This window comes from Zonotrichia leucophrys, chromosome 2 (assembly GCF_028769735.1).
Source record: "Zonotrichia leucophrys gambelii isolate GWCS_2022_RI chromosome 2, RI_Zleu_2.0, whole genome shotgun sequence".
Taxonomy (NCBI): domain Eukaryota; kingdom Metazoa; phylum Chordata; class Aves; order Passeriformes; family Passerellidae; genus Zonotrichia; species Zonotrichia leucophrys.
This window is the reverse complement of record NC_088171.1, coordinates 46,511,797-46,583,477: the sequence shown is the minus strand read 5'-3', so window position 1 is coordinate 46,583,477 and position 71,681 is coordinate 46,511,797. Positions and strand designations below refer to the sequence as shown.

The 71,681-nt window shown below is 43.8% G+C and overlaps 2 protein-coding genes across 2 annotated transcripts; both read left to right on the top strand.

The window, feature by feature from the left end:
• Nucleotides 1-4,514: 4,514 nt before the first annotated feature.
• On the top strand, nt 4,515-10,496 carry TMEM158 (transmembrane protein 158). Its single transcript, XM_064704852.1, has one exon. It carries the CDS (start codon nt 4,683-4,685, stop codon nt 5,670-5,672), a length of 990 nt encoding a protein of 329 aa, XP_064560922.1. The 5' UTR covers nt 4,515-4,682; the 3' UTR covers nt 5,673-10,496.
• Nucleotides 10,497-45,277: 34,781 nt separating this feature from the next.
• Nucleotides 45,278-70,848, top strand: CDCP1 (CUB domain containing protein 1). Its single transcript, XM_064704851.1, has 9 exons — nt 45,278-45,508; nt 57,940-58,137; nt 59,444-59,800; nt 61,070-61,438; nt 63,613-63,840; nt 64,538-64,918; nt 65,236-65,601; nt 66,845-66,926; nt 68,115-70,848. The coding sequence occupies exons 1-9, from the start codon at nt 45,433-45,435 to the stop codon at nt 68,563-68,565; spliced, it is 2,508 nt and encodes an 835-aa protein (XP_064560921.1). The 5' UTR covers nt 45,278-45,432; the 3' UTR covers nt 68,566-70,848.
• Nucleotides 70,849-71,681: the final 833 nt, after the last annotated feature.

Genomic DNA, 71,681 nt, shown 5'->3' with positions numbered 1-71,681 from the left:
TTTTCAGTCTGTGCTCGTACAACGCACAGTCTGGTGGGATACCAAAGATGAGTTTGTAAGCAGTCCGGTGCTCCCAGAGCACTCATCCAGCAGGCCCTCTACCTTACTGATACCCCCTGATGCTCTGAAAAATATTTTCCTGATTTCTAGCAATCATATTTACAGATGGATTCCACTTTGTAGCAATTGCCACGGGTAACTCCTCCTCAGTACTCCTTCTAGGAGCCCTGGCTGCTGGTGGCTTTCCCTTGGTCCGCTCTTCCATCATCTGTGTGGCTTGCAGACCATGGGAGCCCCACCAGAGCCCATCTGACATCCAGTAAGCAGCCCTGGCCATCACTGCCAAACCCCTTCCCTTGCCTCACTCCCTCAGCTGTGCAGGTACAGCTTTTGGCAGGAGTGCGTGGTGATCTGCATAAGGGGTTAAAATAAAGATTGTGGTTAAGGCTGGGCTGAAAATGTTTACAGTTTTTTAATTAAATAGGGCATGATTATCAAAGTTATTTTAAAATTGCAGTCATGTGCCCCAGCCCTTGCACGTGGGTCATTTCATGGCTTCAGGGACATCTGTTTGTTGAACTGAGAGGGTGGTGCAGAGGCAAAATCTGCTGCTGACAGAAACGCCTGTGAAACGATGAGCTTAGAGTGTTTACTGAGAGAGATGTGTTGACTTCTCTGGAGAGATTATGCCCTTGTTGTTGGCCTGCTTGCCAATTGGCTGCTCCCTCTGTGGGCTTCTGCTATCCAGGTAAAGAGTGGTACAAACCCCTTTGTTTGTTGCGTGCAGCACATGATCTCTGTTCTCTACAGACAAATCATTCTGACATGATGTAGCAGTAGCAAACTGCTTAGCCCAAACAGCTTCTGTTATCTATTTCAGAAGCTTCAGTGGCCTTTAAGTATTTCATCACAAATAATTTCTGGCAAATCCACAAGAATACCAAGCGAAAAGGAGGAGAGTGAAAGTCCTGATTACTGTACTTACAATCAAAGAAAGACCTTGATGGGCAGTATGAAACATCCCTTGGCTCCTTCCTCAACCAGCAAACCACTGATTATCGATGGCTCTTCAAAGGATACATTCCACAGACATTACATGATCACTTCCTTGCATTATTCTGAGACTCCCTCCACATCAGCTGTGAAACCATTAGCCAACCAAGCCTTCTAAATTGAATCACAGAAACATTTTTCCTCAGCTAGGAACAAGCAGATCTCTCAGAAGAATTCCCCGGATGATTTGATCCTACTCCTTTCACAGAATTGAAACTCCTTTTTTTCTGAGAGCACTCAAGTACCAACTTCTTTCTCCTGGCCCAGCCTCCCTCTCCAGCTGTTGACTGTGAAATTCTCCTTATTTACCTGGCACTTTTACAGGGATTGGTAGTGCATCACTATAGTTACTTGCTCCCAACATCTTTTCCCCTGGAAATTGACAGCAGCAGTCTTTCCACAGAAAAATATCTCTGTGATGTTACAGCTGCATATCCAACCCTGTACTCCACTACCTTTACTGTCTTCTCTCCCACACGCAACTCCTTTCAGAAATGACAACCCCAAAAGCATATCCTCTGTCAAGAAAAGTTACACAGTTACTCTCTTTCCTCAGTGCAGAACAACACGAGTTGGCTCAATTGAGAAACGCTGCCTGAGCATCACAAGCTTTTGACTTGAATGCAACTACGGATTTCTTTCTGAAATCAGCACCTGCTTAGGATCAATCTTCACAAGCTGCAATGAGATTTGAGGCTCTGAAACAGCACCCTCATGAGAAGTAAATTTAAGGGTTCTTGGGCAGAAATACTTGTTCTTGATTTCATCTTACTTGGAATATTTCCCAAACAACACTTTGTTAAAAATGCTTAGTTAAAATGTCACTAAAACAATTTCAAAGATTCTGATCATCCTTTACTATTAGCCTTCACCCTGCCAACAGCTCTGCAGTCTGTCTCATGAAACTCCTACTGTCTTGTTGCCTCATTATTCTCTTCTAAAATTTTATCATTATAACCCACTTCACACCTCCTCTACCATGCTGTCAAATGCTACTGTGACCTATGGTACACATTATAGTCCTAGTTATATCTATAAATCAAACCTGCAAAACCTACACTCTGATCTGCCTGTGACATCTAGGTCACCTTTGTCAGGCCCCCAATATCTTTATGCTTCAGCCTCCCTAGCCATAAAACTACTTTGTTCTTTGAGATTTATGGCTGAAAACAACAGAATGGAGCTATATAATGATTCTGCTTACAAAGTTTTCAAGTGTGCTGTTATCTCTTTGAATGACTGGATCCATGCAGAGATTAATTATACATGGTAGACCTAGAAATAAAGTATCTGTAAAGGGCCCTGCTGGACAGTGCCTTTCAATCAATGATCTAACACACTTTCTGCTTCCTCCACCCACTTGGTCAATTATTTCTTGATGAACAGGAATAGGTGTGAGGCACCCATGCATCTCCAACCTGTAATGTACTGCTGTCTTTTAGCTCTTTGCTATGGAGGTCTAAATGATGCTGAATGCATTTAAATTTCCTGTGGCAGGTTATCCTTCCTTGCAGAAAAAGAAACTTAGCTCAAGTCTTCCCCCCTCGAATTTCTTCACAAATACCCCTGACTGCATTCAATTGGATGCTGGGAGTGGAAACCAAAAGAACTGAAGCTCTGCCTGAGAACATTTGCCACCCACATACTGCAACAGTGTTCAGGAGCTAAATCTTATTTATGAGGCTTAGTTTCATTTCCAGTCCTTTGTGCCAAAAATCCCAATGCAATGTAATTTGTGCACACAGTGGCCACACAGTTTTAGGATTACACTGGCCCTCTCTTAATCTGGTCTGGACCCACCATAGTCCCACAAATACTACTACTATAGCCCCACAAATGTGTGGGAGTGTGGACATGACAAACAACATCAAGAAAAGCATGTAGAGACACATTCAACAGGCAACAAAAAATATCAGAGAACTCTAAAATGAGAGACACCGAGAAAGGTATTAACTGTACTGCAACATTTGAGCATGAGCCCAGAACTGGAAGCAGACAGCTTGCTTTAAATGCTTCATCAGGCATCTTTCTCTGTTGTAAACCAAACTATAGGTAGCCAGTACCCTTTTGACAAATTTGGGACTAAACAAAAACACATTTTGCTGCTCAGATATCTTTTGAATATGAGGCAAATAATTATGGATTTTGTCATGATATATTTAGGCACAGGTTTTAAAAGAAAACTGACTCACTACCTTCATTCATGTTGAATAATATAAAATTTCAAATTCACTCTCTACCCTCATTCACCTGAAGGACTTAAGGCTGATATTACAGGAACTCATTTTCCAAGTGAGAATGGGTCCACGTGTTACTTGGATGTGGGAACACATCTGACATGGGACCGATGCCAATCTCAAAGAGGAGCCTTATGGACTTTGATTCTATCCTTTGGGAAAGACTAGTGTACTCCTTTTGCATCTCTATTTGTCAAAAAAGGGCTGCAAACACAAAGAAAACAGTCTCAGTTCTGGATGCCTGCCTGCATAATGTAACTCATTCCCATCCTCTGCTCCAAGTAAAGATTAAGAAACGTTCAGCATTTGTGTCATTAGCTCTGGCCCTCCCCGAGGCTCCGAGTGTCAAACCGAAACTCAGCAAGCCTCAAACCGTGTCAAGAGTAATACTGTAACTAGCGCAGGGTCACGAAACAAGCCTGACTATCTGGTCTGTTTATAAATACCATGCCCGTAAAGCAGCGATTCAAAAACGCTGCCAGACCTCACGGCTACCGCGCTTAGGAGCTTTGTGCTGCTTGTAGGCAGATTCCTCGCTTAAATCTTTGCTACAAGAACCGACAGCGCCCGTCGGATGGGCGGGATGCCTGCGGTCCAAGGCCAGGCACATCCTGGAGCCGAGGCCGGACTTGGAGGGTACCGCTGTGGAGGACGCAGGCACCAAGTTTAAAATTCCTTTCTCCGCGTCTCCCCAGTCCTGTCCTGTCCAGTTCCCTTCCCAGAAAATCACAGTGAAAGCGTGTGCAGCCGGTTCCTGGATGCTGTTCCCGGACCCGCGCCCCGGCCCGAGGCGGCGGCGGGAGGGCGCTGCCCGCTGCCAGCCGCTTTCCCTCCCAGGAAAAGCCCACCGAGGAGGGGGAGCGCCGGTCCCCACGGCAGCGCCGGTCCCCACGGCGGTCCCCGCGGGTCAGACGGGGCGCTGAAGGTGGGAGGCTCCGGCTGTCCCCATGGACACGGCCGCGGGGGGCCCGGGGCGGCTGAGCGGGACGCTGTGTGGGGACGGCCCCGTGTGGGGACGGTGCCGGCTGAGGGGAGAGCGGCGGCCGCCCAGGCCCGCGCCCCGGGGCAGGGAGCGCGGTGCCCCGGGCCAGCTCGGCCGGGCTCCGCTCGGCTCCTCCCGCCGGGGCGCTGCCGGGCCGGGCCGGGCCGGGGGCGGAGGAGGCGGGGAAGGGGGGAGCCGCTGCCGTCACCGAGGCTCCCGGCTCGATCGGCTCGTCGCCGCGGCAGCCCCAGCCCCGCTCCCACCCCCTCGCCTGCCTCCACCCTCCTTCCCTTTCTCTCGCTCGCTCGGCGAGAGCGCTGTGCCTCCTTTCCCGGATGGCAGCCGGCAGCGCCATGCAGCCTCCCGTTCCTCCTCCTCCTCTGCCTCCTCTCCGGCTGTAAGTTAATGCCATGCTGCCGCTGCTCTTCCCGGCACTGCTGGCCGCCTGCCTGCCGCCCTGCCAGGGCTGGAGCCCCTCGCCGGCTGCCAGCGGGCAGGAGGAGCAGGAGCAGGAGCTCTTCTTGCCCCCTGCCAACTCCTCCTCCCGCTCCTTGGCCAGCCTCGAGATGGACCTCGACGGGGCAGCGAGCAAGGAGGAAGGCAGCACCGACAGCCCGGGCACGCCGGCTGCCCCTAGCCAAGAGCCTTTCTCTTCCGCTCCCACCACGTCCGGGCAGGAGCAGGAGCAGCCGGGGCAGGAGCAGCCGGGGCAGGAGCATCAGCAGCGTCCCCAGCCGCAGGGGCAGCCGCAGCCCTCCGAGGACCCGCACTGCAACATCAGCGTGCAGCGGCAGATGCTGAGCTCGCTGCTGGTGCGCTGGAGCCGCCCGCTGGGCATCCAGTGCGACCTCCTGCTCTTCTCCACCAACAGCCACGGGCGAGCCTTCTTCTCCGCCGCCTTCCACCGCGTGGGGCCGCCGCTGCTCATCGAGCACCTGGGGCTGGCGGCCGGCGGCGCCCAGCAGGACTTGCGCCTCTGCGTGGGCTGCAGCTGGGTGCGGAGCAGGCGGGTCGGGCGGCTGCGGGGCACCGCGCCCCAGCCACAGCCCCAGCCTCAGCCACAGCCCCAGCCCCCCGCTGCCGCCGCCGCCGCCGCCTCCTCCTCGCTTTCCTACCCGCCGGCGGCCGAGCCCGGCCAGTACTGGCTGCAAGGGGAGCCGCTGAATTTCTGCTGCCTGGATTTCAGCCTGGAGGAGCTGAAGGGAGAGCCGGGCTGGCGGATGAACCGCAAGCCCATCGAGTCCACCTTGGTGGCGTGTTTCATGACTCTGGTCATCATCGTGTGGAGCGTGGCCGCCCTCATCTGGCCCGTGCCCATCATCGCGGGGTTCCTGCCCAACGGCATGGAGCAGCGCCGCGGCACCGCCGCCAGCACCGCCACCGCCGCCGCCGCCAAGTAGCCTCTGCCGGTGACCCCCTGCTCTTCGTCCTGTGGTGGAGGGACGCGGGACGGACTCTGTCGCGTTTTTCTTGTTTGCAGCGTGCCACAGGTGCGCGGCGGGACGTGGGGCCGCCTCCGCGCCCGGCCCCGAGGGCAGCGGCCCCGAGGGGACCCAATCATATGTGCGCGTTTTATATCTTTAATACCCGTTTTAAACGAACCTTTTAGTAAAAAAACCCCCAAAAATCTAAAAAAAAAAAAACCAACCCACCAAACAACCCCTCTCCCCTAGGAAAAAGAAAAAAAAAGGCAAGAAAAAGCCCCCCTAAATTCAGTGGAGGAAATCAAAGACCCTCCTATTTGGCTGCATTTGTTGTCAGAGTAGCGTTTTTGTATAGGGTATGGTTTGAACGGGTTTTTCCTTTATGGACAGAAAGGGGTATCTCTCTCTTTGACAGAATGGAGAAGCGATGTGGTATATATATATTGTTACTGCTGAAGCTGAACTTTAATGAACCTTTCACACTTAATTTCCTGGTTGAGATAGCGTGTATTTATTATTGTAGCTCCGCGTTATTTGGCTTTTAATACAGAGGTTTTCTTTCTGGAGCCACTGTAGCCTTTTGTTGGTCTGTTTCCTCCAGGGTGGAACAGAGGGTTTGGCTGGCCTTCCTGTCTGCAAACCTGCCACGAAACTCCTTTCCCCGTGAAATGGTGTTGCCAGGGCTGCTGGTGGCAAAAGGAGAATCCCAGAGCTGGGATTTCTGACTGGGGTTTGCCCTATCTGTGCAGCAGATGTGGGTCTGAATGCCCACACCAGGGTTGGGTGGAGAGGGGTGGGGAGCACAGCTGTGCCAGAGATCCTCCAAAGCAATTTCATCTGCACATCTCCACAGACTACAGCTTTCTCCTCGGTTTGAGGTTGGCTGGCTTCTCTCCTGGGAAGGTGAGGCCCACTCTGAGTTGTGCTAAACAACGTGGGGCAAGTCTCTTGACTTGCTCAATGTTCATTCCTCAAAACCAGCTTGGATGCAGTGTATTTGTTGGAGACACAGTAATACTGTACCTCTTTTTCATCTACCAGTCTGCAGGGTTGCTCACAGCAAGTCTGTGGGGTGAGAAGGCAGGAGCTGCCAGTCCAGAACTAGATTCCAGCTGCTGCTGTGCAAGGATGCAAAGAAGAAAGATTTCTTCTCTCTTGTTTGAGCAGACAGTTGTGTAGCCTGAAATATCATTTGTTGTATACTTCCAGCTGTTTAGCCTTATAAAAAGTTGTTTCATTTGCCTTAGACATGATTAGTCCAGCTGAAGTCTCTAAAACCAAAATAAGAGCTAAGTGACAAATATTCGCAATAGGAATTCTCATTTTTTTTGTCAACATCGATGTATTTAATTTGCTAGGAAGGCATGAATTTGCTTGGGGCTAATTTGGTGTGTTTGTTATGTATGGTGGAAATGACTGGATAGAAAGGCTGGAGGGATTAAATTCTTAGGATTCCCATATTTTTTAACTGACAACAAAATAAAATTAATGCATGCTCTATGTGTATGCTGTCTGGACAAAAAAAAAAAAAAGAGAGAAAAAGATTGACAAACAGCAGAAATAAATCAAGATTTAAAAATGCTCCATGTTAGTAGGCTGCCTCTACACCCCCTGTTCCTCCTGCTAATCCTCTTGTCGGGGTTGTCACTTGAGTAGGCATTGCAGTGGCATTGTTTTCAGAAAGCAGAGTTTCTGGCCACTGTGGGAAGTGCTCTCTTGACCTGTTGATCCAAAGGGCACCTGCTCCTGTACACCGAGTTTAGAGACCCCCTATTTTTTTAGCTTGATGTATAAAACAGTGTCATTTCCACCTCGTGCAAACTCTTGGCAGACATTTGACATGCTAGAGAGCAATTCTTTGCCTATTATCTCCTCTGTGACAGAGACACCTCTTCATACTGAAAGGCAGGGCTAGCAGGAAAACATGAAGATACTGCTAACACCCTCTCAAAAGAGAAATCTTCTACATATGGAATAGACCACTTCCGAAAAGTTGCTATGCTAGGGAATAATTTCATCTTTTGAATGAGATGCATTTAGGCAGAGAGTTAACAATTTTTACTGGAAATTTTTCCGGCTTTAATAATTCATGATTTATAGTCCTCACTGTGGTGCAGGCAGCTTGTGCTTAAGCTCAAGGATGGAAGCTCTTTTCTGCTTATCCTTGTTTTACTAGTGATGTGATACTGGGGTTTTTTCCTGAATTGCATCAACATAAACAAGGGAATGGTGTCTGAAACAGGCAACTTCTGTTATTAAAGGCTTATTATTTTGCAGTTCTTGCAGACATGTAGCAGGTGGAACACCCAAACTAGTACAAAATGGCATGTTTTTCTAACTTCTATCAATATCAGCTTAAGTACAAACTTTGTGAATAGACAGTGCCACACTCACAATATTTTGCTACTTCACTTAAAAAACATGATACAAGAGAGGGCTTTTTGTATAGTTACACCTGTAACTGGAGCTATTATTAAAAATCTGCTAAGACGTGAACGTGTAGAACACAGGGATGGCATCAAACAAACTCCAAAGGCAAATCTTGTCCAGAATACAAAAAAATTGCAATGTTTTCAGGGAGTGCTGATCTCAGACACAGTGTGCAAAGAGCCCTTGTGGGTTAGGGAAGATGTTTCCTTAGATCACAGTGACCATGCACATGAGTTCCCTTTGCAGAGAGAGACCAGTCCGTGTTTCTGTCCCTTACAGAGGAGTTTAGGGCACAGCAGGGGGCACAGGGATGACCTGCTGTACGGGCTTTGGGCTGAATCTAACTCCCTGAATCCCCAGGTTTCAGTGGGGTGGCAGCAGGGCTTCTCCTATAGGGAACAGACAGTGGAAATGCACTATGCAAACTGGGAGCTTTCTTCAGTCACTGTTACACCTAACATCTCTGCTCCTGGAGCTGTGGCTGCTACTATGAGTCTGAGTAAACTATAATTTTGAGTAATTTTTGCCTTCATCCATGGGAATTTCACATGAATGCAACCTAGAAGAGGCAAGCCCAGGGCAACGTGCAATGATACATCTGCACGCCAACTAGTTTAAGATTACGAGTTTAGGCACTGAAATGTCTATTTCTCTTCTTCTGCACTGGGAGTGGGGCTTTGTTGTCTCTAAGCCATTTTTATTCATTTGGACTTCTTTTTAAGACCAGCTGGGAGCAGGGTAAGCACGAGAGCAGATTAGTCACCGTGTATAATCCTTTATGTACTCAGGGAGGGCATATATTTGTATACATGTATCTACATAGGAGGACTAACTCTGTAGAATAGAAAGTTAAAGGAGAAGTGAGAAAAGGGATGATGAGAAACAAGTAGTACTGGTTTTCCTTCACTATTTGTTGGATCGTGTTTCCTGGTAAGTTATCCTGACTTTATTTATATATGAGTGTTTGTTGGAAAGCAAGGGATATCTAGGAACAGAGGGAGTTTCTTGATTTACTTTTAACAATTCAGTTCAACTCTATTACAGATTTTTGTTTGTGCCAGAAACCAGGAACTATCTTGACATTCAGCATTAAAAGGTACTACACTTGTGTGCTAGTGTGAGACTGGTACAATTTTTTTCTGTATATTCAGACCTCAGAATTTAATCTCTCACCTGCTTTCTTAGTTGTGTTTCACAGATGTGTTAGAAGTTGAAGTACGCAGAGGAATATGTAGTTTTAGCATGGACGCAGTTTTGCTGTTTCTTAGTGCCACGTTGATTCCGACAATAAAAATACAAAAAATGTAGTACAGTGTAATAATAGCTATATATTATATAAGCACACTGTTGCTCAATAGGTTGTCAGTGATCAAACATTTCTGTATGTCAGGAGGCATTTGGATATTTGGGGCAAAATTGCCATTCTAGGATAAATGTAAGAGTTGTTACTTACCCAGGGCTTAGTTCACCAGTGCTTTCAATGTTAATGAACAGCAGGAATATTTGTGCAGTGAATGTTACTCAATATGAGTAAGGGCTACTGAACCAGACCCTAAAAAAAACCTAATTAAAAGCTGTAGTTGGCTGAAGAAGTATTATTCATCATGACATCTGCTTGCTGAATAAAAGTGTCTCCTGGGCTGACATTATGTGATCCCAGGGGCCAAACAAAAGCCTAGTGAAATCAAATACTTAATTGAAGTTTTGTAGGACTGGAGATCAAAGGATTTATTTTGAAGATATATATATATATATATATATATTGAGGAAGGGTAGGTATGATGTTCTTGTTTCTCTTTGGTTTTTATACATGTAGTTTATAAATCCAAAGCCAGGATTTCTCAGTCCAATGTAGGGCCTTGCCAGCTTGAAAGTTAGCTTCTTTCTGAAGCTAGTATGAAAATGTCAGTAATTTTTCAAGGAATTTTACAGAATAAATGTAATTTTTTTCCCCAATCTATTTCAGGGAGAGGCCTTGACTTTGCAAAAAGCATTTGTAATGATTCTAGGGAAACATGTAAATATCAAATCCCAAATGCATTCAGATTTCGAAGAATAAAAAATCTTTTTAATCAGTAACTGATTTTTAAAAGCATATTTTTAAACAAAAAAATCATTTTCCATTTTCCCCCTCAGAAGCTGAACATTTCAGTGAAGATCAGAAGTGCATTTGAGTGTTTCACATTGTGATTTTGTATGTGATTTATTTTGTGGGAAAAAAAATTCTCTTCCATGATTTGGAACTGATAGCAGCTCTTAACAAATAAGTTACTGTATTTCTTGTCCCATCTTCTTAATAGTTCTGGTTAAATAAGTTGTCCAAAATAATTGTAAATCATCATCATAATAATAAAAAAGTAGCTTAGCCCATTTGTTGTGTCTGTTCTACTGTGCTGAGGAAGAAAGCAGTCTGGTGTAAAATTTGGGATATTAAAGATATTTATTGGAAATATCTGGATGGTGTTTAATTAGATCTGTGGACATCTCCAACTTTCTATAAACTTTGGGTTCATTCCTGAGTGTAGCAGTTTGAGCATTTGTATGTCAATCAGAGTCCCTGGATCTTCACATTGGGAAAACCAGGATCCACACCATTATCTCCTATTTTCACTTTTGTATTACCTCAGCAGGTTAACAATGTCAGAACAAAACAGAACAGAGCTGAAAGAGGCCAATATCCTATGAAATGCTGTTTGTTTCTGCCTGTTTGACTTGTTCTTAGCTGTCGTAGAAAGCATCAGATTAATGAGACAAAAATAAGAGATCAGTGCCATTCTCAGGAAGTGAATTCACTGGGGCTGTGAAGGAAAATCATGTTTGTGTTCCTTGTAAGGTGAGACTTGTTAGAAACAGTGGGATTGTACCTTGTTGGTGTCATTCTGGGTGTTGCTAAGCAACATGAAGTGGTTTAAATGGAGATACAGAAGATGATCGTGGAGGAATTTAAAAAATGCGACATAGAAAAAGCATAAAAGGGAGAAAATGTGCCAGCACATCATGCAAAGAAGTTGCAAAGTTTTAGATGGGAAAAAGACAGCATTTAAGATCATAGAGAAAAAAGAAAATGGACACAAGGTGAATTAAGAACTTAATTACGTACTTCATATTCAGTCTTTCCATGTCCAAACTTTTCAGTTCTTTGCTTGAACAACTGATAACAGTTTTGGCCCCAAATGGCACAGCTGGTGGCAAAAGAGAATAAAAGCCAGGAAAGAAATCTGGGGCTTAAGAAAAATCAGGAATTGATACCACCATACCATTAATAAAAAGAGAGTTGACTCTCTGTTGCTGGCAGCTAAGCAGTAAAATGGCAGAGCACTCTCATGCTTGTGGTTTCTATCCTGCCCCAGGGAAGTGGTCATGGCCCCAAGCCTGCCAGAGGTCAAGAAGGGTTTGGGCAATGCTCTCAGAGACATGGTGTGTTTTTTGGGGTGTCCTGTGCAGGAGCTGGACTCTGAGCTCTTCCTGGGTCCCTTCTCCTCAGGATGTTCTGTGATTCTATCGTTCTGATTCTAATTATGCTTCATATGTTCTCTGAGGTTGTAAGGGAACAAGCTAAAATACCATTTTTGTGGTGATGGGTGTGGTTCTTCCATCACATCTTGCACTGATCCATGTCAAAAATATGCTTCTCATTGTCCAACACAAGAATGTTCATCATGACTTTATTAAAGCTTTCCACCTGAGCTGAAGCAGTGCTGGTCCCAGGCTGGTCAGGTCACTGCTGCAGACAAGACTACGTGCTGGAATGCTGTGGATGGCATTCTGATTTATATTGCCAATACTTTCTCACTCAAACACTTTAATGACTACCTACAGGATCTTCCATTTTTTGTGCCTGTCTTCATTGTTTCCAAAGTTTCACTCCATTTGTCTTCTGTCATTGAAAATTAATCATTCTTAAGATTTGTTCTTTCTCACTTGGTATGTCCCTCTTCCCTTCTCTCTTTCCTTAGCATGTATTTATCTTGACATTTTCTGCCTTCAGATTTCTCACAAGTATGTCTTTTGTTATCAAGCCCTAAAAAAGTACTTCAGGAAACTGAAGCTGTCATTTTATTCTGCTTTTCCACTCTGCTTCCCACCCATTCAGACTGCACCTCTCATGCCTTTGGTCTGTGACACTTCTAGGGCAAAGATGAACAGGAAACCTTGTGTCGAGGGTAAAACCCAAGTGCAAAGTTGTCTCTCACACCAGTCCTGTCATCACAGGACTTCTTCCACACATCTGCCCCAGACACTGAGCAAGGGACCTAAGTTCATTTGTCTTCTGGTAAGTGAAAAGTAGACCCACTTGAAGAGTTCCTTCCTCTTTAGTTTCTCAAAGTCCTGCCTATGAATCACCCTCTACTCATGCACCTGCCCAAAACCCTATCTCATGCAGCATGGGAGCCCTCACATGTCAGTTTTCCCACGTATCCTCAATTGATATGTCAGGATGTGCCTCATCCTGCCCTCTGCTCTAACCAAAGGTAGGTGTCTCACAGCCAGGGCAGAAATTATCTCACTTAGGAGTAGACCAGCACTGAAAGTCACACTCGAGTCAGGTACACAGCCACAGAGCCAAAACCCATTACTTTTCAATTAAATCTTGGATTCTGCAGACAGTGAACACTGCTGCCCTGGCTTATGGGCCATGGGGAAGTTGTATGAGCAGCAGATATGGCAGAGTTTTCAAGGGTTGGTCTAATAGCCCTCTGGCTTTACTGGTAAAGCTGAGTGACCAGGCTAATTCACCACAGCCCTCCTTTTATTAGATGGTGACAAATGTGTGCAGCTCAGACAAGGGCTTGTGAGGTTCAGGCCTTATGAAAACTTGTCTGTGTCCCTTTAGCTGAGGACAAAATAATATTTATACTTGTCATACTGGTAGTGAAAGGACTAATGAGGTAAATTCCATACGGCGTTTTGAGTGTGTGAAGCGCAATAAAAATGCAAGGCATTAACATGATTTTATTCCTTCTGTGCTCATTTTTGCACTGAAGGGCATGTACAGAGCCTTGTGTTGTTAAATTAAGGTATTCTGCACAATTTTGATCATGATTTAGCCAGGCAGTTGCTTTATTCTGGAAATGTTTTTCCCATTGATATCTGTTGCTGTGAGCAGACAAATCATTACTAAGTGATGAATGTTACTGGAAGAGATTCTAATTAATCCAAAAGAATATGAAAGAATCCCCCAAAGTGTAAGAAATCTTTTTAGGAGGTGAATATATGAAAGATTTGGTGTGGATGTAGCTGGGGGAGATTTAATCATGGGGCTATTTCATTTCTTTTCTTGCACTTTGCGTTTCATCACATTTTCTCTGGAGAATATGAGCTGTGCCTAATTATGCCAGAAATGTAGTTTCTCCTAAATGGAAACTGGAAAGTACTTTCTTCAGGCAATACTTAGTATGAATTCCTGAATTTTTTTTCATTTCCTCCAGGACATGTAAAGCACTTAATGATGCAGGGTCACATCATTTACTTAACACAGAGAAACCCACTTTTGGGGCATGATATTTATATGCAACATCTCATCCAGTCCCTAAGATGAGCATTTTCCAATGTACCTCAATTGCTGCTATCTTTTTGTAGGATTGCTTAGGGGCTGAGAAAATGAGGATTGATATCTTATCCCTCTGTACTCCCCCCCAGCCACACATGACCTTTCCTTCTTTCCTGGAAACACAGTTTTCGTGGCTATAACTGTGAATAAATTTACAGCAAGGCCGTGCAAGCAGCAGTTTCTCACAAAAACTAAAACTGGAGTACTGGTAGCTCTTCATGGAGAGGACCCCATCCAGCAGACCTCTCATTCCTCTTGCTCAGTTGGTTGCATTCCATGCCTGTGGAGTGCTCCACAGCACCGTGGCTGTGGACCTTCCTTATAGCTCCATGTGGAGCAGCTATGGAAAACCATATCTACCATTTTGGAAATGAAATAAAGCTTGGTCTAAAAGTCATTTTGAGCAGAAAAGATCTTTATCTGAGCTGTCCAGGAGTGTCTGTGCATTATATGAACCACATACAGAAGTCTTTATCCTATCCTCAGTTTTGCATGCTTTTTTGGCTTGCTTTCTTATTTTTTTCAGAGTTTGACTTCTTTATTTTTTTCATAATTGACTGGTTATTTTTTTGGAATTTATAGATAGTACCTGGCAATACTTCTTTGCCCTGCATATAAAATATAATTTCCTAACCTTTGCTCTGGCTATCCTAATGTTTGAGTGGATTGCCTATGACAAAACCCATCCTCCAAAATATCACTTATCTCCATCTCTGAAACAAAGACTCATCTCCTCTCCCCATGAGATCCCCATTGTAACACTAAAAGGCATCAGCCCATGCTGGGTTAAGACAGAAGATGACAACTCTGATTTTCTTCCTGCAGCTGGAATTTTTCATGCCTGTGACAATTCTGAGTTCCCTGAATTCAGCCAGTGAGACTGATACTGGTGATGCCCAGTGCTAACTGAAGTGCCGTGGGTGGAATGGGTCAGAGAGATTTACTCTCCTCCCACACACGAAGTGCAGAAGGAAAACAACACTGGCTGATCTGTTTTCCTACATGTGCAGAGCACAGTGAAGCAGAAATCATAGAGTTTACCCATGTAAGAAAAACAAATCCCCTGAAGCACAGATGCTGAATGATCCAGTTACTCAAAATCAAAACAGGAGCCTTTTTTGTGCATGTAACTCCTGCTCATTGCCATGAGAGCAGCCCCCCTGAACTGCATGATCAGAAAATCTTTTAGCATAATGACAGGAATAGGATCACTTTTCGAACATTTCCCAATTAATTTCATCAAATTGCCTGTGATTCATCTGGTAACTGCACTATCTTTAATATCTTTGTGTCAATCAAGAGGTCTCTATTGCTATGTTCCTTTTGTTAAATATAAAAAATGTGAAATCTATGAGGATGAATAGTGTTAATGACATTTCTGACCCAAAAACTGCTTAAAATCACAGTAAAATACTGCTAACAATGATATTCAGAGAGCTCATAAGCTAGAAAGCACCAAAGAGTTAGTAAATTTCTGTAATATATTTAAAATGCCAGAATCCTCAGTGTTAAGTGCTACAGGTTGACTGCAACAATCGAAAGCATTCACAGCAAGTTCCCAAGCATGTGCTGTCTGCTATTGCTTGGCAAATAACCATTGTGCTTAGTTGCTTCCTAATATCTTCCAATCCCACAGTTACAGTAAAACCAGTTACTCATGACAATGCACATAAAATATTTCCAAACTACTAGTCTGAATTTCTCAATGATACAAGCATATTTCATGTGCCCAAAAGACCATCTTGAATATTAAGATTTAAAAGGTACAAAATGTTTTTTCGCTTTGACTATCTTCATTTTCTTGCCTTTGTTTCCTACAGCTGTTGTACTATCAAGTTTTATTCAGCATGTTTATAGCTGTGGTTATTCAAGAAGCAGTGGAATATGTGAGCAATTCAGCAAAATCTTTTTTCTAGCAATTCTAGGCTCAGAGGTAGCACAGGAACAGAGTGTGCTGGATGTTTCCTTAGGCTGCCTGTTATAAAGAGTGGAGTGTGACTTCAGAGAAAAATGAAATCAGCTTTTGCTGCAATGATTGTAAGAAATTGATCTTTATTTCTCAGTTCAAAGCACTGAGCAGTCAGTCTGGATAAAGCAAAAGGCAAGGAGGATATATCAGCTCCTCCGTTTTGAATTTGAGGGGTTTAACTTTCCATTTTGCCATCGGTTTTTTATGTTATTTCAGACAACTGAAGTGTAGGGGTTTGAGTTACTTCAGAGAAAGGATAGAATACATATACATGCGCTGAAAAAATAGATCCATTGAGAACCTTACTGATGGAGAGTACCACACAGCAGCCCATGCCTCTCACTGACTCACCCCATGGGCTGCAGTTAACAACACTGAACTGACACATCTGAGTCTTCTCCTGGGTGAGCAGGGGGTGAAACTTCTCAGAGAGGGCAGGCCAAGGGCTGAGGGCAGCAGCCACCATCCCCGCTGCAGGGTCATCCCTGTGCCACCTCCGAGGCACAACCCTACGTGTGGCACAACCCTACATGTGGCACAACCCCACGTGTGCCACAACTCTACGTGTGCCACAACTCTACGTGTGGCACAACCCCTCGTGTGCCACAACCCTACATGTGGGCACAACCCTACGTGTGCCACAACTCTACGTGTGGCACAACCCTACATGTGGCACAACCCCACGTGTGCCACAACTCTATGTGTGGCACAACCCTACATGTGGCACAACCCCACGTGTGCCACAACTCTACGTGTGCCACAACTCTACGTGTGGCACAACCCCTCGTGTGGCACAACCCTACATGTGGGCACAACCCTACGTGTGCCACAACTCTACGTGTGGCACAACCCTACATGTGGCACAACCCCACGTGTGCCACAACTCTATGTGTGGCACAACCCTACATGTGGCACAACCCCACGTGTGCCACAACTCTACGTGTGTCCATGAGCTGTGGGCATGTAGATCAGATGGCTGGCACAGGTCTGAGGAGGTGCTTTCCTGGTGTGGCTGCTTGGTGAGAGAGAGCTGCCACGGTGTGCTACCATGGCTGTTGGTGTGAGTGCTGCTTCAGACAGAGCAGCACAATCATCATGTGCTCAGGCTGGTCTAAAGAGGCGCTTTGGGAGGTGCTCTGAGGCACAGAGAGGCACAGAGAGGCTGCTCTGACTAACTCTAGTTTCCACAGAATCATAGAGTTGTTTAGATTGGAAAAGAACCTTAGATCCTGGAGTCCAAACTTAGCCTTGCATGTCCCCGTGTTCGTCGCTAAACCATATCCATAAGTGCCACATCTACACGTCTTTTAAATACCTCCAGGAAGAGTAACTCAGGCACTTCCCTGGACAGCCTGTTCCAGTGCCTAACAACTCTTTCTGGGAATAAATTTTAATTAACATTCAACCTAAACCTTACCTGGTTGAGACCATTTCCTCTTGTCCTGTTGCTTGTTACCTGGGAGAAGATGCAGACTCCTATCTGTCCATAGCCTCCTGTTAGGGATTTCTAGAGGGTGACAAGGCTTACCCTGAGCCTCCTTTTCTCCAGGCTAAGCAACCCCAGTTCCTGCAGCTGCCTCCCATAAGACTGGTGCTCCAGACCGTTCCCCAGCTTTGCTGCTCTTCTCTGGACCCACTCCAGCACCTCAATGTCTTCTTGTAGGGAAGGCCCCAAAACTAAGCACAGAATTCAAGGTGTGGCGTCACCAGTGCTGAGTGCAGGGGGATGATCACTCTGTTAGTCCTGCCACGCTCAGTCATGCTGTCATGTTTTTGCTTTCTTAGGTACTCATGGGAGCCAGGATTTTTAAAAAGTGTTTCAAATGAGCACGATTTTCTGCAGTTCTTCGCGCCTTAAGGTGCTGTGCAAATGGAATCCAAATGTCATGGCTGAAAGACATTTGTGTTTACATTGCCTGTTTCAGTTCTTCAGGTTCCTTGCATTTCCAAGGTTTCACACTTCCTTCCCCAAGATATTTTTCCTCATTGGTGGTTTGGCTGCTAGATCCCACCATAACTTTGATGGTTTCCTGTTTTCCCTGACCCACACATCAGAATATTTCATGTAGAATGTTTTTGAGTCAAAGTATATTCTTGTAATGCATTTCATTGCATATCCTAAATTTTATTTTCTCTAAGTGCCTTTTTGAAGATGATGACAAAATAAACTACCACAGTTGTTCTCACAGAAGAATCCATTCCTGTCTCTGACTTTGTTAGGTGAGCATTGCTTGTGCCCAAAGGTCGGAGTGATTAGCAGTAACATGACTGATATTTTAATTCAGGAGTACATCTGGTTATAGTCTCTGTGCACAGATATTTATGCCTCATGTCATTAATAACCAGTAATAACCAGTCTAATAAGGTTACATTTATGTGTACATTTCACTGAGAATGCCATTTAAAAAACAACCTATGCCTTGCCTTAAAGGTCAAAGTTGTAATCAGATTACAGATCAGATTGAGAAATGGAAAAAAATTAATGTATGAGATGGATAGCAAAAGCATGTGTTTGAATAATAATCAGAGGCAGTATTAACAAAAGCTGGCCCTCTGTGAGGAACTACCCAGTCTAGGAATGGTAACATGATTGACATGCAGTTTACCTGTTGAGATGTACACAGTGTATTACTTACTACAGGCTTTCCAATCCTAGCATGAGGGCACCTTTGTGTAACCTTCAGGAAGCCCATTCTGACGTGCTGCACACACAATCCTGTACCAAAGGCACGTTCCAGCAGCAAACCCAGCCCGTGGCACCTCAATGATTCCTCACAGGAACCCCATGGAGTTTTCAGATGCATGCTTCCAGCTGACCACAGTGCAGCTTAAGAGGTGCAGTGCCATTGCTGCACTGCTCTGGAGGAGGTCTCTGACTACCCCACTTCTCCTCTTGCTCCAAAATGTCAGGGGTATTCTGAGACCAATCTCTGGGTCCCACACAGTCAAGCTGCAGCTGGTCACCAGCCCCTAGACTGTCCTTGGGGGCTGCTGGGGTGCCCTGATTTTGCTTAGCCCAGCTCTTGACTGCTGTGGTGCTTCAGATTCTTGCTGCTGGTCATTGTTTTAGTCTCCTGCTTTTTGGCTCTGCATGCTGGTTCTGCCTCTGACCTGCTTCTCTGTTCTCCACCACTTCACCGGATCTTGCTTGATCCCTGACTGATTCCTTCACTACCTCCTCTGGCCATGCCATGCTCCTGACCTGACTCTTGGGATGTGAGTTTTTTAGATGGGAGGCATGGAAAATGGAAGGACTTACTCCTTTAGAGCAGATAGCTTTTCTCTTCTTTACCTCATCATGACCCATGATTAATTTTGAATGTAAATAATTCACAAAGTTAAAAGTAGCATACACAAAATGTAGGTAGCTCCTGCAATTAAAATGAGTGATTTCTTCTAAGTACATCAGAGAGAAATGGGATTGTATATATCTTGCTTTCTCAAGGAAGACAGAGACTAACAAAAATACAGATATTCTCAAGGCACATCTTTGTTTGCTCTACAGAGATGGTTATTTGCTTTCACACCTGTGTGATTTATGATGTAATCACAGTCTAATGATGCCATCAAAGACTGGCCTGTGCAATGAGCAAAAGTGACTCATTGGCAAGTTAAATAGCAGAACAGGAATGAAAATGTGCATCCACCACATTCACCAGTTGTCCCATTAATGCACAGTGGCGTAAAGCACCATGAACTCCTCAGTGCATGCAGGCTCAACAGAATTACCCAAATCTGTTATATTACCTCAGCATGTGTGTGCTTTAGCCTGCACACCAAATCCCTGTGCTGGCTTTTCCCTCTGCAAGCAGAGCCATGTCCTGTCATGCTCTGCTGGCTGCTTCCCTCCCCACACAGCCCAGCTGCCCATGGCAGCACCCACTGGGTGCCATCCCCTCCACTGTCCCTGTGCACCTATCCATGATTATCCTCTTTCCAAGACAGCAGAATGGCTATGACAGTATCTGTGCCCAGAAAGTATCACCTGTTTGTCTTTAAAGACCTGCTTTTTAACTGTTTATAGTGGATTAGGAACGGATAGATGGTGTGTAGTACAGTGCTATTAGCCTAGTAGGAAAGATGTTAAAAATTGCCGTAAATCATTTGTTATGTAGCCTCTTAGCCTCTGGAACAATTGCCACCAAACATTTATTTCTTTAGCGAAATGTCTTTTCTTCTCTGCTTGACTCTTTGTAGCACAGGAAGAATTGAATCCTCTGTGTGATCAATAAATAACAAGGAATTATTTCCTTGTAACTACTCTGCTTCTAATGCTGCAACCCCAGTGGTTTCAGCATTTCTCAGCGTTTCTCCCGACTTGCACTAGAGGAGCTGAGATCAGGACCTTTGTGCTCTTTAGCAAGTAAGACCAAGCTCTTTCAAATGTCAGACAAAGTACTCCTAGCAAGTGGTAAAATGTCAGGGGGCAAACTGGCCTGGCATCCTGGGGCTGGCCATGAAATCTGGAGGGGAGGGGCAGGTGGGGCTCCTGCAGCCAGCTCTCTGTTATCCTCCCACTGCAGCAGCTGGCTGACCACGAGATCTCCATCTCCAGGCTGGAGAAGGATTGGTGGCGGTATGAAATTACTCCTGGGTGCAGGCAAACCAAGTGACTCCCCACGGCTGAGCAATAAATTAGTCTCTGCAGCCTGCCAGCATATCCTGCCTGCTGATGGCTTATAAATAAGTCAGCTGCAGAGCAGGGTTAATATTTACCTACATCTCAGACGGGTGGCATTCCGAAGATGAAAAGTGGTACAGAAATGCTGGAGCAAGTTATCATTAAGCCTCTGCACTGGCATATTTACTCATCTCTAATAGCTTACAGAGGTGCAGAAATACAATTAAACCAGGAGAAATCTATAGCTTCTTGCCTCCTGATAACACCTCATCTTCCCATGTATTGATTTAGTGCCTGTGCTGGTGGTGTAACATGTTTACTGTGTTTTACAAGTACCACTGTGCTGACCTGATTTCTGTGTACTGCTTATGGCTGTTTCTTTGCTCCTTTGGGTGGTGTTTATTTATTGTTTCTGATAAAATATATGGAAGCTTACCAGAGAAAGGCAGGGGGGCTTATCCATAGCAAAGGTGCATATCTGGAACAGAACTCAATATGTTGAAGGGAGGGTATTATTTTGACAGTAATTTAATTTACTGTCTTCTGATGGCTTAAGCTGTAATTCTTCTTTGATTATATAGGACCTGGTCATCAGATACTAATTCTCCACATCTCAAAACCCACGATGCTGCACGGACATCTGTGCTGTGCCTTCAGCTTAGAGTGCAAGAGAAAACCTGCCCTTCACCAAGGTAACGTTCCTTCTTCCTTTCTTCCCCTTGGTCCTTCTGAAAGGATTCATAGCAAGAATGACCCAGGGCCAATTCCCAGAATACAACAAGACAAAACAGGGACATTTACATCCTTCATAAACACGTGGTCTTTCTAACATGGTCATTGGCACTCACAGGGATGTACTATAACTGCTAAGTATGATCCTGGCCACAGCACTAATTGGATGCAGCAGTTCAGCCTGCTCCAGGATTTGCTCTTAGCCTTAGCAAACAAGGATAAGGGGGGTTAGCAGCCCCTGGCACGCCATCCCACATATGTGGTTCATTTGCAAACTTTAGTGTTTATGGCTGTGAGAGCAGGAGCCAGTTTGGAAGTGCTGGATGCAAGAAACAGGTTGCTTTGCTGTGGATGAAAAGCACGAGGTGTTGTGAAAGAACTATTTTAGATGCCTATTTTAGGATGAGATGATCAGTGCTCTGTAAGTGACTCTTTCTTTCCACGGTTACAGATGAAATCTAGATGGAGTATTTACATGGTAGATGTCTGTACTTGCTAAGATGAATCCCACCCTTAAAGCCAAATCTTAACATCGCCAGGTATAATTTAAACCCATTATTCCTTGTCCTTCTCACCACACTCTTTCCCCAACCAAACAATCCCTTTTTCTGTCACTCCTCAGTGCTCTCTTTGGCTAAAAACTTACATCCTTCCATTTCTCCTTGCAAGTCTTGTTTTCCAGACTTCCAAATTTGTGTCATCGGGTATCTCTTGTGCAGGCTGACCTTGCCAAGCCAGTCCATCCTGGGGTGTGGCATGCTCTGTAGGCTTCCTGCAGAGCTGTGCTTACTCTGGTGATGATCCTGCCCCTGTATCTACCTCACAGCCACTGCTGGGTTTGGAACACCCAAGCAAATCCCTAAACCTTGACTGCCGCAGGCGTCCCCCCCTCCTCTCTCTCTACATGCTATTTAATACAATTCTATGAAGACTGGAATAGGAAGAGAATATAACAGGAATTATACCTGTGAGGAGAAAATCTCCCCCTATAAGCTCTGGATGGGATTAAGAAGCACGTTCCATGGAAATATGTCTTTTGGAAATGAGGGGTTCATCATCAGATACGGAAACATGCAGAATATCCTTTTGTTAACTTTTGTTAGATGAGCCCCATCTTGAAAGTCCAGATCATATCTCTTCTGTTCTAAAACAGCCTACAGCAAAGCACTAGAAGAGAATAATTGATTTGGCAGGTCCATTTTCATGCCCTACTCGGTTCTAGCATTTCCTGAAGGGTCTTCAACTAATAGTATCTCAAATTTATAATGATTTGTTAAAAGGGAAGGAGCTGGGAACAGTGGATGTCCTAAATTTGTGTGAAGTTCCACAAACATCTAGTTACTGGACTGGGGGTTTTCAGACACCTATTGCTGGACCCATGAGGACATTGAGAAGTCATTCCTTCCTCTAAAACTTCACAGGCAGAGGCAGGAGCCTTGCTTGAACCTTGGAAACAGCACATGTAATACCTTTGTTAAACTAGTTTCCATGGTAACAATTTCATGTCACTGAACATCGTTAAAGACAATAAGAAATATGAACTATTCTGTTTGCTTGTGTTTAGAGTTCTATTGACCTCCCTTTCTGAATAACTGTTCTACTGGAAGAAAAGACTCAGGGCAAAACAACGGATGCTGGAGGTGTAGTCACATTATTATCAAGCCTTTCCTTTGATTTTTCAGCTTGGGATTTCAGAAGAAAACTCTGTAAATATGAGTAGGCATGGAAACGTGGCACAGATATTTCTGTCTCTAACACAAAAATAAAGCAACTAAAGATGACTGTGGTTAAATGGCTTGTCCAGAGGAGAGTTAAAGCAAAGCATGAGGAGGCTGAGCAAGAAACTACATGCTGTCATGACTTGACTCCTCCATTTACTCCTTGCCAGAACATGATGGTTCCACTTCATGTTAAAGCTGGATAAACCACTGTCAGGCTCCTTTGCCACCTGCCCCTCTGGCACTACTTTAAAAATGAAAACCCTGACAAATCTTGACATATGTGAGCAGCTTAACTCTTACAACATGCTCTAGCAATAAAATGGAGTGAGATGCACTAGAAGGGAAATTCAGCAGTTGTCTGTCATTTTCTCTGTGCACTGGATGGGGTTTTTTTTTAGCTTACCTAATTAACATTTGTTTTCTTACCCAATGATTTTTTGTGTACTACAATCTTCTCTCATGGGCAGCATTTGTTGCTCCTTCTGCTAGTGCAGGATTGGAGCCCTAGCAATGGAAACAAACCAAGTCTTGGCTCTGGCTCTGAAATCACACTGGCTTCTAGGTGAGGCTTTTCTAGCAGCCTGAAGGTCTCCTGTGGCACATCACCTGCAGGGACTTGCACAGCACTGGGCAAAGACCCTTGAAAACTACTGCTGAGAAAAGCAGGCAGTAAGAAGGATTTGTGAATGCCTTCCCCTCTGCATGATAGCCATAGCAAGCTGGGGAGGGTCCTTCAAAGTGGGAGGACAACACGGGGAAAAAAATTCTGTACGTCTGTACATGTCAGAAGCAAGCGCAGAGATTCAAACGCTTCACATTTTTATATTTGCAGATTTGATATTTGCAGGTTTGATGCTGGCAGCCTGTGTTACTCTAGTATGTTAGACTGGGGTGTGAACTATATCCAGAAGGTGCAGAGTGTAGATTTCAGAAGACAAATGGCTCACCAGCTGAGAGATGCATTCAGGATGCTGCCATCCTATGGAAAATAGCTAATTGGCTGCTATCACCACCAGGGTGCCTGAACAGAAATCAAGGGAAGGATTAATTTCTGCCTGGTGGAAAGCTCTTTGAGGGGGGATGAAATAATGCACTGTGTTACTACAGGATTGTAATTCAATGAAGAGCCGTCCCTTTTGGACTGACCCTAAAATCAAGCATTGTTTCCCACACTAAAAAACCGAGTAACTGTTTCAGGTGAAATGAAATAATGTACAAAGCTGTCCGAGAGCCCTTCAGCAGCTTCTGCTGCAGCCTGAGTAGCAGGAGGTGGAAGGGAGCAAGAGGAAAGGTGACATTCCTGTTTCTTTAGAAAGTTCCAAAATTATGCATATTCAGGTACAGTATTGCACTTTTTGTTCTGGATACTGACAGCATCATGACAATTCTTCCTCCTTCCAGAGAACCCTAGCATTTTGGGGCATATCCTAGAGGTGGGAGGACAAAGTTGGACTTCCTGATCTCTGAGCTGAATGCTGTGTCTCCAGAATTCACTTCCTTAAATATACACGAAAATATTTGACATTATATTAATCCAGCAGCTCCCTAACCTGGTTGGTGACAGGCTAGGTGGGTGAAGGGCCAGTGGGTTCCAACTCACAGAATAGTAAGATGTGGATTTTCCCACAGCACTGCCAAATGTAGGGAAGGATTTGACATTACCAAGTGTTTTCCTCTGCTTCCTTTAGCTTTACAATACTGCAGCAGAATGAAACACCAAAATCTCAAAGTAAAATGATCTGACATTTTCAAAATATTTTTTCTGCCTGAATTATTCAAAACATTGAACATGAAACTTCAATAAGCGCAGAGACTCCTAAACTGTCTCTCACTGACAAAAAAAATTATTTGCTACAAAAATCAATTTAGGTACCCACTAGGATTGAATGAGGCATGAAAAGTTCCTTACATTAATATTCTGATTTGTAATTTTTCAGGCAAAAATCCTTAAAAATAATTTAGCATTGCAACTTAATTTTTTAAAATAACATTCTACCTGCTGGAATGAAAGGAAATCCAGAGACTTTGAAATAAGGGAAACCTCAAGCACAACTCCACTTCCAGCTTTTTTAGCTGAGCCTTGAATATGTCCCCAATCCCAGGGCAAGCAGTTCCCCAGGTTATTGAACTGTTTTGGTCCTGGCTGTGTCTACCTGATGGAGCTGAGCAGAGCTGCTTCCAGCAGGGATCTGGGGATCCTGGCTTTGAGACAGGCTGCTCTACAAGCTGCAATGCTGCTTGCCCAGAAAATGGTTGGCTGAGCTGACAGAAAGTCAGGATGAAATAACATGCACAAAACTTGGGATTTCAATTATCAAAATGTTTTTCATCTGGTTTTTTTTTTCCAATGACCTTTTAAAATGAATTCAGCCTTCTTGGCACATTTATTATCAGTGAGAAAAACAGCCTTTACCTTTGAGCCTACACATGATATTTTCCTTCCCTTTTTTCACTTTCTCTGCTTTACTCTCTCTTTTAAACCTTAGCAACCCTCCTATCTTTTCCTCCCCTTGCAACAAATCCCAAATCTGAGCAAAAATATGCCTCATTCTGTTGGTACAACTTGGGACCTTACCATTTACATGGGCATGAACTGTGGTGTCATCTGACACTGGCACTCATTTCAGATGAAAAGGTGATGCAAAGGAGGAGGGGGTGGGCATTGCTATTTCAAATTATGTACATTACATCAGATACCTTTTCTTTCTTTTTAAATTTCTAAGTCCTAAAAAAATTTTGTCCAAACCTCCTTTCTACTTTGAGGAAATTAAAAGCTGTGAGTGAGGATTGTCCCTATCAGCAGCTCAAATCATTCTTTAATGAAGAGAACCAGAATCTTGTCTCTGTTTTCACACAGGCTTCAGTTCAAAGGAACTTGCTTGAGGATAGCATTTAATTGACCTCAGTGATGGAGCACTAGCAGGATACCTCTTGCCTAGCAACAACCTCCAGGTAGGAAAGCTTTAATAGCTGCTGGGATTTAGACACCAGGGATTGCTGTTGCGCAGCTGTGATGGTTTCTGAGCAGCCCAAAAGTGGGCCAGGCTGGCTCCCCTACAGCAGCCTTAGACCAGGGGGGCTGGCTCAGAGGTTCTGGGCTGAGCATCAGGAGGTTGCACCTGGATCTGCAGGCAGGCCAAAGCCCTCTCTGTCCTGCAAGGCTGCACACCAGCACACAGCAGGTATGTTCCTCCTTCCCCTGCTGGGGCTCCCAGGCTCTCTGAGCCACGTGGGTCAGCTGTGGTGGCTTTCAGCTTTGCATGTCCTGCTTGGAGGTCAGGCTGGCTACTCCACGCAAATGGTTTGCAGAGAATTATGTGGAAGCTTGAAATTTCAGGTGGTAACCAGAACTGTACATTTTGGTAAATAAGCAAACGTTATCTGGCCAGGGTTCATTTTCTGCAATAAAGTATGTTAAGTGACAGACCAACCAAAGGAGAAAAACACAGAAAAATGGAGATAGCACTCAAGTTTAACCAAATTATTTTAACAAAGAACTTCTTTTCTGCATCTTCAGTTCCTATAAAAAGAAAAAAATTCCAAAGCCTGCTAACAGACAGGATCTTCCTCCTGCTAAGGACATATTGGGGTTCAAATACTTTGTCTTTTAAAAAGAGGACACTTTGGGAAATGAAGCTGACAAAGAGAATTTAAGAGAACAATCAATATTTTCATCCTCCTCATTCCAGGCACAGTTTTTGGTGGTTTTTTTTTTTTGAGGGGATATGCAAAGGATTGTGCTGAAAAGGGTCTTTGTGTTCTAATAATGATGCATTTCCTACATTTGTCTTACTGCTTTCACAAGTGCCGTTCCGCTAATGTTCAGCAGTCTTTATTTACTCATTTTTTGACTGAGAATTTTATATTTTATATATATATGTGTGTATATTTGTGCGCCTGTGTTTGTATGTATATATATAGCTCATACACCATTCTGGTGGACTTTGCAGTCTCATCCCCTTTCCACACTGTCTTCCCCCAGATCCATTGCTTTTCTTGGCATAGATCCTCAAACCAGCTATGACACCTAACACCAGAACTAGAGACAAGAAAAAAACCCAATAATTACCATTGTACTCCTGGTCCTCCTCTCTTCTCTTCCATCTCTTCTGGCATCCACAGCCACACATGGAGATGCCACATGAGAGGTGAATACAGTCAAGCCTTGCCAGCTGCTGCTGAGAGTGAGGAGGGCAGGCAGATCTACAGCCACGAGGGTTGAAATGATCTCTCAGGATGGGCTAAATAAGGTAAAAATGGATCGTTTGGACAAAGAGAAATAAAATAATTGAGTTTCCCCTCCAAGTGCTGAAGTATCATATTTGGACCACATCATACCTTGTGGTGTGCACTCATTTGGTCAATGTCCTCTGGTGGAGCCACGCTTTGATGTTGGTAGCAAAGGGAGAAGGCAGAGACAGCTGTTCACATCCTACCCTCCAGAGTGCAGGAGAAGTTTCCCACCTTATGCTTTTCTTTCCTGTGCTTTTGCCCCAGAATGTGTCGCTGTGGGCATTTGTATTCTGGCGTGACTGAGCTCTGGGCACACTCTGTGAGTCATCCCCAGGATGGAAGATGGAGAGCTGGAATCAGCACGGAGCTGAGACCAGGGCAGAAGCCTCATCCTACAAGGGGCTGTAGCTTGTGCAGGTGCAACACTCAGTGTATTATTTCAGCCTGGCTCAGAGCACTACCAGGACAAGCTGAAAAAAACTCCACTGTTTTTTTAGTCTAAGCCTCTTACAGAAATATGGTTTTCAGACATGTCTGGGTAACATCTGGAATACCTGGCCATGAGATTTCAAGGAAAATTATATTTTCTTGAAATTGTGCTCCTTTTGGCTTTATTCTGATACAAAACTGAGGAGTGGACTTTGTTCTCTGCTGAATGAGAGGGTGTTTGCAGCAACATTATGGACAGCAATTAAGTTAGTCTCCATTTATAACTTCTGAGAGTTGAATCTGGCAGTCGAGCCAGTAGGTCTCATGGGATCTTATGTACACTGTTTTGAAAACTTATTTTTTAAGGAAAACAAAGGAAGTTCCAGTAATTTGAAACTCATAATGTTTTCAGTAATCCAGCTATACTAAACCAAATTCCCCCCAAGTAAAAGTCCATTAGGCAGCAAACAAGAATTTTTTTGCTGGCGCCTTGCTGCTCTGCAAGAAGAACCAGCCCTATTTTCTTCAGGAGGGAGCACAGAGACTCCAGTGCACGTAGACCTCCCCAAGAAGGGAAGAAGGGATGGCTGAAAGGAAGGCTGGACTTGAGCTTGAGCTGATCCAAACCCTGCCCTCTTGCAGGCTGCCCGGTTGAACTTGAGCATCGCTTTGCTTCTCTTCCCGTCTGTCAGATGGGATTATTGCTCCACTCAGGCACTACAGGGATGGGAGCCAGGCCAGAGCCTGTAGCAAGATAAAGATTTTCTGATCTTGCAGCTCCTGACATCTGTGCTGGTAACAAAAAAGGCCACTGGTGTAGGTGGCTTTATGATGAGGAAACTGCATCGAGACCTGGAACAAACCAAGACCACTGGCTTCTTTGTCTTAATGAAAGCACCTGAACAGAGAGTTATTTCCAACAGTTTTGATCTGTGAATAGGAATCCTGGTTCTCTGGGAGGTTAGGGTCATAATTTCCCATTAGTGTTCATGCTGCTTCCCAGTAATACTTTCTCTTCTCTTTTGCTTGTCTCCTTTCTTCCCCCTCCTCTTCAATTCTCTATTTCTATTTCACTGTTCCTGCTTTTATTTTCTTCCATCCGTCAGTTCTCAGAATTTTTTCAAAGCCAGACTAACTGTTAAATCACAGCCTTCTTTCACAAACCAGCTCCTGATCTGTGCTTATATTTTAACCCAAAATGTACTTTTCCCATCCCACCTCTCAGTGGCTGAAAGCAGACTGCCTGAACACACTGAGGAGTACATTTCTATTGCATAAGGAAGGGAGATAAAGAAAAATCCACAGCCCTGAGACTCCCAGACTACTGGGAGCTGATGCCACTCCTTTTGCCCAGTTTTGCTGGTACCAAACTTCTGTTTTCTAATCCAGCAACTGGGTTTCCACTGATGTGACAGTGTCTATATTCACACTGTAATCAACATCCACCTCCTGGCCGTATTTTAAATTGGATTAGGGTGTGAGTTTCCTTCTCATTTTACAATCAACATGAGCAAATGCTTTGTTTATCAAAGCAATCTGAGTGATGCATAATGGAAAGCATTAGATCTATCTGGAACAATTATGACCCTGGAGTAGGTGCGTTACAGTAACGGGAAATCTATTCTGCTAAAAGCTTCCTTCAGGATCATTATCTAGAGACCTGCTAGCCCTGCAATTGTTCCCATAGCTCCAGCACCTTCTTCAGAAACAGAATGAAGACCATAGCTGCCTGCTTCTGGGTATGAACAGCCCAGCTTGCTGGTGCTCAGGTGGATACAGCTCTCCATGTGGATGCAATGCTTCCCTCCCCAGATGATGAGAAAATGTAGACTGAGTGCTTTGAATGGAGGTTTCCCCACTACTGCAAATCCTCCATGAGGGAGACCATGAGGGAAAGAGTGTCCCTGGGTCTGATAGCCTCCTTGACTTACTTTTTAACTAAACAGGAGAGTTTTATATATAAACAAAATGTATGCTTCCATTTCCAAAAAGTGAGGGCCTGATGTATATGTATAAATCAATGGTATCCCTTTGTACAAAGTTGGATATTTACAGTGATATTTTTATAAAATTGTTTTTAAAAAGTTGCTTGCTTTCTTCTCAAGGTTATTTACACATTTGATACGTGGACAAGAAATATCTCTGGTCTTTTCTGTGACTTTTTTTCTGAGCTCAACAAATTATTCTCTTATAACAACTTTTATAATGTTTATAATGTGTTTTATTCATTAGACTAATCTTGATATTTATAAAATAATTCATGTCAACACACTCAGGCTTCTTCACAAACTTGTTGCTGTGGCTGTTGTCATATGTATGGTAAAGCAGACCCACTCAGCCTAGGAGGGGACAGGGTTTGGCAGGAGCAGGGGAGGGACTGAGCCTCGGCTTTGTCTCCAGCTGGTTGGAGACCCTCCCATGGGCTCAGCCCCTCTGGGTGAAGGGACTGTGGAGGTCACTTCTGGTCTGTCTTGGCTACAAGTGGACTGTTAAATTATTATCACAGAAACCTCCTTTAGTTTATCTACTTATAGCAGCATTAAGCCTCTCTCAGCAGAGCTGTGGCACTCCCAACTAAAAATGCAAAAAATAGTGATGAGCCAAAATGCAAAAAATGGGCAAATAGCAGCAGGACACTCAGACTTGCAAAAGAGATGATGCCTTGCAAGGCTGTCCTGCTGGTCTCCAATGATTCATCCCAGGAGAGACCTCAGTTAAATTGGATACCCTTGGAAAGGCAGTGCATGGTGAGCAGCAGCTGGAGGAGGTGGAATCAGAGGGGAAACGCTTTATCAAGCGGATATTTGAGTGTGTTAGCAATTGAAGGGAAAACAAAGGCAGGGCAGGTGAGTAATATCTGTGGAAAGGCAAAGATCTGTAGAGAATGGAAGATAGGAATGAAGCCAGGAGAGAGCTCTGTGCCAGTGGGGAAGGAGAAACTGGAGGCCGTGTGAGAGCTCAGCTCCCTGCAGCCCTTGCTCCAAATGCTGGCATGAACACAAAGTGCCTGCATGCCCTGAGCTGGGATGGATTTGGGCAGTGGATTGCACTAACCATGGCAACTCACCAGCTGGAGCTGTGAGCATCCCTCCTTGCATGTCTGCCTGCAGCTCCTGGTGCACTGCTGCTCTGCTAGAACCTATTCCAGCCTGGCCTCAAGCCTACTGATGCAAGGCAAAGGAATTAAAACAATTTTGCAGCTGGCCTGGCTCCCAGCAGTAACAAAGCCTCCCGTCACTTCAGTAGTACCCAAGGTTCACTTGGGCATTTCTATGGGAATAATTTTGCAGAGATGCTCCTCTGGAAAAGAGGTTTTCAGTGTGCAGACCTTCCCCAGCCACAGTACTTGTAGATTTCACACCAAAATAGTTTTATGGTGGTGTAATTTTGGGGTTATATTACGTGATATCATATTTGCTGTATTATTATTGGATTGTTGTATTATATTTGGGTTTATAATATTTTTTTCAGTAATATCAAACATCTTGCTTCAAATTCTCACAAAACACCCCCATAGGCTGATGGCAATAATTATGCTTCAGCTTTTAGGAAATTCTAATCGTTATGTTTCAGGTGATTGCAGTGACATTGATTCCCAGGAGCTTAGGGCCACGATGAGAAGGGAATTTTATTGAGGACTGATAAAACAGGAAAAAGCAAATGTCTCTTGAAGTGACTGTCTCAGAGACCCTGGGAATGCAGGTATGATTCTCCCTCTGATAAAGGCTGCATGCTGCTGCTAAAGAAATGATGATTTTTCTGAAGAAAGTAACCATCTACTGAAAGGAGCCAGGATGGCTCCAGGATGGCAGATCCATCTGCCACTGAGGTCAAAAGAAAAGCTCGCCCTAAAGCAACACAGTACCAGGAAAGTAATTTTTATTTCTCATTACTGCTGTGAACTGGATAAAGAAGCTCTTAAACGCCTATCAGAAGTATAAAAGAATGCTGTTTATCTGCTGGGAATGCATTAGAGAAAGGAAGATGTCAGAACCTGGAGGGAATAATGTCTTTTATATAACAGACTAATGCAGAGGCCTGAATGCATCAGTTGCACTTGAATGACTGGAAAAAGATGTACAAATAATCAAGTCACAAGTTAATAACCATTTGAATTTTAAATACATTTGATGTAGATGTGCTGCCACACCATTTGTGCTCATTTGCTTGCAAATATGGGGGAAATCATGGTTTCCAAGTCCAAATAAACTCAGAAGAGAGTTTTCAAAATTCGTATGCCCAACTGTTCAAACAAACAACCATTGCATTCATGTTTATGAGCGCTTGTACTGGAAATGACTGCAGATGTATTCAACCAGCAAATAAAAATGACATAATGTGATTTATTTAACCAGCCACAAGAAAACAATGTGCATATTAATGAATGTGAATAATTACTCAAAATTAACATTCAATCTACAGAGCAGTAGGATCATTAAGCTGCGGCAAATAAACTTAACTAAGGAATAAATGCAAAAGAAATTTGTGATCCTCTGGCAGTTATTAAATAAATGGCAGCAAAGACTGCATTAATTGTATAAATTATTCATTTTTAATTATTTGTTCAACTGTGGTAAGTATTGATAATAACTTTATGTCTCAGGGAGAGAAGAATGATGACAAAGAAACTTTGCTTATTCTCCTTAACAATGGTAAAGTAAACAAAATTGGAGAATGAACTGAAAAATCTGGGGGCGTTTTTAAGTGTGTCGGGGACATCTTGTTGCTCATTGTTTTTTATTCTGTCTACCCTTGTGCACAGCACTGGTGACCCTTTTTAACAGACATGCATTTTTAAAACTTGACTGATTAAATTGTTGGTTGGAAGAAGAGCTACCCAAAATGAAGGGAGCCTTGATCCATGTAAAGGTTAGATGACAAATAGCTAATACACTCTCTGGAGAAGGTGCACTCACACGTGGCTGTGAGTGAGGATTGCAGCAGCCTGGTGAGCTCGTTTGATTCTCAGCAATGTGGCAGCAGAAACATTGTGTGCTTTGGGGATCCACGAGCATGCGGCAAAAATAAATTAAAATTCTTCTACTTCTCAGCATGTAACTGCAGCTTTTGATAGGTGCCAATGCTCAGTGGTGATCCCCAAGCTCCTGAGACCTCTTCCCTGAAGCAGGTGTTGAATGCAGAGGGCAGCAGGGATGGTTATCTTGGAAGTGCCAGCACTTCATCCTCCAGGTATTTTCCCACTAGGACAGGAAAAGCTTCATGACTTCCATGCCAGGCACTACTCTAAAGACAGAGCTGCAGATCTCCTCCTTGGGTTGTCTCTGGTATTTGCTTTGTGATCTGGTTCAATGAAATTTTCAGATCAGACAAACATTTATCAAAAATCTTGGTTCTGCTGCTTTAACCTGAGAGAGCAGACTTACCCTGACTTACAACTGCACTGCCCTGTCTCCTTCCCTGTCTCACATCACCTCTAGGACATATTGCCTTCTCGTTCCCTTTCTCACATCTCCTTGAGAGATTGTTGCCTTAAGCTTCTTGGCTCAGCAAACTGGGACACCTGAAAACTATATGGCATCAGCAACAGAAGGCGAAGAGCTTTCAGACTGCCAGAAATTTTGGAAAAACCTAGCCAGACAAACCACCCCCATTTTATTTCTAGTTTGTGCTCAAAAGCATATGAACAGCAGAGTTTTTTGAAAAAAGAAATGCTTTCTGTATTTTTTTACCAGCAATAAAATTATGAGTTTATTGAATCAGTTAAATCAATTTGGCTAGAATGTACTCAAGGAATTCAGGATGAATTAAATAGCATAAAAAATTTCAGCATCGGGACTATGATAGGCTTATTAACAGCCATAAACCACTTTCGAGAGAGAAGCATCAGACAATCTTAATCGGAAAGTGCCATTTCCAAACTACAATGGGTGGAAATTGTATATTCCATTAAATACCATGTATGATATGTACCTCCCACAGTGCAGAGCTGTTTTCTTGAATGATGATGATTATGATGATGATGATAATGATGATGATTTTCTTTCTGTGCAGTTATATTTTCATATATTCACTGGAGTCTTTAATAAAAGAAACACAATTCCTCTGTGCAAGGAATTGTGTTGGACCTTGGCAGCTCGAGCATTAGTTCATATTACCAGTATGAGGTGTCTGCAAAGGAACAAATGTCCCTGTGAACTGCTGGGCACTAATAACGTTTTTCTATGTGTAGCTGTTGTCTATTCAGAAATGAGAAACTGACTTTCCATTTCACATAGTTTCCCTCTGAAATGAACTAACCATCACTTTATCCAAGTTATTGCTCTGCTGAAATAACCCGAGGGCCATTCAGCCTCCACACAGCTAATGGTGGAATTCAGCAAAGCAACCAGTTTGAATCTCCCCTACAGTCTCTGTTTGCTTCCAAGGAGCCTGCTGGCCTTGCCTGTATCCTGGGGACAGCATGTAAGGAATGGCAGTGGGACTGGGAGGTGCCGCTGGCAGCGTGAAGGATGCTGTGAGCAGCATCCATGGAGGACACTGTGAGCTGCACCCATGGAGGATGCTGTGAGCTGCATCCATGGAGGATGCTGTGAGCTGCATCCATGGAGGATGCTGTGAGCTGCATCCATGGAGGATGCTGTGAGCTGTATCCGTGAAGGATGCTGTGAGCTGCATCCATGGAGGATGCTGTGAGCTGCATCCATGGAGGATGCTGTGACTGCATCCATGGAGGATGCTGTGAGCTGCACCATGAGGATGCTGTGAGCTGCACCATAGGATGTTGTGAGCTGTATCCGTGAAGGATGCTGTGAGCTGCATCCATGGAGGATGCTGTGAGCTGCACCCATGGAGGATGCTGTGAGCTGCATCCATGGAGGATGCTGTGAGCTGCACCCATGAAGGATGCTGTGAGCTGCATCCATGGAGGATGCTGTGAGCTGCACCCATGGAGGATGCTGTGAGCTGCACCCATGGAGGATGCTGTGAGCTGTGCCATCTTGTGTAGCTCCAAAAAAAGCCATCTGACAGCACAAAGAGACTCAAGAATATTTCAGGAGGCAATTAGCAGGTGCTCCAGAGTGGCTAAGCCTTAGGAAGACTCCTTAGGATTTTCAGCTGAGTTTGCATCCCAGCTATAAATCCAGGAAGTTTTTCTACATTTGCTGCATAATACTGGGAAGGAGGGGACAACAAAGGTGAGTCAATTCCCTGTTTCTCCCTACAAACCCGTACCAAAGGCCTCTGTTTTGAATGTATTATAGAATCAAATGTGCAGAATATGAAGTCAAGAAAGTTGAAGCACCTAAGCAGGGAGTAGGTATAAATACCGTGCTAGGATCTGTCCCTGCTCTCTTCCACAAATGTGAATCCCCCTGACGTAAAAAGCTGACAGAGGGCTTGATGTCTCAGCAGGAGATGGATTCGTGCAGATCTCTGCTGCAGTGACATTTGCACCCAGCTGACTCTACCTGTGTAGAACAGCAGGAATATTTGACAGCACAAAGGGAGAGGCAAATGAAATCGAGCAAGGAAAATAATAGCATTGAAAGCATACATGAGAGGCTTGTGCTATCTCCTGTTATGGAATATAATGGAGACATTCTGCACCCACTTTTCTCAAAGTGTTTCTCTGAGGTGGAAGATGCGAATTTGTCTTTTTCTAAATGTGGAGCGAGAGCCAACTGACTTTCACAATTAATTCGTGATACAGATGCAGTGTCCTAGAGAATATTCTCCCTCTCTCCTCCTGTTTGATGCAGAGCTTTGCTAGGAGGAAGAGCTAGCAGGCTCAAATGAGTCTGTAGGGGCTCATTTGAGAGGGCTTGGTGCTGTCTGCAGAGCTTGAATGCACAGGCAGGGATCAGGAAAGAAAAAGATGTTGAGCCTTTTAAGGCAGAAGGATCTTACATTGCCTCCTGTCACCAGCATGTTCTCCTTGTCCAATAAATTGGACATTTGTAAAGTAATTTTTCACTGAGTCTGTGCTTCTCCTAAGGATGATACATCTTTTTAGTGTATAGTAGATGTTTTTGAAGTCCAGCTCTGAAATCCTAGGGAGAAAATTTTTTGCTGGAAACATTATTTGCTCTTGGAAAAACTAGCATATGTGCCAGGTAAATACATTCTCTGGTATTTTTATAATGACTATAGGCAATGTGTGGCAATTATTTTCTGAGAAATGCTGATTTCCTAGTACATGCCCTTCACTTGAGTTTTGGTCTTTAATGAGATGAGCTTTGGGATCTGTGAATGTATCACCTCTGGCAGAAGTACAACACAGTGCATTTTGAAGTTAGTACCCAAAAGAGCAGTGGATAAGTTGTAGACACAAAAATAGAGTTAGACCTCACCCCAGGCTTGTATGTTACCAGGTTCTACAGAAAGTTTCTGCTGGCTTTGGTGACAACTGAATCCAACTGCAGACTTTGCTTAAAACAAAACTTTAACACTTCACGTTAGCCTGTTGGGCAGAATCTCACTCTTTTTTTTGGATACATTCTGCACAACTTAAAATAGCTTCAGCATATGCTCACTTCTTTCTCATTAAACATTTCTAGGAAAGTCTTTGCAGTCTTAGATGTGGAATAAGAAGTTTAGCTTCAGTTTCCTGGACAACATGCAGCAATTGAACCTATAACAGCACCACTAAATCTCATTTAAATCCACAATTGTCTTTAATCTCTGACCTAGTCCTTTTTTTCTTTTCATGTCCACCTGAGATGCCAAATATTTTGCAAGAATAGGACGAGGTATGAGTGACAACAGAAAATCTTGGGATGCAAGCTCCCTGCTTAATCAGTGTCTTTGTGAATTGCATCATTTCAGTATGTAACACAACCCCTTTAAAGGCAGAATATCATGCATCAGGCATCTGGTTCACTTCCATAACAAAGCCACAGAGACCTTTATGAAGGCATGGGAATGCTAAACCCTCTGCACAGCCCAAGGAGGAAATGTCAATGTCTCAAACTCTTTTTGGCTTTACCATGTTTTTATCAATATAGCTGATAGTTCAGGCACATCACTAAAAGTTCCCATATATAAAGGTCCCATTTCATACGTGCCATGGGGAAGTGCTGCTTTCCCCTTGGAGTGCCTCAGGCTGTCTCTGCTAAATACACATATAGGCATATGTGCCATTTGGTCTTGGTATTCTATCCTACGAGTTGTTTACCACATATACTATTTATAACTTTTGTTATCAGAGCTTGAACATCTGTACCAGAGATGTCTGTACAAAGTGACAGAGATCTGTACAGTATGCAACAAATAACCAGAGCTTACATGATGAGGAATGTTCCTGCTGTTAAGCTGGTTTGCTAGGGTTTCACTTAGCGACAGATAAAGATGATGGAATACGAATTCTCCCTGACAAAAAATTGGGTTTCTTCCCAGCAGCTCAGAAATGCCTGAGCCTCAAGACTCTCTCTGCTGTCTCCTTTGCCTGTCTGGGTGATACGTGATTGATGCCTTGAGAGGCTGCCTAGAACAGAGGCTCGGCAGTGTTAAAGGAATAAAGTGTTTATTAAAAGGCCTTTAAAGGGCAATACAAAAGCCTGGCTGTGGCTCTATCCAAGATGGACCCAAGATGGATGATCAGTCACAAGTTTTCACACTTTCGTAAGTTTTGGCACATTCTCATGCTGGGATTAATTGTCCAATTACAGCTTCAGGCTATGAAATCACATCCTCTCAGATTGCTCTCCTCAATTTGCTGTTATTTACACTTTTTGGGCCCAAATCCACAATGGTGTCCTTGGTTCTCAGGCTGGTTCTCAGGCTGGAAAAGGATTGTTTTGTCCAACTAAACTGTGAAGAGAACTTGCTAACACTTCATGTGAAGTTTAGAGTTACATACTAATGCAATACAGAATCTGGAACATATGAAAGCTAAAACTTAATGCATGATGATGCGCACTCCCTTCCTAGGCAAGCAAGTCACTCCTTTAAGGCCACTGCATCTCATGTGGGAAGGCAATCCTTTATTTTTGCTGAACCACCCCTGACTACCATTTGAGAGCAGATGGATACAAACCAGCCAACAGGCACTCTGGGTTGCTGGTATGTTCTTCCCCTGCATTTGGCATAGCTCAAGAAGTGGGAAAAGCAGCCCCTCATGAAACAGCCCCTGCTTGTTTCCCTTCCTCAGTAAACTCCTTTTCAACTGTGATCAAGAAGAAAACAGTAACTTTATACCAAGGATACATGAAAACCTAACAGAGGGGGCAGCAATTCCCCTCCTATTCTACTGTAACAGCACCAATTCTTCACAGCCAGTTTCACAGGAAAATAACAAGCTGTCTGTTTATTGAAGCGTGCTTGGGGATAAATCCCTCTCATCTTCTTTACGTGAACGAGTGAGCCTTATTGCATGAGAAGTTTGGCCAGGGGCAGAGCTGGCTCACAGCCTGTGCCCCACCTCCCCCTGGCTCAGGGCGCAGCTTTCCGCATCCCTCTCCGCTCTGCCGCTCCATCCAGCCCCACCTGTGACATCCCAGGAAAAGGGCAAAAGATGACAGGATAAGACCTTTCGTGTACAAGTTGCAATCTTTGCAGAAGTCTGATTGTCTCATGATTTTCACATCAAGGCCATGACGAGGAAAAAGCCCCACAGTAGCTAATCGACGGGAGAGTAACCAGTCAGCTCTGGGGCTGTTGGTTTTGTGGCGTAAAACCATTGAATAAGCAGTAACAAATGTTTCTGCACTCCCTGTGCACACCTGCCAAGTCAATTCAGAGATATCAACAAGAGCACTTAAAATGTTTTGGCAAGAGAAAAATTTCTATAAGCTATTGAGGTGCTTCGTGCATGTATTTTCAGGTAACAAGCCTTGGCTCAAAGCCCTGCATTCAAGCACTGCTGAATATCACTCCTATTCAAAAACTAATCAGAATCAGCATTCAAGTGCTGTAAGTGCTATGTTTCCTACAATTCATCTAACCACCATGAATAACTTGGAAATAATTAAGCTTTTGACCAAAATTATGTGCTGCATAATTTCAGTCTATAGACTTGATTTGTTGAATCCAAAATATTCCACTGATCATTATTACAGCTGGACACATTTTTTTGAGATAATTGATCAATAATTTATATATTATGACAGATCATGCAGAGTTGTATTGCTTATTTAGCATCATGTGTATCCTTGATAAACACTGTAATAGAACGGCTCCCAAACACACTTCCAACTCAGGAAACCTCTTCTGATCCTATATGGACAGCAATGCAAATAATTCTGCTTCATTGTGGAAAATTCCCTTTTATCCTGCAGAGATTTAATCCTGTGTCCAGAGGGTTGACACTGGACTAGATCCAGTGTCAGTACAACACTGATCATGCTGATAATATAATTATCTGAGTACATAGCTACATTTATCAGAAGGGTCCTGACTCTAATGCACCTTGGCCTTTATGTTTGTTGCTCTCCCTTGCTCCTCCTGAGTCACTTGCTTCCCCCAAGTGGTGACTCACCAGACCTGGTCAGGGGTGCAGGGGCAGACTTAGCCTCTGGAACCACTTCAGCAGAAGAAGTGCTTTGGCAGGAGAACTGCTTTAAGAAGTTATCAAGGGAATGAAATGTGCTCATATGGCTCACATTTTCACAAATACGTAAAAGACCATGTGGAGCTCTATGCCTGGCAGGCAGTAAAAATCCCATCTTCTTCCTTCCATATTTGTTGAGACAGTCATGAGACTTCAACTCCTTCTTCTCCACACAGCTGGCATGCACAGCAGAGAGGAGCTGCATCCCACAAGTGCTGTGACAGATGTGCTGTATTACTGCAGCTGGATGTTCCTGCTAGGATTGAAGCAGAGGAAACAGTGTCTTTGGTTCTCTTGAACAGAAATGAGAAAACATTAAAAGCTCTCACATCTTTCCTTAATATTAGGAAAGCTAATATTTCTTTAATATTAGCTCTGTCTTATTTATTTTGCTAGGGCGATGCAACTACAGTACAAGGGGAATCCATCACTTTCATTAAGCATGGTAAGTAAAACTAACTCAAAAAATAAATAGGCTATTACATATTCCGTGCCTACCTCAGGAGATAGCACATTCATTATATTCCAATAAGCCCCAGATAGAGATAAAAATACACCCCAAATTTGCTAGGGTTGAAAAATGCCTTTTTTTCCTGCACTCTTGCAGGAGATGCTGTACTTTTCACCATTTCCCTTCCACAGTGAGCTGATCTTCCAGCCCAGGAAAGCAGATGCTGTGCATCATTGCTGTTCTCAGCTGCAGCAGAAGTGAGGAGCCAGCACACAGCAACTTCCCCAGTACTTCAGCCCCCAGTGGTGTGTAGCTGCACTCACCCCTGTCCAGTGTGTTCAGGCACCGGCAGCCCCGGTTCTGCTCCCTCTGACACATCCTCCTCTCCATTATGGGCTTCTCTCACCTTTGGCTCATGCATTTCCAAGCTCTGTGGAGCAAGGCTCACCCTCAGAGCTGGCACAGTGACAAGGCTCAAGCTCTCCATGTTGTTGGGTCTTTAGTCATAACCATGGTATAAGGTCATAAGTTATCTGCTTGACCTGATCTTAACAGAGGAGATGAAATACTTGGAAATTCAGCTGGAACACCCTGTGAGTGCCCTAATTCTCACCAGCATGGGGTACTCACCTGGTGCTCTTTGAGCAACTGGGTGAATATTGCACAGCTGGCTGAAAGCTGCTTTGGTTTACCCAGTGAAAGCAAATACTATCTTGTGACGGTGGTCACAAGGGTTTTCAGGGTGAGAGAGAGACGACAATGTTGATTCCATAATCAAAAGGCTTGATTTATTTTATGATATATATATATTACATTATGACTATACTAAAAAGAAATAGAAGGAAAAGTTCTCAGAATGCTAGCTAAGCTAAGAATAGAAAAGAATGAATAACAAAGATCTGCGTCCCGGCAGACAGCGAGACCCAGCTCTGCCATGAGTGGTCAGTAAATCCAGACATCCACAGGAGACCAATCACAGATCCACCTATTGCATTCCACAGCAGCAGATAACCATTGTTTACACTTTGTTGCTGAGGCCACAGCTTCTCAGGAGGGAGAAAAATCCCAAGAAAGGATTTTTCACAAAAGATGTCTGTGACACTATCTCATACAGCAGCTGTGCTTCAAGCACGGTGAGCTGCATCTTCATTGCTCTCTTTGAATCTGCACTGGCTCCTTTACCACCTGCCTCATGGATATCTGCACTGAATGTACATCCCGTCAGTTCAGGATTCACTAAGCTTGTTGTGGTGCTGAGAGTCAGAGCACAGTAGAAAGCACCATCCTAAAAATTAGTCAAGTGAACATTCTCTCATTAGGACAAGGAGCTTCTCTTTCTCTCTCTCATTGTGAGGTGATTGAATATTTTCTCAGCAGAATTTTCCTGAGGCTGACCATAAGAGTCTATGCCCATGTGCCTTTATGATAATTGCTATATGATTATTACTTTAATGATTTCTTTCTTGGTGGAAAAAAGTAGGGAGCACAATCTCTTACTGATAACAATTGGTAGGAACAACTGTCTCAGGCTTTGAGGTGTTTATTTAGCTGTTACACACACTGGATGGGGGCATAAGGAAGCTGAAGTGGGAGGTTTGCTCCTCAAAACCAGTATGGTTCAGAATTCACATGCTTCCCTTTATAGCTTTTCAGTGTTTTCTTGCAACTTGCTGTGTCTAATTTAGAGGGCATTTTGAGGCAAAGGATACGATTCCCATACTCAAAGCAAAGGTGTATTTCCCATAAAGGATAGGAATGTTTTTTACTAACCAGCACATATATGTTTTTTCTTATTTTATCCCATTGTTTCCTCTTCCCTGGACTCCCTTGTTAAATTCACATGTCCATGATGATTAATCCCAGCCTTTCCTCAGAAGTGTGTTGACATCACTGTGGTGAGCCAGTCAGCAAAGCTCACCAGTGAAATGCAGTATATGGCCCATGTGAAATGGCTGCTACAGCACCCTTCAACTCTTGCAGAAGAAGAATACCATAAAAACAACAAATAATGTTAACAAGGACTAAACTGTATGATTTTCTACACCATTTCCAGCTGGACCAGGGCACTTTGCATTAAGCTAATGAGAGGTGAAAGCCAAATTAGACGTTCTTGATGGAGCTTTCATTGTGTGTGGGCGCACACTGACTGCAGATGCAATTATTTTTCAACCCGTGGGAGCTTCAATCCATAGACTTGCACACCACGTCAAGCTAATCCAGTAAGTCTGGCCCCCAAATCTGACCCAGCTGATTCTTGTTCTTTTCTGGGAAATGACTCTAGAGCAGGGAGGAAGAATGTAAAATGATACGTGCTGCTCTTGCTCGCCTCCAGCCTGAGAGGATAGGTTTGCTTACAAACACTTTCACATTTATCCTACATTAGGACTAAAAATCAAGATCCTTCACATCACTGTCAATATAGAGGCAGAACCAAAAAGAGAGGAAAACTAGAAATGTTTTAGTCAACAAAACAAACAAACAAACAAAACAGAAAAAAAAGTCAAGATGGAACAAGTACAAAGAAATTGTCTTCAGTAAAAAGACAGACTTAGGGAATTGTTCATCAGTTGCAATAACAAAAATAGACACATGGATGAATTGACAGGTTTACAAAAGTGTTCACCTTCTCAAAAAAGTACACTCAAGCAAGTTCACCTTCTCAAAAAAGTGAAAGCCGATAATTATTTCAAGGGAAAGTTTGATTAAAAGGTAATGTGAAAGGAAGAGTCTCTTAGTCTTCAAAATTTTCTTCTTTCTTCATCTTCAAAACAAAGGTGAAGCAATTAAGGTTATAGTAAAGCAGATTAAGTTACTTTTATGCTTAGCAGATCGACTCTCACTAGAGTGACAGTTCTTCACCTATGGTCCTCACTTTTTGCAGAGGGAAAAAGTCTGATTTTAGCAGGGTGCCTCTTTAACAGCATTCACCTTCAGAGCATGCTGTCTTATCTCCTACATGCTCGGGTAGCATCACATAGGATGATGCACCTCCATTTGGACTGTACTCTGAGGGTCAGGGTGTTTTGGGGTAGAGGTGTTGGATTTGTGTGGCAAGGGTTTGGTAGCAGGGGTGGCTTCTCTGAGAAGTTGCTAGAAGCCAATGCCAGCCAGTTCCAACACAGACCCACCACTGGCCAAGGCTGAGTCCTTCAGTGACAGTGGTAGCACCTCTGGGATAACATATATGAGAAGAGGAAAAGAAAAACAACCTGCAGAATATCATCAGAGAGAGCAGCGAGAATATGTGAGAGAAACAGCCCTGCAGTCACCAAGAGCAGGGCAGAAGGAGGAGCAGCAGGTGCTCCAGGCACCAGAGCAGAAATTCCCCTGGTGCAGACCATGCTGAGGCAGCTGTGCCCCTCCAGCCCATGGGGGTCCATGGTGGAGCAGAAGAGCACTTCAACTGCACCTGATGGGAGGGACACATGTTGAAGAAGTTTGTGGAAAACTGTCTTGCATGGTAGCGACCCCGTGCTGGAGCAGGGAAGAGCACGATAAGGAGCAGGAATGACAGCATGTGATGAGCTGAACTACAACCCCCACTCCCCATCCCCATGCACCACTCAGGGGGAAAGAAGGTAGAGAAAATTGGGAATGAAGTTGAGCCTGGGAAGGAGGGAGGGATGGGAAAGTATGACTTATGATTTGGGTCTATTTCTCATAATCCTGTTTTGTCTTTCACTCTAATATCTCTCCCCTGGCCAGCTGATGGAGTGGCTTTGGGCTTTTAGCATTCAGCCAGGGTCATCCTGCCACACACATGGAGCAACTCTGTAACCAACTCTGCCAACCCCTGAGACTCTGCTATAGCATCCTGGCATGTCTAGACAAAATGTATGATGCAGGTTGGCTTCTTCACTGTTGCTGATCAGCAACAGCTACCAGGACTGCTGCCACTGTAAGGAGGCAGAATGTGCAAGCCTTAATGAAGGCAATGGAAAATGCCTTCACTTTGTGAGGGTGATTTTTCCTCCATAAAATTATATGTCAATGTTTTTCGACTTGCTTTCCCGTGCCAAATATTTTAAATATCTCAATCCAGTTATCTACACTGTTTATTCAACAGTAGAAGTTGCATAAACAACAAAATCTACTAGGAAGTGACTCTCATATGTGGCCAGCCCATCACATGCAGCTCTCTGGACCTTATGGGGGAGGAGCACTTCTTCTCTTATCACACCTGGAAAGTCATACAAACTTGTCCCTCAGCACATCAGCTCCAAATCAGAGGGAACTGAATTTAGCTGTCTCACTGAGGTGATGTTAGCCTGGCCAGCAAATGTTCATAGAGCTTACAAAGGGATTAGATGGTGATGTTCTTGTTTGGAAATTCTGGCAAACCCCTGGGAAGACTGAGGACATAAGAGCAGCCAGACAGTGGGTGGTCTCTAGTTCTGTGCTCCTACATTACAAATGACAGAGTTGTGTTAAGATTTGTAATGGACATAAACACACATCCATTTTAGGAACTAAGGAAGTCTACGCTTTTTCCATGTTTAGATATTGGGGAGAAAAAAGAGAGAAGAAGAACTGTAAGGTAATATAAAGCTGAGGCAAGAATTACTTTTAGTAGGAAAATACTGAACTTTATGAAGATGGGAAAACTGATAAGACACAATTAACATAAATTAAATACTTTCCTCTTTTTCTAGTGAGAGAAAATAAAAACTCTAGACCTCCGCTATTTCATTAAATTAAGGAAGTGGCATCAGATCTGATTTGAGCCCCTCAGAATCTCTCTATTCCCCCTCATGTGAATGTAAAACTCCTATCCATTCATTTCTCTGCAGTCATATAACCACTTAACTACTTTCTTATTAGCACTATCCTTCTCTAAAGGCTGATGTGTTTTTCTAGATATATTTTCTTTAAATTGCATATTCCTTGTTAAGATGAGTAAAAAAGCCATACTATGCAGAAGATCACTGAAAAAATAGATTTATTTATAACAGAGGTGTAAAGATCTCCCAGGAGAGCTCAGTGTCCTCACTGCCAGCTGAAATCAGCAAAAGCAGGTCTCCAAAGCTCAGTCTCAAATCTGTAACAGGCTGTGAATTTCTGATCTCGTTAGGACTTCTCTCCTTCTTTGAACATCAATATTCTTGTGTTCATTCCCATACATTCCTATAATAGCCAGGTGCTTGTGTGGGCTAGTATAAATGTACTGGGGTTTTGTAATGATATTGCCAAAGAAACAAATGCTCCAAAGCAACTGTATGGGATTACTGGGAGATGAGCTGTCTGACGTTAGTAAGGTATTTAGTCACTGGGCAAACATCTACTCCGGACTATGTCAGGATGGTTTCTGCTCAGTTTTCTCTTGCAAAGTTCCCAGATGTTGAACAAGCAGGAGACAAACTGCTGTTCGCTGGGAGGAACCTGCTTCTGTCTGAAATGTGGCACTTCCAAACACAGAATGGTTTGGATGGAAGGGACCTTTAAAGGCCATCAAGTCCAAACCCCTTGCAATGAGCAGTGACATCTTCAAATGGATCCGCTTGCTGCGAGCCTTGTCCAACCTGTCTGTGAATGTTCCCAGGGATGGGGCATCCAGCACTTCTCTGGGCAACTTCTGCCAGGGTTTCACCACTGTCATCACAAAACATTTCTTCCTAATATCTAGTCTGAATCTGCCAAAGTGGTTTAACATCTTTACCCCTCGTCTGGGTAAAAAAGTCTGGCCCCAGCTTTAAGTTCCCTTTAAGCACTGAAGATCAGAGATGCTTTAGCAGGCAAGGGGCCGAGGGGGAGAGGGGAACTTGGTGACAGACAACTCAAACCCCTTTCGGTAAGTGTCAATGATGCCGGGAATGAGCAGGGAAAAGCGTTTAGGTCAGGAATAACACCTCTGTGCCAACGACCCGCACCTCCGGCGCCCCGCCAAGCCGGCTCCACCCCGCCGCGCCGGGGCCAGGGCCGGGGCCGGGCCGGAGGCAGCGCCCGGGCGGGGACGAGCCGGCCGGGAGGAAGAGGAGGGATTTCACCTGCCCAGCCCGGCCCGCCCCTCCAGGTACCAGGTGGAGCAGGAAGCGGCGGCGGCGGCGCCGGAGGGGACCCGCGCCCGCCTCGGCGCCGGGCCCATGAGGGGAGATGGCGGCGGGCCGAGCGCTGGCCGCGCTCCTGGCCATGCTCCTGGCCGCCTCGGCGCAGCTGATCCCGCGGGAAGGTACGGACAGGGACCGGGACAGGGATGGGGATGGGCCGGCTCCCCCACCCTCGGCTCGGTTCCCCCCACCCTCGGCTCGGTTCCCCTACCCCCACGCCGGTTCCCATCACCCCCACGCGGGGCTCCGCTGCCATCCGCTCCCCGCCGCCCCTCAGGGGCTGCCCGGGCCGGCGGGACCCGCCCGTGCGCGGCTGAGCCCGGCTCGCTTTGGTTGGCGGCACCGTGGGCGAGAGACTGATAACTCTGCCTTTATCCCCGTGTGCCGCTGCTGATTTAATAACTATTAGTTATTTAAAAGGGGCGGGGGTGGTGGGGTGGAATCGCGTCCGTAATGTTTGCGAGGTGGGACATTTCAGTTTCAGCACTTCTAGTCAGAAGTGCAGCTCCCTTTTCTTTCTCTTGGAAAATGCTAACAAGAAAAATTACTTGATCTTTACATCCTTGCTTGCTGGATTTTTCATTATGCAAGGAACTTCACAAAGTCATTTTCCCTGGACGCCAGAGGGGCAGCTGAGCTCTCTGTAAAGAGCAGAAGCTCCTTGGTCTGTGTTCTGTGTGGGATCGTGCCCGAGATTTTCATCAGAGAATGGTATTACTGATATAGAACAACGGGTAAACCGTAGATGCAGGGGAATGGAAAGGTTTATATACCCAGCCGAGTCAGATGGTTTAATGCCCACTACCAGCTTCGCGTCTCTTGAAATTCCTGGATGCTTGTTGAAATCCCATGTATCTAATCCTGCGTGCAACCCCAAAAAAATTCCAGTTATGAACACAGGGACAGTGTGTGGTGTTTTCCTCAATTTCCAAAGCTGCTTGATTGCAAAATATGCCCATCCTCAAGTCTAAACAATCTATTTAACTGCTATCTGTAGTCCTTTTAAAGGCTCTTGAAGTATGAGTCCTTAGGTACAAAATAACTGGTAAGTTATTTGGAGTGACTGTAAATTACCTAAAGAGTCTGATGTGAAATTGATGCCTTTTTAATATTTCTGTTGCCTTTCACTGCACTGGTTCTGCTGAAGTGGAGCTCAGGTCATTATTATCATGAACAATACATGCCAAGTGTTTCCTTTGAAATTGGGCAGCCCTGAGGTTTAAGTTTCAAGCTGTGCAGTCTTTTAAATAAAATATTTGCATTTAATGTATTGCCTTCGAGTTGAGTGAATAGCAGTAATTTGCCTCTCTAAGCCTCTTCAAAGGAAAAAGAAAATATAATGCTGTTTAATAATTGTGCTTTGTTTTCAGTGTAAACAAATATTTAAAACCTTAGATGGCTCAGCACTAGAAGCAGAGGAGGCAGACTGTCCAAGGATTTTAGCTTAATCTAGAGGAACATGGGAGAAAGAGCACCCCAACATCTGGCCTTGCTCTTTGGCAAATCCTGAAGTTGCTGTTTGCAGCAAAGTTAGTGACAGAGAAGTTGCACAAAATGCCACTGATGGACCCAGTGGTTTGTTGCCACTGATGGTGGCCCCTCTTCCTACCTCCTTCAGTTCTTTTCTTTCCAGCCGCAGGCTTCCACCTGCTGCTCTGTCTCCTGCACAAGTGCCACCCCTCCTGTGTGCCAGGCGCTCTGTCACCCTCTCAAACTCTCCAACGTGGTGCCTTCCTCCTCTTTGAGAAGCCCAATAGAGAGGTGGCTCAGTCTCAGCCATCTTGGCCGACTGAAGGTTGGGATGGTGTGACGGGACGTGAGGCAGAGGGGAATGGTGCCTTCCCGGGTGTGTTGGCACGTGAGACCTCGTGTGTCCTTCCTTCCAGTGGGAGCTGCTGTTGTTATTGCACAACCAAAACTGTTGGAACATTTCCCTGAGCAAAGGTTCGTCCCAAAAGCCCAAGACAGCTCAGGTTAAGGTTTTCCTCTGCAGGCCTGTGTAGTTTGTAATTTTTAAAGAGTTCCTGTTGCTCTGGTGCTGACGTTGGCTCTGCTGTTGCTGTGCATTGGCTGCTCCCTTTCCTTGGTTGGAACTTCCTTTCTGCAAGGCTGGGTTTAGGCTGGGCGTGCACGTGGGGTGTGGATGAGGCACACGTGGCTCCTCCTGCGGAATGGTGATGCTCTGGTGGGACGGCTACAAATTTTGATGTTCCTGTTCCTAAAGCTGTCTCTTATCATCCTTGGTGAAGTTCTTTCTCCTCTCACTTCCCTGCTCCACCCTTTCCCAGCAGGTACAGTATTACAGTGGTGTTCCTTTAGGAAGGTGTAGGTGGAGCGTGGCTGCTCACATTGTTCTCAGAGGAGCTTGTGGGTTTTCTTGAGATGCAACTTTATGCGTAAAGTAAATTATCAAGTGAAAGATTGGTTCTAACTTGTAGCTGGGAAAACTACAGAAAAGAAGTATTTGGTGTGCTGGCTGCGCACGGGCGTGGGAGTGTGAACGGAGTATTGCGTATCTGACCTTTGAAAATGTGTTTTCCAACTAAAAATGAGTTTCTTTGAGGCACTAATAATGAAGTTTATCAGGCTTCTGTGCTGTCTATGAAACATAAACGTTTCAGGTTTAAAGTGTCCTTATTAATGTGATAAAATCTGTGTATGTATTCTGGGCCTTGTCTTTAAAATGTCATTGTTATAATAAGTGAATTTAGAGATAGTGCCATGTTGATTCTTGCTCTACCCTCCAGTCATCTTTTTCTTGGCAACTGACTGATTTGAGTCACACGTCAGTCCTAACATGTAAAGCTGCTTCATTTAATAAAATAAAAACCCCTGAGCTGTTAGCAGGGTCAATCTGCTGCTCTGACAGAATATAAATAACAACTGTGTTTGTTCTCCTCTGAAAGTCGGTGGAAACTGGATTATTTCCATTCTGAATCACCATTTGTTCATTCGATTGAGACCTCTCCTTTTAAGACTACAACCAAAGTACATGTGTTGTAACCTTTTTTTTTCTTGCTTGTCTCATGCCATTATCAGTCTGGAGTGCTAATTTTTTTTCCTCTAGAAACTAATGTGTTTATAGTAAATTATTTATAGTGTGTCTCAGTTCTGGTACTACTACCTTAAATTCTGTACCAGAAAAGACCCTTTTTTTTTCCTTTTCACAATTCCAGAACTTTGTGTGTTTGAAATTTGTTTTTAAGAGGTGAGCCTTGTGTGTGTGTTTTTCATTCGTCTATAAGTCTGAAGGGATGTAGAGGTGATGGGAAGGCTTGAGTGAATATCTGAGGTGGTGGGAATGTGAAAATTTTGAGGATTGATACACTGAGCTGAATATATTGTCCATAGCAGCAGAAATAACCACCAGTTTGAGTGCCCCCCACTAGAGTTCTTCAGTAAGTTTGTTGTCTCTGGAGTTGCGTGAATAAAGTTCCTCCCAAGAGCTGGAATCTTGTTCCTGGGCTTACTCATACTCAAAACTGGAAGCACCAACAAATGGCAGCCACTTGGCTACAAAGTGGCCCAGGAGAGAAGAAACAGGATGTGATGAGCCAGCTCCTGGGCCTGGCTCCTTAGGTGGCTGGTTGCTTTTTTATGCCTGGGGTTGTCTTTTGATGTGGTGGCTCATCAGCCAAAAATAATTAGGGGAAAGCATGCTGAAAAGGATTATTTCTTGGCACTGATTCAAGGCAAAGGACTAGTCAGGGGAGAAACAAGGTGAGAGGATTGGAGGCTGATGAATCTCATGTCCAGAGTACCACCATGGACCTGTGACATGGAGGTGATTTGTTAGCTAGAAGGTTGTCTTCCTCTCATTTTTATTACATTTCTGTGTGTTGTCCTGCTGTACTACAGTGAGAGTTTCTAGATGGAAATCAGGGCTTGCTGTATGAAATAAAGGAAGAACCTTGCCCCAGCCTGATATCCGATACCATTTGGGTCAGTTGTGCGCTCAGGCTTGTTAATTGCTTATATGAATTATCTTATCTACAGATAATGTTGGAATAGAAAAAAAAAGTAGGAGAAAACTTCTGAAAAATAATCTGAGTTCTTGAAATATGTAATACCAGCAGCAGTATTTTCACAAGTAAGTGTTGCCAGGGTTCAGTTTATTAATGTAGCCCTTATCACTTAGCCTAATTGATATTTATACCAGCATATGGTAAATGAAAAGCTTTGTGATCCACAACTGCCAAACCCTCAGTCTTAGGCAGAGGCTGAACAACATTGCACTTAGTGCATTCCAGAAATATTTCAAATTGGAAATAGTGTGAGGAACCATCCTGTGCTAAGAGCAAAGTCAAGATACTTTTGGCTTTACCTGTGTTGACTAAAGCTGTGGGTGACAGGGGCATGGCGTGTTTGCAGATTAGTGTAAATGATGGCTGAATAGCTCCTTTCTTCACCACTTTTTCTTTCTTTTTGATCCCATTCTCATTTGCTTTTTGTAAATGCTGATGGCAAGCCATGACCTTCTTCAGGTGCTGGGCAGAAGATCAGTGAATGTGTGTGGAGTTGTACCCCTTTGTGCTGTGGCTGGGGTGGGATCAGTGGTGGTGCTGGGTTATTCCTGGGCCTGTGGGGGTAGCTGGGTGCTGCCCACCACTGCCATGAGTGGAATGTGCCTCTGAGCTGAGCTGACCAGTAGTTCTCTTGCAGCAGCAAGCTCCTCCTGCTCTCTTCTGAGTGCCCCCTGGAGCTCTCCCTTTGGATGTTTTCTGGTCTTGGTGTCCTTGCAAGAGCTCCTAGAAAGACTCAGCTGTAGCAAAGCATGTATTAGCTAGAGAATATGGGGAAAATAGTCTTGGGTGCCAGTTTTGATCTAAATGAGCTCTTTTGTTGGACTGCTCTTGTAACCTTCTGTTAAAATATTTTTTTAAATCTGCACCTTTAATAATTCCTGTAATTTGTAAACCTTTGCCTGACAGGGGGGAAAAGCTAAAGATATCACTTAACAAAGCACTTCCAGCAGTTTCTGGGACAGCATCCAACTCACTGGTGCTGCTCAGGTGTCTCTGTCGAACCTCGGCTCTGGAGAGGACAACACACCCACTGCAGCAGGGGTTGGCTTGTTGGAACCAAAGCATTAACCAGTTCCTGAAGAGCAGCCACTGACTTTGTGCTCTCTCAGTAGGATTCAGCCAGCAGGGCCAGGTCACCATCCCTTGATTCATGAACTTCTCAAATATCTTGCAGATGTTACCGTAGAGTTTCTTCTTGCTTCACATCTGCTTGTGCCACCAGGGTGTGAAGGAAAGGACGTGGGCTGGGCTGCATTGTTGGCTGCTGGCCTTTACAGCCAGAGCAGAGCAACTTCTTGAGTTTCTGTGCTGGCTGGTGACAGAGGCGAGGGTTTGCTGCCTGCAGCTGAGCCTGCCTGGTGTGGATAGTACTGATGGGACCTCCTGGAAGATCTTCAGCTGAAGAATTGTGCCATAGTGTCTAGTAGATATGCATTTCCATATGTTAGTAAGATCTAGTCAGCCTGTGAGTGCCCAGGCTGCCATTACTGTGGAAAAAGTGGTTTTTTTTAAAAAATCTATCCCCTCTACCAGGGATAAAGTCTGTACTTTGCCTATCCTATTGGACACCTTTTAACAAGGGTGCTATAGGGCAGCCTGCTTTGAGCTGTGCCTTTTGGTTTCTTGGGGAACAAAGTGAGTGTGGTTACTTGAATCAGATATCAGATCCAACTCTTATTTTGGGAGGTAGGATAATGCTGGCATTTTGGAGCTGGTCCTGGATTTTCTGAGCCCCTGACTGTGAGACAGAGGAGAGAGCAATCTTTGAGGAGTGGAAAGAGAGGGTTTGGAGTTCCTCAGAAGAGAGACTAAGAGCTGACAGCAGGATGTTTGGTGTGGGAGGGATCCCTCATTGCGAAATGCGCTTTTACACCTTTGTTAACCAGAGCCAAGACTGCAGAGCTGCTCAGACATGCTCTGAGATGTTGTCCTCTTGCTGGCTTAAATCAAGGTAGGGATAAGAAACTATGCAAGCAAACGCCCCTTTGATCAAGGGAGGCTCCTGCAGGGACCTGTGTGGTGTCAATGTTTCTCCAGGCAGTGTGACAATTTCTCCTCAAGCTGTGCAGACCCACGTGTCAAACATTTTACACATTGTATGCTGGTGGTCAGCTCATAGACAGGGCTTGCTGAGCTCTCCATCTCACAATGTTGCTTCTACAGAAGCAACAACACTTCATATCTCTAAAATAATAATTAGGACAAGGCAGCTGAGAGTCAACGGTGTCTCTTTCCCACTTGTGGTGGAAAAGCTTCTTTTTAAAAAATCTGTTGCATGAGTTATATGTGTCTTAATTATCTTTGAGAAAGGTTCTGGGGAAAGCTGTATATGTACAGAAATGTATAGTTGTTGGGGTTTGTCTTCAGTTATTTAAAATCTGAAAGTACTTTATTCCTGTTAGGCATTACAAATTATTGAATGAGCTGTAACATGACTATGCCAGAAGTGTCTGCCCTTCCTCCTTGATGAGGAGGAAATGACCTACCTCTCGCCTGCTTTGCATCCCCATCCTGGCTATCAGTGCAAACAGTCAGTGTAGAAGAAGTGAAGATTAGGGAGCTGTTCTGTGATGGCTGAGGAATGGGCATTCTCCCCCAGGAGCCCTCTCCTGAGGCATGGTTAGCATGGCATAATAGCAATTGGCAACATCTATCTCTAAGAGTTTACAAGCTTTGCAGAGTTTATCACTGTGATATTCTGGGTGATTCCCTGAAAGTAATCCTTTCACAAAATTTGGACCTCATCTCCCAGACAAGTGTGGTGGTGGAAGACAGGTCCTAATACAAGGAGATAATCATGTAATGTAGGGAGTAGTTTACATTTAAGTGGAGAAGGGTTGTCTGTAGTTTGTGATGGTGATCTCTCTTTTGATGCTCACAGCACTGGTCAGGAGAGGAGTCCTAACTCTGTGTCTGTTCCTGACTAGCTTGAAAACTGTGAAGGCAGTCACCTGGATTACATTGCAGGTGAGACTGGAGGAGTGGATGACGCTTGGGCAATTGGGTGCTGCAATTGAACTGGAGAGTTGGACACAAATTGTCAAAGATGTTAGTAAGACAGGTGCAAAACAACTGAGTTGGCAAAGCAGGGAGACGTTTACTCTTTCAGATATTTCTTGATGTGCTTTTGGCCAGTTTGAGCGAGCCGTGCAGTGAATTGTGATGCAATTCACAATTCACTGGTGTGAATTCAGTGTGCTGATGAGGTGAAGCACCACCACACTGAGTTACTGTGTTATACCCCGTGCTTCCCACCCTCTTGCAATGACTCTTGCAGCAGATTATGTGTAGTGGAATAACCTGAGCAGGCTGTGAGCGTGCCTGCAGGTCAGCATCCCTGCAGGGGCTCGGAAGAGGCAGCGAGCCTCCAGGAGAGCCTGCCAAGCTGTGGTGGCAAACAGCATCCCTGTGCTATCCTCGTCCCAAGCTGGTGGCACAATTCCTGCTGGGAACGAGCCTGTTCTCTGGAGAGGCGTGTTGGTTGTGTGGGTTCAGATCCCCCTGGGGCAGAACAGGCCTTTGGATACGGGTATTTCATAATCCAAGCAAGTTGCTGCTACTCGTCTTGCGGCTCCTCCAGCTCATGAATGGTGGCTGAGTCAGCCCCATCCGACTGGGTTTCGGTAAAAATGGCTGTCATGGAACAAGCCCGTGATTTAACCAGAATGAGCAAACCCACAGTTTCTGTACATAATTCCAGGATAAATTAACATCTGGGATTTCGTTGTAGGTTTTGTTTTCTTGGTCTGACTGGGGCTTTTTCGGTTGTTTTAATCCACCCAGTCAAGTCGTGTGAAACAATCCATAGATCCTTATGGGTAAATTACTGCAATAAAATGCAGCTGTCAAGCCAAAACTAGTTGGACTCTGTTCTAGCTCCTGCTTTGTGTAGCAAGGCACTTTACATAGCCATAAAATTGCTGTTCTGCCAAGTCCTTTGCTCGTGTATACGTACACATGCTCTGTGAGTGCTACTGCCCTATTTGCCAGCTGTGTTCTACATTGCACTCCTTCTTGTACATGAAAAATCTCCTTTTGGCATTTATATATACATGTTCAAACTGTGAGCTTGTCAGTAAATAAATTTAGGCTCAACTCTCTGGAGTGATTGAACTTGCTTTACACTATGCAGTTTGCTTCTAACACCAGTTAAAGAGCTCTGAGCACTAACATAAACGTTTGGAAATATCATCCTGCTAAGAAAAAGCTGTGTTTGTGCAAAGAGGGGCATTACTCTAGCAATAGAGGGATGCTGTGATGAGAAAACTCTTAGGAAGGCACATTCTGAAATGAAGATGAGCAGTAGAAAAATCCAGTTGTGGAAAGGGAGGGTGTCGATTGAGATTAGGGCAGTTGATGAAACATCCAAGGGAGGCTGCAAAACTGTAATTGCTTAGAGGAAAAAAGAATAGGGTGAGATCAGCTGTCTGCATCAGCTATGAACCAGCTCAGGACTGCAGGCTTTACCTCTAACATCTTCTGGCTGAACGATTCCATTGTTGTATAGACAGAGATGAGATCCAGCTTGGCAATGCTTCCTCATGTTGGTTTGGATATCCTGTGTGTCATCCTGTGTGCAGCAGCAATGAGGTGTGGAAATTGCTTCTTTTCAAGAAATGTGTCCAGTTACTGGTAATCCTAATAAAAAGGCATGCAGTGGGAGTCACAGACAATCAGATTAGTGTGACTCATGGGGAGACTCACTCGTGTTTATAAAAGCTCTCCAATGAAGGTGCTCTTTAAGTAGTCCCTCTGTCGTGCTGCTCATGTGTGGCTGTAGTTTGGGGAGTTTTAGCCATTTGTTCGTTTATTTTTAATGACTTTGGAATCACTGCATTTACTTCCCGCATGATTCTTTTATTCCACTTTTCCTATTAGATTTGATAGTCTAATGCAGCTTAGCACATCCCTAGCAGCTGGCTGCTGTTGGCATAACAGCACCATGCTCTTATTTCTTGGCCAAAATTATTATCTGTGGATTTTCATCTGTGCAAGCTGTTTGTTTGTGCATGGAAGGTGTCTGTTCTTATGTGGGCTTCTAGAAGGCAACTTTGCTGGCCTAATTTGGTACAGATCTGCATCTTTCTTGCCTACTGCTGTGATGATATATATATATTGATCATTGAAAACACTTCTGTGATTTTGGGCAGGTTCTGTTTAGGAAAGCTGAGGAATGGGATAAATCTGTGCTAGAAAACAATATTGACCTGACAAATATTTGATATTCTTGCAGAGAGATCAAATGAAGAGTGATTATATGGTCATGAAGTCAGCAAGAGGAGCAGAAGGGAGGGGGGGAAAAGCCCAGGCAGCCAAATTTGGGTCTTTCAGGGGCTGGGGAAGAGGATACTTTGTTTTGACCCTTGTAGGACCCTTTGCTTATTTCAAAGCATTGAAAATTTCTGTTCTTTGGTTTCGGCTCAGGGTGTGTATTTGTTTTGATTTTAAACTGGTCACATGTTTAAGGCTATGCCTAAAATTAATCCTCATGACTAAAAATCAGAGCCATGTGCCAGCATGTGGTGGAGGAGTGCTGGCTGTTGGTGGTCCTGGTCCCTGTCCTGCCAGGTTGGCCACATGGCTGTGCTGTCCCAGGGATGGGGGAAGGAACTGTGATAACTGTTTGACCAGAGAGTTAGAAACAGACTTTTCAGTAATCCTTATAAACTTACAAGGTGAGTATGACAGTTACCTTGTGCAAGAAAGAAATGTATTTTGTCCATAGTTATTAATTGTTTGGGTTATGTTATTAACACATCATATATGGATGACTTAAACAACAGAAAAGTTATGAACATCATGGTCAAAGGTGTTTTGTACATTAAGTGCTGTAAAATAAAACCCCAAGAGAACCCAAAAACAACCCAGTGGTATGGAAAATAGAACTCTGGGCTAGATTGGAAGTAGTTGTTTCACTTTCTTTTCTGGACACTGCTTCCTCCTGAAGAATGAGGAAGAGCAGCACTGAGTAAAGCTTGCTTGGCTTTACTCTGTTCCCCACCCCATGGACATTGCCCCTGCAATTGTCCCCTGTGTGCTTGGAAGGTCATTGTACAGGCAGTTCCCAGGATACACCATCATCTTTTTTATTTCCTCAGGAAAATCCATATTGAAAACCTCTTTTCTAAGGCAGAAACACAGATGTAAAATGTGCCAGCCGTTGGAAGAGGTAGGGGAATGCAGTGTAGGCTCTCAGGTCAGAGAACTGTTCTGTTGCTTAAAGGCTGTAAGGAAGTTACTCAGTGACCAGGTACTTACTAATGGTATTAGAGGGTTGGTAAACTTGTGGTTAAAAATATGTGCTGCAGTCTGCCAAGCCTCGTGGTGTTTGAGATTTTCATTTAAAACCTTTGATCCTGGAGGCAAATAGGTAAGGGAGTTTCAAGGACTTACTAAGTCTTTTGACTGCAAGATTGTGTAGAAAAGCTGCAAAAAGGCTCAAGACCAACGAAACTGAGATAAACACATGATGGGCTCTGTCTCTGAGTACTCTGTTCTGCCCTGCTTCCCCTAGCAGTGAGGTTTTGATCCCTAGTGTTGCCAAACGTGGAGCCACAATGTTTCCAGTGGCCCGGACAGACCATGCTGACTGCTCAGTCCCCGGGGCTTTTGCAAAGCATTGCAGTGAAAGTCATGCCCTGCAAAACCATGAGATTCCTGTAAAAATTAGGAGGTTTTTGAGCCTCTCTTCAATAGAACAGATGGTTTTTGTGTGAAATTGACTCACTAATGCAATAAGCTGCATTCAGCAGCTGCGATGACTGCAGCTTTGAGCTGGGTGGGTCTGTTTGTTGAGGGTCTCTGGTGTGTTCGTGTGCCATTAGAGGGCCCTGCTGATCAAGGGTTCCCATGGTGAGTTCAGCCCTGCTCCCCACAACCCCACCAGGTGAGCCCCTGCATGTCTGGGCTCTGATCAGCATCCTTATCACCCCTGCACGAGCAGCAGCTGGTGTGGAGCAGACTGCTGCTCCAGGGATGCTGAGCAGTTGGACAGAGCCTGGGGCATCCTGCAGATGTGTGTGAGCCAGCTGTTCTGCTACACCTTCCTGACATGCTGCTGGTAATTGGAATGGCTTCGGGGCTCCCTCAGGGCGCTGCTCTGCTGGGTTTGCCAGCACAAATCTTTCTTCATTGAGGTTAATGAGCACGAGGATTCCCAACCTGGCATATGGGCAGAGCTTTGTCATGCAGCCCTGTGTGATGTACCACTCAAGGCAGAGATGTTTTTGAACCCAGCTTGGGATACCTTGATTTCTAGATCTCTTGCTATTTTTTATATGCATGATTTTCTTCTCATATACACTAAAAGCTCAAGTACTGTAGACACTGAGATTCTATCTTCCATACACCAAAATAAGAAATGGAGAACAGTGAAAACAAGCAGCAGAAAACTTACTGTCTGTCAAATAGGGAATGTAGAACAATGAAAACAAGCAGCAGAACACTTACTGTCCGTCCTGTCCTCAGTTTTTCACCTGGGGCTGGGGTATAGTTGACTTTACTGCAAACTTGACTTATTTCAGCCAGGGCTGGCCTCATTATTTGCTAAGCGTCCAACTGAAGTTAATAATAGTCATCTTGAATGTCCAGTCAGTTCTCTCTGGTGTCTTACATTATGTGTATATTTTTAGAAGACAATCAGGTTTGAGTCATTTTTTTGATAAACTGCCACCTGTGAAATAAAAGATTATTCAGCAAGCAGTTTATTCAGTGACTTCAGTATTTCCTGTGAGAGCTGCTCCTGCATCTGGCAGTACTTGAGGATGGGTTGAAATCTGAAATATTTCCCAAAAGCTGTGAATCAATGATGGTTGTGTCAGAGATAGAGAGGAAGTGTCCAAGGCACACACACACTGTTCCAGGTCACAAACACCTTCTGTGCTGGTGAGGGGCACTGCACAGACATCCTGTACCTTCAGGGAATGAGTTGAGAAGGGTGGGGAGGGTGGGAGAGGGCCATGACTTGCACCTAAAAGTATCTGTTGGTATGTGCTTTTGGTATTGCTGGAATACCTCATCTGGCCTGCAGTAATTGTTCAGGTATACCCAGAAATTAATCTCTTACCATTGTCTGCGATTAAAGCTGAAGCTTGTTTTTTTTTTTGTTTGACTGCTGAATAAACTGCCTGGCTTGAGTTGTGACTTGATGGGCACCTTCAGAAATGAAGCAGGCTGTGTGATAACAAACTGAAAACAAAAGTCAGGAGAACAACAATTTGGAAGGAATAGCTGAGCTACTTTTTAATTGTGAAATAAATGACACTGGTGAGGGTAAATTGGAGCAGAACTGATAGTGCACAAATTCCATGTATACCTCTCCTGGGCACATGCAGTAAATATGTTTTTATGTTGTCTGTGCTGGAGAGAGAGGAGGCAATTTCTATTGGTACAGCACCAGAAGCTCCTGAGAGGTGGATGCCAATATTCCTTTGGACACTGTGGCATCTGTGGGGCTGTGTGGAGAGCCTGGAGTTCCTCATATGGCTAGTAACAGAACACCTCTGTTCTATGTATTTTTTCTTTCTTAGCTTCCTTTACAATCTCTCTTCATAAAGCGGACAACACCACAGTGACGATTAAACTTGGTCTTCAATCAAACTGTCGAATCCGCATGAAATATGTCATCATGTCTGAACTCAAGATAAAGCCTGGGGACAATGTGACTTTTGACTTCACCTGTGGTACTCCAGAGAAATATTTCATCACAGAAATTCAGAAAAATATTGGTAAGATACAGATTTTTGATTTTTCCCCAGTAGTAATTTTCCTCTGGTAAAACCAAATGGTTTTTTTCCTGCTGCTGTATTAAAGTATCTGCCATAATCTTAGGTAAGAAGAAATCTTTGAGCACTGATAAATAACCTTGAATGACTGCTACAGCTATGCAAGCTGAAGAAGTCTGTATTGCAGCTGGCAGAATTAATGTTGACTTGGCTGTGTTGGAAACAGCTAGAATGCAGTTTGCTGCATTAATTCCTTGCTGCTTTTCTTTTTCCCACAATTTATAAACCCATCAAAGAATCTTTTTGTTCCTGACAAAAGCCTCTGAACACTTATAATAATGTATTATGTATTTGATGAACAGCTTGGTTGTGTCTATAAGGACAACAGAAACATTGAAGACCTGCACATGTTTCTTTATCTTTAATGAATGTTATTGAAGTCAAGAAACTGTAAATTCAGAAGTGTAACTAAAGCTTCTTCTTGCTTTGAATGTTATCCCTGGTGTATGTCTCTTTAATGGCATGAACACGTGCTACTTCTCAACTAGATCCCAAACTTCATTGGGCATTCAGTCTTTAGTAACATCTTCATTATTTTTGGGGTGATGTTCAAGAATAATTCTCTTCGTGCTTTGGAATTTTATTCATATGATTCATGCAGTTAGCAACGCTCACTGTATCTCTATTTGCAAGACACACTAGTGATATTTCTTCTTTTAAGTTGAAGCCTAGACATGGATTAAAGTTACTTATTTTGAGTGTCAATCAATTGCTTGGATTTTTCAGATAAAAGTTTTCTGGCTTGCTCCCAGAATCCTGCCATGGCATTTGTTGTTGTTAGTCTGGACACCAAGGGAAGAAAAATACAGTTCCTGGCAAGGAGTAAAACATTTAAAGATTAATTATCTGCCAGGAACTCTCTGGGGGACGTGGGATAAAATGGATTCTCTAGATCTGTGGTTTCCAGCTCTCTTGACACTGCATTTGTCCTTTTTGTCCGTTCAGACTCTGCCCTATTCACTAAATACCTTCAAATTCTTCAGCAAACAAGGCGGAACACTAGGAACAATGAATCCCTCCTGTTAGTCAGCCTGACTAAAGCAGGTTTATCCTGTCTGTTCTGTGGGCTGGGAGTCCTGTTTGGAGACAGCCTGTGACCATGTTAGAGGAGTGTCTTTTAGTGCACATAGAAGAAAACATGAGTGCATCCTGAAAATTGTGATAATAGCAAGGAAGGGGAAGTATCAAACTCCCCTTTTAATGGAATGCTTTCCAGAGTGTATCACAGCTCTTCTCTCTCTGCATTTAGACTGTGTGTCAGGCCCATGTCCCTTTGGAGATGTTCATCTTTACCCACCGGGGCTGCCTCGCCTTAACAGGACGTACATCTGGGACGTGAAGGCAAGTACAAAAGCTGGGCTTGAACTAAAATTTTCTACCTCCTGGCTAAGGCAGATTGAACCAGGAGAGACGTGCCCAGACGCCGTTAGCTACAACATCAACAGCTCTATCGATAACGCCACGGTCAACATCGGCACTTTCTGCAGGAACGGCTCCGTGTCCCGCATCAAGCTGCTGGGAGGAGTTGTCCTGTCCCTGCACCTTCCGTGGCACTTGCCTCTCACCACCTCAGGCTTCAACATAGCCAGCAGGGCTTCCATAAAACGTGAGTAGTGCAGCTGCCTCCTGCAGACTGCAGCAGAATCCATTTCAACCTTTCTTCACAGCTAACCTTCCAGTTTTGGTGCTGCTATCCCTAGCTCCCTTTCACTTCATCTGTTCTGGAAACTATTGTTGTATGATTTTTAGTTTAGTTAGATGGTGCTCTTCTGGAGTCAAAGTATTTGATGTACATTAATAATTTTAAGTCTCTTTAAACTTCCTAAAACTTCAACATACCTGCTTTCTTGTTTTTGTGAATTCAGCTAGGTAGATAAAGTAGTAGAATTAGAATGAGCCAGAGAGTTTTTTGTTGGTTGAGGTGTGTCGTTGGGCTTGTTTATTTTTCAAAAAGTTTCTTTAACTTCTGGAGCCTCAAACCAATACCTCTCCTCAGGAGAGGAGTGTGGGAAAAGGTGAAGCAGTGCCTGGAAGGCACAGGAGGCTGCATAAATACATTTATCTGTTTCAACCTGCACAGTAACATAAACCGTTGTGTAATAACCTTCCTAAAATACCTGGAATATTATACAGCAATCAGTGGGTTACTTTGTGATCTCATGACAAAACTTTCTCTGTACTTGAATTCTAGTGCTGTTGCTATCAGTTATAAAAGAAACCTGGTCCAGGTTCAAGCTTCTACAACATGAGTGTTTTGTATAATTCCTGGCACTCCTTACACTCCTTACGCATCACTGGAGTCCTAGAGTGGACCATAATCTTTATGTACCCAACTTCACACTGCCAAGAGTCATCCAAGGATAAAGTGTCTTGTGCAGCCTGCACGTTTCACATTTGTGTTTTAATATGCCTATCTGAGGCTCTTTGCTGGTGCGCTTTTGTTAAATTTAGGAGGTTTTTGTAAAGAGAGCTACATGCTGCTATACAAGCTTGCAGCTTTTGTTTCCCAAAACCCAGTGAAGCAGAAGCACTTATCAGGTTGTGTGTTTGCTCTTGCAAATCCAAATGTAGAATTAGGAATTAGGATCTTGCCCTTGACAATAATAAAGGCTTGTCTGTCCATGTGCTTGAAAGGTTAACCTGCTAAACTGCAAATGCAGTATTGATACATTCCTTACCTTTGCTGTAACTGAAGACATAAGAGTCAATTCAAATATATGTTTTAGTCTGAGCGTTTTGTAATAACCTAACCTGTAGCTGGAGTGGGTGATCTCACTGTCAAAATAAAGACTCTGCTTCTTGGGTGCTAGATATGCCAGTGTGTCTTCAGTAACTGGAACTTATTTTATATGCTGTGATTCCCTCCCTGTTTTAGGGTTATGCATCATTGAATCCATTTTGAAGAGGGAGTCTTCAATCACCCTCATGTCCCCAAACTACCCGCTAGGCTTCCCAGAAGACGAGCTGATGACGTGGCAGTTTGTGATCCCTCCCAACCTGAGAGCAAGCGTGTTCTTCCACAACTACAGCCTGTCCAACTGCGAAAGGAAGGAGGAGAGGGTGGAGTACTACATCCCCGGCTCCCCCAGCAACCCGGAGGTGTTCAAGCTGAGCGACAGCCAGCCTGCCAATATTGCTGGCACTTTCAACATGTCCCTGCAGGGCTGTGACCAGGATGCCCAGAACCCCGGCATTCTTCGCCTGCTCTTCCAAGTTGTTGTTCAGCACCCGCAGGTTGATGAAAGTAAGTACCTGCCTGCCTCGTTTGTGGCTTTCAGATGTCTGGCATGAGCACCACAAGGGAGATAAATACTCTTTTTGTTATTTTCCTTGAACTTTGGTCCCTCTGTGAGTTTAAGGAGATTGCCAAGCAACGCTGAGGCCTGTTTTATTGCCCAGGGTACCACTGGCCGCCCGTACAGCAAGGCGAGCAGCGATGCTGAAACGTGCAATTTGCAATGGACTATTTGGTGCTGCTGTATTTTTTACACTGTAGCTTATAAATGGAGACTCCTTTCTATTTCCAGCACCTGAATCATGTAATTGAAAAATGCCTTTAACAGTTCTGCTTTCAGACATGAGACTCAACATTTTAAAGGTCACTCTTTAAAGCATGAACCCAGTTTTTTGTTCCCTGCGTGAGCAGTTGCTCCTAACAAGGTGAAACCCGCTGTCATGGTAGATAGCAAGATCTGTGGTATTATTAACTGGTGAATTGAGAGATGTAAAATTGTCTCTGTATTAGTAATAGCATCGATATGCATCTTCCCTTCCTTTCTTCTTTCGAGTTTTAATTTTGCTTCCTAGAGGAAGCTGAACATCAACAAGTGTGAAGAAGTCACATTAAATACAAAAGTTGTCAGTAAGATATTCCACTAATAATATCCCCTCCATACTTGGATGTTCTTTACATTTCTTATACTGAGAAAATAATTTTTTTCTGTTTTCTAGCCCCAAATTCAGATTGGTTTAGCACAATGACTTGTAATACCAGAGCATTTCTCTAAAAACAGAAATAAAAGGCCTGTCTAGGTAATGAGCCATGGAGTTAGTGATTTAGCCTCTGACTTTGCAACTCTGACCTCAGTTCAAGGTAAAGGTTAATAATCAAGGTGCACTTACTGCAAAAGAGCAGGTGGAGGAAAGTGCAGACTCGACTGCCACTGTGTCAGGAGCTACTTAGTGGTTTCTAGGTAATTTTAGAGAGAATAAGGTTTGAATGACTTGTGCCCTGAAGTCACATATCCATAAAGGATCTGTAGCATCTCACGGTTACAGTTCTTCTTTGTCTGTCTAGCCTGGCTCTGTTTATGAACAGCAAATCCTGACAGAATTGCTGTTAACAAAATTGTGTTTGCTTACATTTATTGTGTGTTGCATCTCGGAAGCTAGACAGAATGAAAACATTATATTCAGTTAATCAGCTTTATCTCCCTTCTTCTTTCAAAAGCAAAAAGAATTTTAATATATTTATGGCCAGGAGACAAGACGATAATCACGTAAAAAATCAAAACCAGGTTGTCATTCCGGGAATGAAATGCAAGTAATAAACCATTTTGATTTAAGAGACAACAGTGGTTTCTCTAGGGATTTTATAGGATTTCATGATTGATTTTGTAGTTATATAAGTTCCATCAAAGATTCAAATTCAGCCCTCAGGTTGCCATCTGCAACATTGCTCTTATTAAAAATGCATTGCTATCTGCATATTCTCAAAGCTTCCCGAACATTTGGGTATTCCACGGCTGTCTGTGGTGCTTGTCATTAAATAAGAAGAAAATATGGCTCTTTCCAGTCACAATAACTTCTTGATATAACTCTTCCTGTGTTTAGCTGCTGCAGGAAAATACATTCTGAAAAATGATAACCTTGCAGTGGGAGTCCTAGGTTACATGCTTGGTTGTGCCAATGACTTGGATAATTCCATTTGACCACTTGCCTTTTTGTCTGCCTGATTTCCCACACAGGAGAAAGCTATTTTATTCACCTTTTGTGTATGACTTTGAGATCTATAGCTAAAGCTAAACCAGAAAATGAAGAGTAGTAATAGAACATGTGTGTATATAGGTACACTATTTCCCCCCCTGTCCTTTGTAGAATCATTGAACGGTTTGGGTTGGAAAAAACCTTAAAGATCATCCAGTTCCAAACTGATCCACCGTGGGCAGGGACACTTCCACTAGGCTGGCTTGCTTTTTTTGACATCAGAGAGAGGTGCCTTAGTAACAGCACCAGGATGTTGCGTGGATCCAAAATCTATCTTTCCACATGACAGCCAACCTTTATGAGCCACACTTGCATTTTTTTTCCTCTTTCCTTCTGTTTTCTCCTTCCAGATGTTCCAAGAAGAGGTGAAGGAACTTCTGCTTCACACTGTGCTTCTTGGCTGTAATTGCTCTGGGGTGGTTTTCGTTGCAGATGTCACCCATTTGGTGGACCTGAGCAAGGAGAAGAACATGACTGTGACAATACACGTGGAAGGGTGGCCCAACCGCACGCCCCTCATGTCTGAGCCCATATGCCTGATCTGCAAGGATCCTCGTACCTGCGACCGTGCCTTGACTTTAACCTCTGGTGCTGTCTACAGGATCTCCTTCCTGTGCAAGGACTTGTCCCAGCTGAGGATCACGGCTGAAAAAGGCATAGGTACTACCAAAGTGGCTTAATGCTGTTTCTTAGGGAATGTTTTTGCATGTTTTTCCCCAGGGGTCAACCAAACTTGTTCCCTTGCTTTGGCTTTAAATGTATTGAGGTTGGAAACCAGGTGTTGGCCAGCTGGGAGATGGTTGCAATGAATCTGGAGGTGATCTTGTTCAGTACATCATTCTACCTTTAAGAATAGAAACCGTGTAGCTATTCCTAGAAGAGAAGAGATAGAAGTCACCTAAGTCACTGCAAATTATGGAAACAGAGCCAGAGACCCATAAATCTGCCCATGAAAATGCAGGACCAAAGTTGCCATCAGAAGTGCATCTTTTCTGCGTGCATGTCCCCTTGATACAGAATTTCCCCAAATGCTTTCAACTACAGGTAGAAAAGAGATTTGAAGTATCTCAACCTTGACTGGTCGGCAGCAGTGTCCCGGTCAGCAGATATATCTTGAGTGAGGGCCTTTGAATATGTTTCTGCCTTCTGCCTGTTTCTTTGGTGTCCTCCACCTGTTAAGGAAAACTCTTTAAATACAAACAATACACCTTTGGATAAAGGTTACTAAGAGAGGATATTTTCTTAAGTAGATCCTTATCTTGGCCCGTAATGCAAACCTGACAGTACTCTTCACGTGTCCAGCTATTTCCTCTGCAAGAAATACTCAGCTCTTTGGGTTTTGGTTTTGTTTTTGCAGGCTGTATGGATATTCGTTGGTGTCAGAAGAAGATTTATTCCCTTTCAGTGCCCAAGGCTATTACCCGATTGCCAATTCGACTGCATAAGTTTAATTGGAAGCTCTTGGCCACTGATATGATCAATGTAGAAATTACGTCTCCGTCCTTGAAACTTCAGCAACACGTCCCAGAGCAGAGGTGCAACACGAGCTACAGTTACAGCATTGTTAGTGCCACCCCAGAGACAGAGCTGAATGTTGGTGTGTTCTGTCCTGGTGGATCTATTGAAAAGATTCAGATGAGGAATAATATCACCATATCCTTAAAAACATTTGGTAAAGGATTCATCAATGAATCTATCCCTCAGGATCTGAAAATGTCCTTTGTGCCACATATTAAAGGTAAGGTATTAGATTTTGTACTACTTTCTTGTACAGTGATAGATCTCTCAGTAGGCTTATTAAAGCACATATGGGTGAACAGAAATTAGGAGTTTAATCCTTTAGCAATGGCTCTATGACTAGACTCTAGAATCTGTCTTTATCTGAACCAGTGATGTGGTTTATTTTGGGAAGAGAGAAGGAGCTTTGTGTTCCAGGTAGTGGATAGTTGATTGTGCCAAATTCTGCAGGTATGTCTGTGTTTGATAACACTGATGTGGGAAAGGGCAATAATTATCAAAACTAAGTTTTCTTTTCTTCTTTCCCTTTTGCTACAGATGAGTGCATATTCACCGTGAGCCCAAATCCAAAAGCTAAAGTTTACTTGCAGACTCCCAACTCGCCTTACGGTTTGCCTCCTTACATTTCCATCTCCTGGTTCATCACTATGCCCGCCAAGCAGACTGCCCGCCTCAAGTTCTCCAAGGACCGCATGGGCATCGCCTGCGAGACGGGCCGTGCCTTCGTCAACATCAAGGAGGAGACACCGGGAGCCGAGGAGATCGTGCGCCGCGAGGACGAGCTCCTGCCCCAGCCCCGGAACATGCTCCACAGCTTCTGGGTGAACGTCTCCAACTGCAGGCCTGTGGATAAGGAGCAGCTCACCTTGCAGTTCTGGGTGACTTTGGCTGACAAGCAGCTAGGTGAGTGCTGTGAGGTTGTGGTGCTTTGTTTTCTGCTTGTTTCCTTGCTTTCCCTTGAGGTAACACTAATGGATGATGGTTCTCCTTGGATGAGGTAACAATAATGGATGATGGTCCTTCTTGGATGTAGATTCCTGCCTTTGGAAAAGCCTGTCCCTCAAAAACTTCAAGAGTTTCAGCTGGATATTTCTAGGAGCTGGGGAAGAAGGAGGGGTTTTAATGTGGTATGGTTTTTTGGGGGGCAGGAAGTGTGTTTCTGGGTTTTCTTTCATTGGCGCAAGAAATGGCAAGGATTGAGGTAGTAAGACTAGATTTCATTTTTTTAAAAAATTTAGTTTTTTTAATTGGAGGTAACAGACAGAATATATAATAAGATCAAGTGATGTTTTTCCCTTCCAGGGTCACAGACCTAGTGAACAGCTTGGGATTTGATTATGCAAACTTATTCATCCAAGTAGTCCTCACTTCATGTTAGCAGTTCAATTAGTCTCAGTGTTCTCATGAGCAAGAAATCCTCCCTAGGACAGGTCTGACCATTTAATGGAGATTGGGCCCTGATGCTAGCAGCAAATTCTGTTTCCTTGTTCTCTTTCATCTCCCTGAAACATAAACAGTTTTTAAAGAAAAGATGAGGGGGCATTTTTAGGGTAGGCTTTGCTTATGTAAATTTGCTTCACATTTGCACTTTCTAATTTTTTGATCTTATTTTTTTAAATCTGTGCTTCTTTTGAAACTTGCAGCATTTTTCTTTGCTTATGCATGGACTCCCCTAATCAATTTTATGACTCCTAGAAAACCCCAGATCAACACAACCTGTGTATTTCAGAGGAAAGGACTGTTTTGAGGGGAATCAATGGAAATGTCACTATTTCTTCTTTTGAGTCCTTCTCTGTTTCTTTCTGTGCTTTCATCTCTTCCTTGCTTGTCCAGCCAGAGACGTGTGAGGTGCTGTAGGTAAGTTTAGCAGTGCATGAGCTCTATCAAAAACTCTTGGAGGTGGGTGGGTTGGTTGGGTTTTTTGGTTGTCCCCTGCTGCCAACAGCAGGAGTTTGTTGTTGCTTGGCCTCCAATCTCTTGGAAATGGCTTGTGTTGCCCTGTGGCAGGCATGGCTTAGGAACTCCTGCTCTGCCAGCACCTGCTATGCTTAGAAGATCTTAAAGGGGTTCAAACCCAGACAGATTTTAGGAGAAAGCTGGATGTTCCTTCTTTTGCTCAGTGTCCTTGTTCCTTGTCTCTTTGCAGACCTTGGAATCATACTTGCTGTGGTGGCTGGGGCTGGAGTTCTCACAGTGATTGGACTGACCGTGTGCTGTGTTAAGAAGAAGTAAGTTCATAATTCCGCATGTGCAATTTAGCACTTCAGGAGGGCATTTTGGGAGAGCTGCTGGGCCCTCTGTTTCATGTGTTGATATCCTTTGAACCAGGGTCTAAAGCATGAGGAAGGCAGGGTGGAAGTAATGTTGACCCCAGGAATGCATCTTTACTCTAAATTGACAAACTTCAAGAGCAGAGCAGCATTCCTGGAGTCACATTACTTCAACCTGCAGAGCACTGCTTACCTTGGCCTTAAGTGCAGGCTTTTGGATGCACTGTGACTCAGGTGTTGGTTGGACTTCCTCAGCAGTCCGTGCAATGTGAAATCCCAATGACTGTGGCTGTTGCATGCATGACTCCACTCAAGTCTTTGTTCAAACAAGCTGTGAACTCACGCAGATACACTAAGAGTTTTCTTTCATGCATGCAGCCTCCAGCAACTTCTGGAGTTTGTACATCAAGTGGGAGCAATTTTCTGTGAGTTGAGCCCTTGGGGAGAGAAGTGGGTTGTGCAAAGCTTACATGCATGGCATTACTCATACGAGCAGAGTCTGGAGTCATTGATAGCCTGGGCTTTCTCATACATGTATGCTCAGTGCTGTCAAGGTGCTTGGTTGGTCCTGAAGCTGTAGAGCTGGAATGAATTTATGCAATATGGTGACTAGTGCAGTTAGGGACACATTTTCCTGCCACACAGGAAAGACTTCACAAACACAGGCTTAAAAGTCTTCAGTTCAACCTTTGTTCTTTCCAATTTAGGGGCAGTCAGTCAGGAAAGCGTAATTAAGAAAAATTCATTTGTCTTTCATTTTGACCCACTACCTTGTCTTCAGTAACACAGCCTTGTTTTTGTGAGGATCTGATGATCTCTGGGTCTTACAAATGCCCATGGAAACTGTGGGACTTGTGCACAGCCAGAATCCCAGTGCTTGGGAGACAACTGGAGTTAGACTTGCAAACTTCAGGTCAGCAGAGCAGCAGCGGGTAGCCAAATAGCATGAAGTTCTTTTCTGGTCTGTTAAAACAGAATGTCTAGGCTGAAGAGTAATTTCTCCCAAAACTGCAGGTAAAGCCTTTAATCCAGGTGGGCTGCCTGACACTGTGTGCTTGGGATGAGTGAACAGAAGCTGTTGTTACTGAGTTCCAGCACGCCAGACGTGTTGTTTTTGACCTGTTAACAATTTCACCTCTGTAACAGGAAGAAGAAAACCCAGAATCCCATGGTGGGAGTGTACAATGATAACGTGAATACCCAGATGCCTGGAAGAAAAGGCTCATTCAGAAAAGGGAGGCAAAACAATGAGTCTCATGTCTATGCAGTTATTGATGATGCTGTGGTCTATGGACACTTGCTGAAGGAGTCCAATGGCTCAGTCTCTCCAGAAGTTGATGTCTACCGGCCTTTTGATGGACCCATTGGTAGCATGCCACCTTCTCCACCTCCATTCTCCTTCAGGAAAGACATTAAACGCTCTTCTAACCCCCAGGAGGAGCCTCTGCCCCTCATGGACATAGACCAAGACAATTACACGTTTGCTCATCAGAAATCAGGGCAGTCAGAGGACAACGGAGATGCAAATAAAAAGGATAAGAGAGATCCAAGTGTGCCCCTGCTGGAAAATAAGGAACGGGATGGTTTAGTGGAGTAATTTTATGCCAGGTATAGCATTTTCCTCTGGAAACACAGGTGTAAGGACAGTGGTCTAAGACAAAAACATTCTGAAGAGGAGTGTTATTTTTAAATATGTTTTTATCTTGTTTTGTTTCATTTGTGTGTTTTCAGTTGTTTTTTGTCCTTTTTTTTTAACTTCAGCTGTTGATAGCTTTCAGTTTTAAAGTGAACACCTAGCAAACTCAATTCCAGTCAGGACTCTCCAGGACTGGTGTTGAAACAGGTGCCAAAGGTGTGCTTCTGCTTTTTACTATATGGGCATCAGGAAAGTTAATTCCTAACCACCAGCTTAAAGCTGGCCACTGGTGGTGGGGAGAGTGTTCTGTCCAGTATTTCCTCCTCTCACAAGCCATTGTTTGTCTCAGTGTTGGTTGGTGACTCCTAGCAGATGCAGACTGCATCCCTGTCTCGAGGCAGCTCCAGGTTGCGCACACCCAGGCAATCTGACCAAATCCAAAAAAATCTAAAATCTGACTGTCCTTTCCATCACTTGTAGCTTGAAAATCCATCAGATTTAGCATGCCAGTGGCTATGTGAGTGTAGTGAAAGACCATGTGTGCTCCCTGGAAGAGCTCTGTGCCTGTAAATCAGTGTGATCACTTGAGCTTGGGCTCTTCTCCTACAGAAGATAAGTTATAGGCTTTCTCTCGGTTTCAGCTGATGTTGCTATATTGGATTCCACCATGTGAGCTTACACCAAAGACTATTTTATTTGCTCCTTGACAAAAACAATTTCAAAAGTCTAAAATAATTTGTGGTTCTGTTCAGGTGCCTGTGACATTCACATTTTACTAATACCTTGCACTTTTGGTTGAAGTGAGAGTAAGGATTTGATAAAGAAATAATGATGTGGTCATTCAGCTGTTTATCAGTGCTTTTCACTTCACCTGTTACTAAGGTTTAAAATACAGGGTAAAGAAAATTGTTTACAGCAGCTGGTGTCTCAGTAATGCAAAGAATGAATCCACAAGAAAAGCCTAGATGTTTTAAATCTTTTTTTTTTTTTTTGTGTGTATCAATCTGAATTTAGCAACCGTGTTGTTATGATGGTGGGGACACTTTGACTTCTGGCAGAACTTACACTTCAGTTGTCTCGCTGCCCCTGAAAGGTATCTCTTGAAATCAGGTCTCATTTAAGTGCTGTAGTTAGCATGCCCCTCAGTTTCTGTGCCTTTGACAACATGAGGACCAGATTCCTTGTGGCAATGAAGTTGCCTTTTATATACAAACATCTGTCCAGGTGTACAGTTTACTGAGGGTGTTTGTAATTTTGTGTGCAGCACTAGACTCAACAATTGGAGAATTTCTCTCCAAAAACCTTACCATGACTGTTTCTGGCCCAGTGATACACAGAGGTGACATGAAGCTTTTAGACAAGTGTTGCATGCAGTGATGCTAAACATATAATAATATTTAAAACTAAAATGCCTTTATTAGAAATCTTACTGTTTACATTAAGTAAAAGTGTGGATTTCTTCCTGTGTTAACTATGCTGGCACTGCTCATTGAGTATTTGGTCAAGTGTGTGGATTTAACAGTGTGTTAATACTGCTTGGACCTCTACACATGCCAGTATAATGTCATACCTGACACCATTTTCTGTAGCATATATCAAAACACATGCCAGCTAAAAGTGCCTTTAATTGTTCCAGGTACCTTCCTGCTCATTTTTATCACTTTCAATACAGAAATGTGTATCCCTAGATCTCTGGCTACTCATTGGAATCACGAATTTCAAAGTGTACCTGGATCATTTTGATGTCATTTGAGAACTTGAAAAGATTTCCGCAATACTGGTATCAGCTTTTCTCAGGTAACTGAATTGCCAAAAACTGTTTTATCAGAGTAGTCCAGTTGTGTATTTCTCTGAACAATGTTCCTCACTTCTGTTTTATTGAATAATCTGTAAAAGAGATTCAAGGCTTTCCCATCCCTCTAGCTCAACTACTTCAGTTCCTTAGATGAAATTTGTAGTTCATGTTCCTTGTAACCAACAGGAAAAAAACATAATGGAGGTTGGGCATTTGTTCACAGCCCCCTGATCCTTGACAATATGATTCTTGTTGACTGATGCTTTTATGTGTTCTAACTCAGCTTTTCACGTGACAGTATAAACCTTAGTTTACAGATGTCCCCAGTCTAAGGTTGACCTTCACTATGTTTATTTGGTGTGTGTAAAGAAAGAGCTCAGGCACAGACTTCAGTTTGTTTTATATTAAGAGAAAGTTGTGACTTAATTTTTTTATTATTATTAAATAAATAAATGATAATGCTACTGCCAACTGGAGTAACTAATGTGCCTCCTTTTTGTGTGTGTGTGGGAACTCAGGATGAAGTATTTTGTGTCTCCCTGTTGGCGGCTATGCCATCACCCTGGACAACAGAAGGGGGTTTCTAGGGAAACTGGTTTCCTGGGATAAAAAACTGCTCTCTGTGCATGTCCTCATTCTTGCATAGCCAGGGATACACTGTTAATGACTGTTTTCAAAGCACTGTGTTCAGATCATTGAGGAGAAGGGTTGTAAAATACTTGTAGATTTTATATAAAAATAAACGTTTCAGTGGCTTCTCAGTAGGGTTGAGATGTTTGTAATTTATCCATGCCCAACTGACACTTAAATTGAATTCAAAATTAATTTCTTTTCAGGGATAACAGCAGATTTTATGAACAGTCCTTCAGCCCAGCAGTGATCCTTATGGAAATGTGTGAAGCCCATTTTGTTCTAAATATAAGCTCATGGAATCAGTACATACTGATTGCTCTTCTGGGGATTTTTATTGTTTATGAATTTATTTATTTTGGGGCAAGTTTAACGCACATAGAAAATGATGTTTGAAATCCTTACTACTGAGGATCCCAGTAATTGCTGGGGATGGATCCTAAACTTAATTAATGAGATCTCCTCTTGGAAAGCTTGGGAAACCTGGCAAGGATCATCCAGTCCCTAGGCCTTCTCCAAAACTGCCACTTAATACAGATGTAGATGTGAGTGTTTATAATTTATATTTTTATTTCAGTTGTACCATCCTGGAATAATTCCCTGGCAGTGGTCTTCATCTAAAAATGAGAATTTCCAAGTCTGATTAACTGTT

Bases quoted from the DNA above. Each gene is read 5' to 3' on its own strand.
- CDCP1 (XM_064704851.1), top strand. From the start codon at position 45,433: ATGGCGGCGGGCCGAGCGCTGGCCGCGCTCCTGGCCATGCTCCTGGCC. The intron at 63,841-64,537 runs GTACTACCAAAG...TTGTTTTTGCAG, and splicing joins CACGGCTGAAAAAGGCATAG to GCTGTATGGATATTCGTTGG. The intron at 66,927-68,114 runs GTAAGTTCATAA...CCTCTGTAACAG, and splicing joins GTGTGCTGTGTTAAGAAGAA to GAAGAAGAAAACCCAGAATC.
- TMEM158 (XM_064704852.1), top strand. From the start codon at position 4,683: ATGCTGCCGCTGCTCTTCCCGGCACTGCTGGCCGCCTGCCTGCCGCCC.